Source organism: Arachis hypogaea, chromosome 4, assembly GCF_003086295.3.
Source record: "Arachis hypogaea cultivar Tifrunner chromosome 4, arahy.Tifrunner.gnm2.J5K5, whole genome shotgun sequence".
NCBI lineage: Eukaryota > Viridiplantae > Streptophyta > Magnoliopsida > Fabales > Fabaceae > Arachis > Arachis hypogaea.
This window is the reverse complement of record NC_092039.1, coordinates 33942212-34014300: the sequence shown is the minus strand read 5'-3', so window position 1 is coordinate 34014300 and position 72089 is coordinate 33942212. Positions and strand designations below refer to the sequence as shown.

Below are 72089 nucleotides of genomic sequence, written 5' to 3'. Positions count from 1 at the left end.
TGAACTCGAACCGCCATGTGAGAACAGCGAACGGCGGACTCGAACTACGACCTGGACTCAGAACGGCGAATGGTTGTTACTTTCTCATCTCTTCTCCTCTCATCTCCCTGACTGTAGCGTGAACGAATTTTTGTAAAAACATAGTAAAAGAGAAAGAATGAGACTCTACTACAGTGACGGTTAAAAAATTATAAGTATAAATGTCACTATATTAACGAATAGAGACCCTTAAATTAAGGGTCACAGATCAAGTGTAACTATACGTTAAATTTGGTGTAGTGTACGATAGAAAATAGTAGCATGAGAGAAGAGAATGAAAAAGTTGAAGTTGATTTTTCTCCACAGTCAGAGTTAAACATGTCAGTAGAAAGTGACATTGGAGATTTATAGTTAATAAAGGAGGATGATACAAAAGATCCCATAAAAAATGCTTCAGAGAATATTGATGATGTTACGTAAAACTTATATGAAAAATTTTAACGTAATTTAAAAAGGATCTTTGTGTCATGAAATAAGTTAAATAAACTCAACGTTGTATGTTGTTTTCTTTGGTTACAAAAAAAAATTTGGTGTATCTTCGATTTGCAGTTAAGTACTTATTGTATTGTGAATTTTCATGAGTAAAAGTAGATTTTTTGTTTCTTTCAATGGGTTTTTTTCCATCAAAACTTAGTTTATGTTAAATCTTTAATGTTGTTTCAGCTGTTGTTGTTCTTAATGTTGCAGTTTGATAATTTTGATATCTAATATTCAATATCAATTCCAATAATGTTACGTTTTGAAAACATTAGCGAACATAACATAACGATGAAATAGGACAAATAAAAACTAAGAACTTTTAATCATCCTTTGCAAGCACAACATTCGCTACAGAGCTTCTGTCTAGGAATTTGCCCAAACTACTAACAAGGAAAATGGTAATTGTCGATAATTTGCGTTTAGTTTTAAAGTTGTCTTAGCATATTGTCGTCCGTTTTTTTTTAAGTCAGTATCTAATGAGTTGGGAGTTCTTAGTTTCTCCTGGTTATACTTATTTTGTTGTATACATGTTGATATTTTCAGTATTACCTGAATATTCTAGAGAAATAGTCCCTGACAAGAGTGTGGTTCAGAAGACAATTTAGATGATATCTCCTCTATCTGAATTGACAGATCCATGCATTTTGATCTCAATAAGGTTCCGGTAAAAGACAATGAAACTTCAGAAGACCAACAAAGAGAAGATGATATACATGTTAAGAAAAGGTGCTTTGATCTGAACAAAAAAGTCATGGTATGGAAATAAAATATCAGTTAAAACGTGAAGCCCATAGATTTTTGACAGAGTATTTTTTGCCAGGTGGTGGACGAAATTGTGATCAACAATAATGGCTCTTTGGTATGTGCCTAAAAACTAACTCAGCACTTTCTTTTCACAACTCCGTTCAACTTAACCAGCAAGTGTACTGGGTCATCCAAGTAATACCTTACGTGAGTAAGGGTCGATCCCACAGAGATTGTTGGTATGAAGCAAGCTATGGTCACCTTGTAAATCTCAGTTAAGCAGATTAAATGTTTATGGATTTCGAAAATTAATAATAAAAAGAAAATAAAATAGGATAGAAATACTTATGTAAATCAATAGTGGGAATTTCAGATAGGCGTATGGAGATGCTGTGCTCCTCTCGAATCTCTATTTTCTTATTACATTCATCCAATCCTTCCTACTCCTTTCCATGGCAAGCTGTATGTAGGGCATCACCATCATCAATGGCTACTTTCAATCCTCTCGGGAAAATGGTCTTATGCGCTGTCACTGCATGGCTAATCGTCTGGAGGCATCACCCTTGTTGATAGCTACATCCCATCCTCTCAGTGAAAATGGTCCAAATGCTCTGTCACAGCACGGCTAATCATCTGTCGGTTCTCAATCAGGTTGGAGTAGAATCCATTGATTCTTTTGCGTTTATCATCATGCCCAGCCTTTAGGAGTTTGAAGCTCGTCACAGTCATTCAATACCAGAATCCTACTCGGAATACCACAGACAAGGTTAGACTTTCCGGATTCACAGGATCCTACTCGGAATACCACAGACAAGGTTAGACTTTTCGGATCCCCATGAATGCCGCCATCTATCTAGCTTATACCACGAAGATTCTGTTGGAGAATCTAAGAGATATGCGCCCAGCCTAGAGTAGAACGGAAGTGGTTGTCAGTCACGCACGTTCATAGGTGAGAATGATGATGAGTGTCACGGATCATCACATTCATCAAAGTGTTGTGCAACGTATATCTTGGAAAAAGAATAAAAGAGAATTGAATAGAAAGTAATAGTAATTGTATTGAAACTTGAGGTACAGCAGAGCTCCACACCCTTAATCTATGGTGTGCAGAAACTCCACTGTTGAAAATACATAAGTGAAAGGTTCAGGCATGGCCGAATGGCCAGCCCCCTAAAACGTGATCAATAGCCTCTTAAGATGAAGAATAAAACAAAACTGAGACCAAAGATGAAACGTGGTCAAAAGACATCTAATACAATAGTTAAATATCCTATATATACTAGACTAGCTACTAGGGTTTACATGAGTAAGTAATTGATGCATAAATCCACTTCCGGGGCCCACTTGGTGTATGTTTGGGCTGAGCTTGATCTATCCACGAGCTGAGGCTTTTCTTGGAGTTGAACTCCAAGTTATAACGTGTTTTGGGCATTCAACTCCGGATCATGACGTATTTCTGGCGTTTAACTTCAGACAGCAGCATGTACTTGGCGTTCAACGCCAATTTACGTCATCAATTTCCGAATAAAGTATGGACTATTATATATTTCTGGAAAGATTTGGATGTCTACTTTCCAACGCCGTTGAGAGCGCGCCATTTGAAGTTCTGTAGCTCCAAAAAATTTATTTCGAGTGCAGGAAGGTCAGATTCCAACAGCATCAGCAGTCCTTTTGTCAGTCTTTTTCAGAATTTTGCTCAAGTCCCTCAATTTCAGCCAGAAATTACCTGAAATCACAAAAAAACACACAAACTCATGGTAAAGTCTAGAAATGTGAATTTAACATAAAAACTAATGAAAATATCCCTAAAAGTAGCTTGAACTTACTAAAAACTACCTAAAAACAATGCCTTGCGTATAAATTATCCGCTCATTACAACACCAAACTTAAATTGTTGCTTGTCCCCAAGCAACTGAAAATCAATTAGGATAAAAAGAAGAGAATATACTATAAATTCCAAAATATCAATGAATATTAATTATAATTAGATGAGCGGGACTTGTAGCTTTTTGCTTCTGAACAGTTTTGGCATCTCACTTTTTCCCTGAAGTTTAGAATGATTGGCTTCTCTAGGAACTTAGAATTTCGGATAGTGTTATTGATTCTCCTAGTTAAGTATGTTGATTCTTGAACACAGCTACTTATGAGTCTTGGTCGTGGCCCTAAGCATTTTGTTTTCCAGTATTACCACCAGATACATAAATGCCACAGACACATGACTGGGTGAACCTTTTCAGATTGTGACTCAGCTTTGCTAGAGTCCCCAGTTAGAGGTGTCCAGAGCTCTTAAGCACACTCTTTTTGCTTTGGATCACGACTTTAACCACTCAGTCTCAAGCTTTTCACTTGGGCCTTCATGACACAAGCACATGGTTAGGGACAGCTTGATTTAGCCGCTTAGGCCTGGATTTTATTTCCTTGGGCCCTCCTATCCATTGATGCTCAAAGCCTTGGATCCTTTTTACCCTTGCCTTTTGGTTATAAGGGCTATTGGCTTTTTCTGCTTGTTTTTTCTTTTTCTATTATTTTTTCGCCAATTATTATTTTTTTTTTCGCAAGCTTTTGCTTTTTTCACTGCTTTTTCTTGTTTCAAGAATCAATTTCATGATTTTTCAGATTATCAATAACATTTCTCTTTGTTCATCATTCTTTCAAGAGCCAACAGTTTTAACATTCGTAAACAACAAGATAAAAAATATGCATTGTTTAAGCATTCATTCAGAAAGCAAAAAGTATTGTCACCACATCAATATAATTAAACTAAATTCAAGGATAAATTCGAAATTTATGTACTTCTTGTTCTTTTGAATTAAAACATTTTTCATTTAAGAGAGGTGAAGGATTAATGGAATTATTCATAACTTTAAGACATGGTTATTACATACTAATGATCATGAAGTAGAGACCCAAAACATAAATAAACATGAAGCATAAAAACCGAAAAGCAGAAAGAAATAAGAACAAGGAATGAATCCACCTGAGTGAGGGTGGCGCCTTCTTGAAGGTTCAATGGTGCTTTTTGAGCTCCTTTATGTCTCTTCCTTGCTTCTGTTGCATGATCCCCAGTAATTTTGGTGTCTTTATCCTTAGTTGCTCCCAATAATTGTGTGGAGGACAATTTATCCCCTGAGGTATCTCAGGGATCTCTTGATTTGCAGTTAAATGTTCTACCACTGAGCTATAAATCATTTACATGAGTCTTTCCATCTCCCATGACTCAGAGGTGGAAGCTTTTGTCTTCCTTTTTTTTCTCTTCTTTTTTTTTTGGATGTCTCTGGCCTTAGGTGCCATTAATGGTTATGGAAAAGCAAAAAGCTATGCTTTTACCACACCAAACTTAGAAAATTGCTCGCCCTCGAGCAAGAGAAGAAAGAAAAAATGAAGAATAAGAAGAAGATATGGAGGAGATTGGGGGATGTGTGTATTCGGCTATATGGGTGGGATTGGGTGGGAAAGAGAATTTGAATTTTAAAGGTAGGTGGGGTGTATGGGGAAGAGTGGATAGATGTAGGTGGTGAATGAAAAACAGAAGGGATGACCATGAATAGAGAGAGAGTGTGAGGTAGGTGGGGATCCTGTGGGGTTCACAGATCCTGAGATGATCCTGTGGGGTCCACAGATCCTGAGGTGTCAAGTAATTCCATCCCTGCACCAAATAGGCATGTTAAATGCCTTTGCACACCATTCTGGCGTTTAAACACCGAGTGGTGCACATTCTGGGCGTTCAACGCCCACATGTAACATGTTTCTGGCGTTGAACGCCAGTTTCATGCTTGTTGCTGGCGTTCAGCGCCAGCTTTTCCTCTAGGCACATTTCTGGCATTCAAACGCCAGAATGTTGCTTGTTTCTGGCGTTCAGCGCCAGATTCATGCTCTGTTCTAGCGTTGAACGCCAGCCAGATGCACCTTACTGGCGTTGAATGCCAGCCTGTGCTTCCTCCAGGGTGTGATTTTTCTTCTGCTGTTTTTGATCCTGTTTTTTATTTTTATATTTTTTTCGTGACTCCTCATGATCATGTACCTAATAAAACACAAAATAACAATAAAATAAAATAAGATAAATAAAATTGGGTTGCCTCCCAACAAGCGCTTCTTTAATGTCAATAGCTTGACAGTGGCTCTCATGGAGTCATAAAAGGTGATCAGGTCAATGTTGTATAGTCCCAACACCAAGCTTTAGAGTTTGGATATGGGGTCTTAACACCAAACTTAGAGTTTGGTTGTGGCCTCCCAACACCAAACTTAGAGTTTGACTGTGGGGGCTCTTCTTGACTCTGAACTGAGAGAAGCTCTTCATGCTTACTCTCTTTTGTCACAGAGGGATGGCCATGTGCCTTAAACACAAGGTAGTCCCCATTCAATTGAAGGACTAATTCACCTCTGTTGACGTCTATCACAGCTCCTGCTGTAGCTAGGAAAGGTCTTCCAAGGATGATGCATTCATCCTCTTCCTTCCTAGTGTCTAAGATTATGAAATCAGCAGGGATGTAAAGGCCTTCAACCTTCACTAACACGTCTTCTACTAATCCATAAGGTTGTCTCAATATGACTTGTCTGCCAATTGTAATGAGAACAAGGCAGGTTGTACCTCAATGATCCCCAGCTTCTCCATTACAGAGAGTGGCATAAGATTTATCCCTGACCCTAGATCACATAGAGCTTTTTCAAAGGTCATGGTGCCTATGGTACAAGGTATCAAGAACTTGCCAGGATCTTGTTTCTTTTGAGGTAGAATTTGCTGAATCCAAGTATCCAGTTCACTAATGAGCAAGGGAGGTTCACTTTCCCAAGTCTCATTACCAAACAACTTGGCATTCAGCTTCATGATAGCTCTTAAGTATTGAGCAACTTGCTCTCCAGTTACATCTTCATCCTCTTCTTGAGGAAGAATAGTCTTCAGAGCTCATGAATGGCAGAAGGAGATTTAATGGAATCTCTATGGTCTCTATATGAGCCTCAGATTCCTTTGGATCCTTAATAGGAAACTTCTTCTTGCTTGAGGGACGTCCCAGGAGGTCTTCCTCACTAGGATTTGTGTCCTCCTCCTCCCTTGTGCATTCGGCCATATTGATTACATCAATGGCTTTGCACTCTCCTTTTGGATTCTCTTCTGTATTGCTTGGGAGAATACTGGGAGGAGTTTCAATGACTTTCTTACTCAGCTGGCCCACTTGTGCCTCCAGATTTCTGATGGAGGATCTTGTTTCACTCATGAAACTGAAAGTGGCCTTTGACAGATCAGAGACTAGATTGGCTAAATTAGAAGTGTTTTCTTCAGAATTCTCTGTCTGTTGCTGAGAAGATGATGGAAAAGGCTTGCTATTGCTCAGCCAATTGCGTCCACCATTGTTAAAGCCTTGTTGAGGCTTTTGTTGATCCTTCCATGAGAAATTTGGATGATTTCTCCATGATGAATTATAGGTGTTTCCATAAGGTTCACCCATGTAATTAACCTCTGCCATTGCAGGGTTCTCAAGATCATAAGCTTCTTCAGAAGCTGCCTCTTTAGTACTGTTGGATGCATTTTGCCATCCATTCAGACTTTGAGAGATCATGTTGACTTGCTGAGTCAATATTTTGTTCTGAGCCAATATGGCATTCAGAGCATCAATTTCAAGAACTCCCTTCCTCTGAGGTGTCCCATTATTCACGGAATTCCTCTCAGAAGTGTACATGAACTGGTTATTTGCAACCATGTCAATGAGTTCTTGAGCCTCTTCAGGCGTTTTCTTTAGGTGAATAGATCCACCTGCAGAATGGTCCAATGACATTTTCGAAAACTCAGATAGACCATAATAGAATATATCTAATATGGTCCATTCTGAAAACATGTCAGATGGACATCTTTTGGTCAGCTGCTTGTATCTTTCCCAAGCTTCATAGAGGGATTCACCATCTTTTTGTTTGAAGGTTTGCACATCCACTCTAAGCTTGCTCAGCTTTTGAGGAGGAAAGAATTTATCCAAGAAGGCAGTGACCAGCTTATCCCAGGAGTCCAGGCTATCCTTGGGTTGTGAATCTAACCATATTCTAGCTTTGTCTCTTACAGCAAAAGGGAAAAGCATGAGTCTGTAGACTTCAGGATCAACTCCATTCGTCTTTACAGTCTCACAGATCTGCAAAAACTCAGTTAAAAACTGATAAGGATCTTCAGATGGGAGTCCATAAAACTTGCAGTTTTGTTGCATTAAGGCAACTAGCTGAGGTTTCAGCTCAAAATTATTGGCTCCAATGGCAGGAATGGAGATGCTTCTTCCATCAGACTTGGACGTTGGCTTTGTGAAGTCACCAAGCATTCTCCTTGCATTATTATTATTTTCGGCTGCCATCTCCTTCTCTTGTTCTAATATTTCTGAAAGGTTACCTTTAGATTGTTGTAACTTAGCTTCTCTTAATTTTCTCTTCAGAGTCCTTTCAGGTTCTGGATCAATTTCAACAAGAGTGCCTTTTTCCTTGTTCTTGCTCATATGAAAGAGGAGAAAACAAGAAAAGAAAGAGGAATCCTCTATGTCACAGTATAGAGATTCCTTTATGTTAGTAGAAGAAGAAAGGGGAGAAGAGTGAAGGAGAATAGGTTCGGATTTTTAGATGAAGAGAGGTGAAGAGAAGTGTTAGTAAATAAATAAATAAATAGAAGAAGATGAGAGAGGGATTTTCGAAAATATTTTTGAAAAGGAGTTTGTAATTTTGAAAATTAAAGATGAATTAAAATTAAAATTAAAATTTGAAACAATTAGTTAATTAAAAAGAATTTTTGAAAAAGAGGGAGGTATTTTCGAAAATTAGAGAGGGAAAAGTAGTTAGGTGATTTTGAAAAAGATAAGAAACAAATAAAAGGTTAATTAGTTAGTTGAAAAAGATATTAAAATCAAATTTGAAAAGATAAGAAGATAAGAAGTTAGATAAGATATTTTAAAATCAAATTTTTGAAAAAGATATGATATAAAAGATACGATAAAAAGATATGATTTTTGAAAAGATAAGATTAAAAAGATATTTTTTTTAAAAGATATGATTTTAAAAGATATGGTTTTAAAAAGATATGATTGAAATTAGTTTTGAAAAATATTTAATTTTTAAAATTAAAATTAATTACTTAACTAACAAGAAACTAAAAGATAAGATTCTAGAATTTTAAAGATTGAACCTTTCTTAACAAGAAAGTAACAAACTTCAAATTTTTGAATCAATCACATAAATTGTTAGCTAATTTTTGAAAATATGATGTAAAAGATAAGAAAAAGATTTTAAAATAATTTGAAAAAGATTTTTGAAATTTTCGAAAAAAAGGAAAAAATGAAAAAGATATGATTTTTGAAAAAGATTTTAAAAAGATAAGATTTTTAAAATTAAAAATTTGACTTGACTTGTAAGAAACAACTAATTTTTAAAAAAATTTTGACCAAGTCAACCCAAAATTTCGAAAATTTGGAGGGAAATAAGGAAAAGATATTTTTTTATTTTTTTGAATTTTTAATGATGAGAGAGAAAAATTAAAAACGTCATTTTTGTGTTTTTCTCTTTTCTTTATGGATCAAAATAAAGAATGCATGCAAGAACACTATGAATGTCAAGATGAACACCAAGAACACTTTGAAGATCATGATGAACATCAAGAACATATTTTTGAAAAATTTTTGGTGCAAGAAAAACATGCAAGACACCAAACTTAGAAATTTTTAATGCATGGACTCTAACAAACAAAAAATGCATATGAAAAACAACAAACAACACAAAACATGAAAACATTAAGATCAAACAAGAAGACTTGTCAAGAACATCTTGAAGATCATGAAGAACACTATGAATGTATGGAATTTTCGAAAAATGTAAGAAAAAATTTTAAAGCATGCGATTGACACCAAACTTAAAATGTGACTCAAGACTCAAACAAGAAACACAAAATATTTTTTATTTTTATGATTTTATGATTTTTTTGTATTTTTATTTTTTTTTGAAAATATTTTTAGAAAAACGAAAAAGAAAAGAAAAATTTTGAAAAAGATTTTTGAAAAATTTTTGAAAAGAAAATTACCTAATCTGAGCAACAAGATGAACCGTCAGTTGTCCATAATCGAACAATCCCCGGCAACGGCGCCAAAAACTTGGTGGACGAAATTGTGATCAACAATAATGGCTCTTTGGTATGTGCCTAAAAACTAACTCAGCACTTTCTTTTCACAACTCCGTTCAACTTAACCAGCAAGTGTACTGGGTCATCCAAGTAATACCTTACGTGAGTAAGGGTCGATCCCACAGAGATTGTTGGTATGAAGCAAGCTATGGTCACCTTGTAAATCTCAGTTAAGCAGATTAAATGTTTATGGATTTCGAAAATTAATAATAAAAAGAAAATAAAATAGGATAGAAATACTTATGTAAATCAATAGTGGGAATTTCAGATAGGCGTATGGAGATGCTGTGCTCCTCTCGAATCTCTATTTTCTTATTACATTCATCCAATCCTTCCTACTCCTTTCCATGGCAAGCTGTATGTAGGGCATCACCATCATCAATGGCTACTTTCAATCCTCTCGGGAAAATGGTCTTATGCGCTGTCACTGCACGGCTAATCGTCTGGAGGCATCACCCTTGTTGATAGCTACATCCCATCCTCTCAGTGAAAATGGTCCAAATGCTCTGTCACAGCACGGCTAATCATCTGTCGGTTCTCAATCAGGTTGGAGTAGAATCCATTGATTCTTTTGCGTTTATCATCACGCCCAGCCTTCAGGAGTTTGAAGCCCGTCACAGTCATTCAATACCGGAATCCTACTCGGAATACCACAGACAAGGTTAGACTTTTCGGATTCACAGGATCCTACTCGGAATACCACAGACAATGTTAGACTTTTCGGATCCCCATGAATGCCGCCATCTATCTAGCTTATACCACGAAGATTCTGTTGGAGAATCTAAGAGATATGCGCCCGGCCTAGAGTAGAACGGAAGTGGTTGTCAGTCACGCACGTTCATAGGTGAGAATGATGATGAGTGTCACGGATCATCACATTCATCAAAGTGTTGTACAACGTATATCTTGGAATAAGAATAAAAGAGAATTGAATAGAAAGTAATAGTAATTGTATTGAAACTTGAGGTACAGCAGAGCTCCACATCCTTAATCTATGGTGTGCAGAAACTCCACTGTTGAAAATACATAAGTGAAAGGTTCAGGCATGACCGAATGGCCAGCCCCCTAAAACGTGATCAATAGCCTCTTAAGATGAAGAATAAAATAAAACTGAGACCAAAGATGAAACGTGGTCAAAAGACATCTAATACAATAGTTAAATGTCCTATATATACTAGACTAGCTACTAGGGTTTACATGAGTAAGTAATTGATGCATAAATCCACTTCCGGGGCCCACTTGGTGTATGTTTGGGCTGAGCTTGATCTATCCACGAGCTGAGGCTTTTCTTGGAGTTGAACTCCAAGTTATAACGTGTTTTGGGCATTCAACTCCGGATCATGACGTATTTCTGGCGTTTAACTTCAGACAGCAGCATGTACTTGGCGTTCAACGCCAATTTACGTCATCAATTTTCGAATAAAGTATGGACTATTATATATTGCTGGAAAGATTTGGATGTCTACTTTCCAACGCCGTTGAGAGCGCGCCATTTGGAGTTATGTAGCTCTAGAAAATTTATTTCAAGTGCAGGGAGGTCAGATTCCAACAGCATCAGCAGTCCTTTAGTCAGCCTTTTTCAGAATTTTGCTCAAGTCCCTCAATTTCAGCCAGAAATTACCTGAAATCGCAGAAAAACACACAAACTCATGGTAAAGTCCAGAAATGTAAATTTAACATAAAACTAATGAAAACATCCCTAAAAGTAGCTTAAATTTATTAAAAACTACCTAAAAACAATGCCAAAAAGCGTATAAATTATCCGCTCATCACCAGGTCAATACGATGTTGAAGAGAAATTTTGATCTTTTATTATAAGAGTTACGTTGATTCCTTAATTTAATGATTTGGGTCGCATTTTTACATGTTTATCTACTTTTAGTGTTTCTTGATTTAGGTTTAGTAAGCATAACTTCAAAGAGGAGTAATTTTGATTTATGCTCGTTAGAATTTTATTTTAACTTTATAAATTCAGGGTATGACTTTATTTTCTTCTTTTACATTTATGTTTGAATGTAAATTTAAATGCCAATAAAGTAAACAAGGAAATCTTATTGGTAAATTTGTTCACATGAGTTAACATATATAGCTTATATAATTTGTGAACTTTTTTACGTAAAACGAATCTAGAAAAAGTGTTACGAGTTTAAGTAACAATGATTTAAGCATATGTAGTTTAAAATAATAGTGTTTATTTAACTAAAGTATACTCAGATGGTTATTACTAAAGAAAACATTGTAATTTGTGGTAATACGCATTTTGCGGCGGTTGAAAGAAAATCGCCGCAAAATGTTAAACGATAACTCACCGACGGTACATATAGCGGTGGTTCTAGGAAAACCACCGCTAAATGTAAGGTTGATTGCAGCCCCAACATCTAACCGCCGCTATATGCGCTACATGTTGTTATTTTGTGGCTTTCACCTCTATTTGTCGAAATTATTGTAGTGATATTATATCTTTCTATCAATTAATCACATAAAATTTAATGATGATACTTATATATATTGTTAACTATTATAACATGTCTATTTATAAAATATTGTCACATAAATAATAACTTTTAGAGGAAAACTTTAACTATTTTAGTAGAATTATTGTAAATTGAGAACAATTTATAATAGTTATATAAAAATTCAAAAAATAATAAATATTTCACTATGTAAAGTTATATTGTTTCCATGTTCATATATATATATATATATATATATATATATATATATATATAAATAAAGGACTTAATTGATATTTTTTTGAAGATTAATTAATTTAAAATTAAAATTATTAAATATTTAATTATATTTTTATTCTATATTTTAAATTAAATATTAAATGTTATTTTTTTTTATTAATTAGACACTAAATTTTAGATATCATAACTATCATCAATATATAATTGATGAAACGTTTGGTCAACACACAGTTATTGATGATCACCTGCTATAAGTTTGCATGGTCTTGGACTTTGGACACCCAATATAAACTTACTTAGAAGAAAAGTAGAGATTTCTTTTGCTAAAGCTAAAACTGCATACAAATGCATGTGTGTGTTCACATTATCTAGAGCAAATAAATAGGATTCTCAATTGATGTGGTTTGAACTAGCTAAATAATAGATTAAATGCAGGTATGCAGGTTAATATACAAACAGTTTATTTTTACTGATCAGATGTTAGGTAATTATATATATATATATATATATATATATATATATATATATATAGGTGAATGCTACCCAACCCCCTCTAAAATAACATGTAAGTTACCCTTCATTATGTGTCGCATTGTAATTGGTCCTTATCTTAACCATAGTTGGGTTATTTTATAATTTATTATTCTTAAAATATCAAAGCTCCACTCCCATTAATTGAAGCACATTCCACTCCTCCATTTTTTATTTATCACTTCATCACCTAGATTTGGTCCTTTCAAGCACCGTCGCGTTCGTGACAAGAAGCGCTAACGTCATGGTCATGCCCTCCCACACAACCTCTATTCCCAGTATAGTATAGCCAATGCCTCTTTTTGACGTGAATCACTGCTTACCCACATAATTAATGGTTAATTTGGTTATTAAATTTTTTTATTAAAAAAACATATCTTTATTTAATTACGTGATGGAACATATATTTATATGTAAAATATAATATAATAAAATAAATCTATTCAAAGTATTTAAAAGTGTAATTAAAATCATGAATATACAAATATAATAATAAAATTTGTACTACAAAAAAATAAACATATTTTTTTTATCATACATATATTATTTAAAAATAAATATATTATTAAATTTAATAACAGAAATTTAAAATGATAAAATTCATCTTTTTTACCGTATTTTTTATAGTATTTTTATTTTTTAATTTTTAATTTATTAGTACTTTATTATTTAATTAATAATTAAACAAATTATTTTTATGAAAATTTATTTTTTATATTATATTAGAGAAGAGACCAATATAACAGTTTAAAAAATAAATTGTATAAATATTTAAGAGATAAATATGAAATACATACCTAAGTAATGTTTAGTTTGGTTATTAAATTTTTTTATTAAAATAAATCTTTATTTAATTACACGATAGAACATATATTCATATGTAAAATATAATATAATAACTCTATTTAGAGTACTTAAAAGTATAATTAAAATCAGAAAAATATATTTTTTATTGTACATAAATTATTTTAAAAAGTAATAAATTGTTAAAATTAATAACACAAGTTTAAAATGATAAAATCTAACTTTCTTACAAGTATTTTTTATAGTATTTTTATTCTTTTAATTTTTAATTTATTCGTACTTTATTATTTAATTAATAATTAAATAAATTATCTTCATGATAAATTATTTTTTGTATTATCTTAAAGAAAAAACAGTCTAAAAAATAATGTAAAAATGATTTTTAAATAAAAAATAGATAATATTAAAATTTTTAAATACAAAAGTAAATTATATAGATAGATATTTAAGAGATAAATATGAAATACATGCCTAAAATAAATAAAACAGACAAAAATAATTCTCAATTTCTCAATAGTACTCCCATTTTGTCTGTTTTATTTATTTTAGGTATGTATTTCATATTTATCTCTTAAATATTTATACAATTTATTTTTTAAATTTCTATATTGGTCTCTTCTCTAATATAATACAAAAAATAATTTTTCATAAAAATAATTTGTTTAATTTTTAATTAAATAATAAAGTACTAATAAATTAAAAATTAAAAAATAAAAATACTATAAAAAAATACGGTAAAAAGTTAAATTTTATTATTTTAAACTTCTATTATTAATTTTAATAATATATTTATTTTTTAAATAATATATGTATGATAAAAAAATATGTTTATTTGTTTGGAGTACAAATTTTATTATTATATTTGTATGTTCATAATTTTAATTATACTTTTAAATACTTTGAATAGATTTATTTTATTATATTATATTTTACATATAAATATATGTTCCGTCACGTAATTAAATAAAGATATATTTTTTTAATAAAAAAATTTAATAACTAAAATTAACCATTAATTATATGGATAAGCAGTGATACATGGCAAAAAGAAGCGCCGGCTATACTGGGAAGGACAAGTTATGGGCGACGACGTGACTAAGGAATGATGCACTAAAGAAATAGAGGTTGTGTGGGAAGGCAGTAGATGGCGATGACGTTGGTGCTTCTTGTCACGAACGTAACGGTACTTAGAAAGACCGAATCTAGGTGATGAAGTGATGAACAAAAAATGGAGGAGTAAAATGTGTTTCAATTAACGAGAGTGGAGCTTTGATATTTTAAGAATAATAAATTATAAAATAACCCAACTATGATTAAGATAAAGACCAATTACAATGTGACACATAATGAAGGGTAACTTACATGTTATTTTAGAGGGGGTTGGATAGCATTCACCATATATATATATATATATATATATATATATATATATATATATATATATATATATATATATATATATATATTAAAATTAAATTCTGTATGACCTTTTCTATTTTTTTTTATTTCTTGTTATTTTGAAATGTTTTCTACTCACCTTTAAGATGATGAGACTTTTGTACTTTACAAAAACAACATAATCTAAAAGAGATTATTACCCAATTTCTTATCCTTGCATTGTTATATATTAAGACTCCTTAATAAAACACTTATTTAGTTGTGAGAGAAAAGTGTGTGACAACAAAAGCGGCTGCCGGAACATCCTTATTAGTCTCTGGGAATTGAATAATGTATGAGATTAACTATGTTTCTCATTAAATTCCTTTGATCTCCATCAAATCTGGGTGAGTGTGGATTTGGGTCGCTCCCTTTTTTGACTCTCACTTTTCTCGGTGAATGCATGTAAAGTAAAGTAATTACAATTTTTTTTTTGTAAGAAGTAAAGTAATTAATTAAAGTCCTCTTATCTATATGATCGCTATTCTTAGCAAATCCATCAAAAAATAATAAATATTACAGCACTTCAAGCCAGATTCCACATTGTTTCCATTGTAGTAATTAATTTTTGTATCTTTCGCCTTGTTTCTGATCTTCTCATATACTTTACTTTTAGTTTTTCTCCTTATCTTGACTCACCCATGCATCTTTTACAAGGCTTATTACACAAAACTCTCAAATTAGATAGGAGCAAAGTCAAATAGCTGCTAGCAGTTTGTACACAAGCAAATAAAATAAAGAACAAAGGCATCCACATTAAGGCTAAGGTTAAGTAACTAGAACCGAATCTCTTTTCTTTTGTTCTTTTTTTTTTTCAGAAATGGAAAAACTATCAAATTAACAAATAAATAAAAACTAACATTGTGTTACTTAAATGGTAAACTTTCTTAATCAATAGTCTAAAATCCAAATATTATAGAAAAAACATGCATGGTTAAAACTTAAAAGAGAGAATAATATTTTGTCATTCTAAAATCTTTAAATAATTATAAGTTTCATAGAAGTTAAAAGATCAAATAAATAATAAATGAAAGCCAAGAACTTCTTAGTCAAGTAGTAAAGACAACTTGCGGCAGATGCATAGTTGGAGAGATAAATTATGTGTTTTTTAATATGCTGTATATTTAGGTTTGAATCATGGCATATATATCAAATAGTGAATGAAATTTTTAAGGTTATGCTAAAAATAAAACATAATAAAATATTGGGAATAAGACATAAAATTAAAAACAGAGACATAAAATTTAGTATTATTCTTATATTTTAGTTGATGATAAACAAAAAAATTATAAAAGCGTTGAGAATAAATTGTATGATCATAATTCAATCTATCGTGTATCAAATAATTTGTTAATGTTATTATATTAAAGAATTAATATAATAAAATATTTGATTAAATTTAGATATTTATCATTATGACAGTGATCATAATAATGAGAGAAATTTCTTTTATAATTTAATATAAACTATTCTTAGTAATACGATTATTAAAAAAGATATTAACAATTCAGATAGACCAATATATATAATGGTCTTCATTGGATGAAAATTAATATATCTCATTTATTAAATTATGTATATAGATGGCGTATATAGAGATATAACCATTAAATTGACTCACTTTGAAAATTTTTAATAGTTATAATTACTGTATATTTGTCAATAAGATATTCTCAAGATGAACATGGGTAATAGTTTTTTTTTTACCTGCAACTATCATAGTAATTAACAATATATTTATTATACTTGTATGGATATTGGTATAATTTAAATACTTGTAAAATTAGAGATTAGTCAATAAAAAATTCATCAACTCTCAATAAAGAGTTTGAGCTCTATGATTATAATGACCGAGATTAATAAAATCTTGACCAAGGAGATTGAATGAATGAAAAAATGCGTTTTTTAAGGTCATTCACAATTCATTATAATAAGAAAAAGTATATAGAACCAAGAGGTTACCAGCCAAAAACTAAACAAAACCACATTAATTTATATTAATTATTAATTTTGAATTTTTTAAATTTTGAATTTAAAAAAATTCAAAATTGATTAAGTAAACCTAATTCAAACGTATAAAAACCTTCCTTTTCTCTCTCACATTAACCTACCCAGCTCCAACAATCACACACACATACCTCTCTCTCTCACCAATGTTGCTGGAAGCGCCGATGACTTCCATGCTCTCCGCAACGCCCTCAACAAGCGCATCCAAGACAACTACTTCAATACGAAGTCCACCTCCCATTTGTTATTCTTGTTTTTTTTTAGGTTAATTTTCAATCTCTTTTTCAATATTTTTTCCTCTGTTTCTTTTTTTTTTTTGCTTTTTCGAAGGGAATAGCAGTACTGTATCAAAAAATAGAAGTCTATTATTTCATACAAGATCTATGGAACTAGCTTTTATTATTATTAAGCGGCAGCAACTGCCCCTGTGGTATAAAAGGAGTAGCCTCGTGTCTTGTCGGTAGCCAGATTGTATTTGCTCCTTGTTCCGCAAAGCTTTTATGGAAGAAGAAATGTTCCTTTTCTTCTCTTTCGCTTCATCTCAATTACAGAAATATTAAAAAAACATTCATTTAATATGAAAAAAACATCCTAATACTTAACAAAAGAAATATACAGTTATATTTTAGCAAAAATAATTAAATATTTATAAAATTTAAAAAAATTATGAAATTTTTAAAAAAATAGAGACATTCACATTTATAATACAAAAAAATTAAAAAAATATAAAAAAATATCCATTTAGTATGAAAAAGAAACATTTTGATACTTCGCAGAAGAAACAACCATATATATTAACTCGTGGAGATTTTGAATTCACCCAGAGATATTTGACTAGTTTTTTGCTAATACCCTTTTGGTTTCCTAGCATTGTTCTTATAATAATGGTAACAAGTTAGAGTTTGACAATTAAATCATACTCTAAATATAAGGGTTAACCAAGAGTGAAAAGATGGAAGAAATTATACTTTTTCTTCTAGGGTTCTTAATAAAAATATATTACTTCATACTATCAGGTCGTCAAGGAGTGTTGTTAGACGCCAACCTTGATTAGTAAATTTAGTTTGACTAATTAATTATTCGCTTAGTATTGAACCTATGGGGTCACACACTAACGAGTGTTCTAATTTTTGTTGTAGAATTATTTAATTATTATTTTGATTTTATCAAATAAATAATTATATTAATTAAAATAGAATATTTTTATATTCTTTGTTAGCACAAAGAATATAATAATCAATTAATCTCTACTTACAATTTATTTAACCAAACAAGTCAAACAAGTCATTTACACTTTACGGGCCCTGCTGCACGCTCTTCTTCTTCTCCTTCGTCTTCTTCTTCTTCTCCTTTTTTTCGTTGATTTTTCTCTTTCGTTATTGTCGTCACCAATACCACCACCACCACCTCCTCCTCCTCCTCATCTTCCTTTTTCTTTTCTTATTGGACTTTCTTCTCCTCCTTCATTTTCCTTCTTCTCCTCCGTCATCTTCATTATCATGACCATCATCGTTATAGTTATTATCGTCTTCTTCTTATACGTATCGTCATTATCGTTATCGTCGTTATTGTTATCATTATCATAGAATTTTTGCCATATTGATGACGTTGCCTGATCCAAAATTTGTCATAGAATTTTCTCAAGTTTCTTCTTGTTTTACTCTTTTAACAAGAATAAAAATAAAAATATTACATAATATTACAAAATTACTTGGAAGAGGATGAATCTACATTCATTCAACTAAAAAAAAGAAAGAAATAAGGAAAAAAGAAGAAAAAATACAGCATTAAAGAAAATATTTTTGTGTATTTATAACAAATTTCGGTGTAAAACTAAGATATTTTTGTATATTGTTAAGAAATTTTGGTGTATTTGTATTGACAAGTTCAGCATAATTCAAAACTCTTCATTTTTCTCCTCTTCATCTTTTGTTGCTTCTTCTTCTTTTTCATCTTCATCATCGTCATCTTTTTTTATTCATCTTTTTTCTTTTTGTTTTACCTTCTCAAATTTCTTCTTATTTTACTCTCTTAACAAGAATACAAATAAAAAAAATCAAACAAAGAAGAAGAAAAAATACATAATGCTGCAAAATTACTTAAAAGGGGATGAACCTACATTCATTCAACTAAAAGAAAGAAAGTAATAAAAAAAAGAAGAAAAAAATACTGCATTAAAAAAAATATTTTTGCGTATTTATAGCAAACTTTTGTGTAAAACTAAGACACTTATATATATTGTTAAACATTTTCGGTGTATTTGTACTGATAAATTCTGCATAATTCAAACTTCTTTCTCTTCCTCATCGGATCTTCTGCTGCTTCTTCTTCTTTTTCATCATCATCATCATTATTTTATTTTTTTCTTATTCATTTTTTCTTCTTATTTTATCTTCTCAAGTTTATTCTTGTTTTACTTTCTTAACAAGAATAAAAACAAAAAAAATCAAATAAAGAAGAAGAAAAAATACATAATGCTACAAAATTACTTGGAAGAGAATAAACCTATATTCATTTAAAAAAAAGAAAGAAAAAATAAGAAAAAAAAGAAAAAAATACAGCATTAAAAAATATTTTTGTGTATTTATAGTAAATTTTGGTGTAAAATTAAGACATTTATGTGTATTGTTAAGAATTTTTAGTATATTTGTACTGATAAGTTTTGCATAATTCAAAGCTCTTCTTCTTCTTCTAAAATACATAATGTTGCAAAATCAATAGAAAAAGAAGGACAAAAAAATGCAACAACAACAGTAGTAATAAAAAGAACGACGAAGAGGTGAAACAAGTGAAGAAAAAGAAAAAGGAACGCGAAAAAAAGGAGGAACACAAAGGAGGAGGAGGAAGAGGAAGAGGAGGAGGAGGAGGAGAAATGCGGGATACAAACGTCGAAAGAGGAACGACGTAATTTTCCGCTCGTGTTATGTGAGTGGATTTGATTGAGTTGGGGTTAACCTGTTTGAACTTATTTGCTAAAAAAGCTTGTATGTGTAGCAGGACTGTATAATAATAATATGATAATTGAGAATATTAAATGAAAATCAGGAATAATTAGTTATTCTGTTTTTAGATTTAAATTTTAAATTTGGATGAGATCCTAACAGATTTTGTTTCAAATGGAATTGTGATATGATATGATTCGTAAGATTTCAAATTGAAATAAGACAAGATATGATTCAGTTTTACAATCAATAACAAATCTCATACTATATATATGTAAGACAAGAGTTGAAGAAATACACTAATACACAAGAATTTTTATTCCTTTATCTATACATACATAAAGATATGTGAGTCTAATTCTTGGAGAATATTTTGTTGATTTGTAACGATTTGCAAGAGGTTTTTCAATTCAGATCAGATATCAATTGGTCAATGAGTTGACACTAAATATTAGTCTCGGTGTGGATACGCATAGCGCTTTCTGTACCATCGAAAGAGAAAATTTGTTTTTACTAGCATACTCGGGTATTTATATCTAACATATTAGAATAAAATTTAAGTACAAAATAGATTTTTAGAATTACTTTCTTTTATTCTGTTGCGTGCGTGTTATGAACACATAAAAAGTCTAATTTACTCTCCTTTTTTATATAAAAATTTGAGAAGAAAAATATAATAATAAAAAATATAATTATAAAATTTTGATATGAATAATAAAAAAATAAAAAATAAATTGTATTTTTTATTAGTATCTTTATGTTCTTCTCGTTAAAAATTCATAAAATACACTGTGTTTTATATGTTAAATATGATTTTGTGTCTCTATATTTCTATCTTAGTCTCTGTGTCTCTGTATGTGTGAACGTGTAATGTGAGTGAATTGTAGTGTTGTATTGTCATGTCTAGAGTTGGAGGCTGCTAAATCTATCTGACAAAAAAAAGGTAAAAATTATTTGGATTAGTCTAGTAATTAGCTTATTAGTCTACTTAAATAAATGTCGTTAATTTAAATTTCATCTTATACATATAATAAATTATTGATTAATAACAAATTCTTAAATGTAATTATAATTTATAACGAATTAATTTTTAATTTGTCAAATGAAAAAAATATTGTAAAAAAATATTTAAGAGTTTAAATAATATGTTAGTTATAAAATTTCTTTAGGTTATTATATATATATCAAGGAACCAGAGAGATTAGATTTTGGATCCTTTAAAGTTTGAATTTCACTTTAAAGAGTAAAGTGTGATTTTTCATCATTTATTTCATAGATGGGACTAATAATAAATATGAAATAGAAATTATTTAAGGATAAAAAATTACACTTTATTCTCTAAAATAAAATTTAAACTTTAGGAGATCCAAATCCTGAGAGATTAGTCCAACAATCTTAGAATACCGGTCGAATGTAAAAAAAAAAAATAATTAAAAAATAAAAGAAGGAAACATGAATACATGATTGGACCCACATAAATGTCGATGTAGTAATGTAGTTATAGCTTTTGGCCTTTCTTTTGGTTATATAATGAAAGGGCATTCTTCACCCCTACTAGTCCCTACAACTACCACACGCCCTCTCTTATTTGTGTCTCTTTCTCATTCTCCTTCTTTTCTTGACTCCCAATACATTATTTCTTTTTCTTTTTCTTCATTAACTTATTTCATTTATAGTTTCGATATGAAAGAGGGTGGTAGGAAGCAGGGTTCAGCCTCACCTTGTGCTGCATGCAAGCTTCTCCGCCGAAGGTGCGCCGCGGATTGCGTCTTTGCGCCGTATTTCCCGGCCGACGAGCCTCACAAGTTTGCAAATGTGCATAAGGTCTTTGGTGCCAGCAATGTCAACAAGATGCTTCAGGTTTCTTCTTCAATTCATCATCATCTTTAACCATTATTAATTATTTCCCCATGGATTTTTTTTTTTAATTTTTACTATTGTTGAGGAACATTATTGTTGTAGGATCACTCACTAGTGTTTATTATAATATAGTTTTTCAACAAATGATATGCCAATAGCATTTGTAAAGAATTTAATTTAAAAAGGAACTGAATAATATTTTTATGTATTTATTTTGTTTTATATATTCAGGGGATTGGTAGATTATCACTCATATGCATCCGTCGTTATAACACTAGTAATGACTTATATGTAAGTTGAAGATAGACTAACGCAGAATTTAACTAACTTATGCTTTTTTCATATATTTTAAGAGTAATAATATAATTTTTTTAATATATTTAATACATTAAAATAAAAATATATATTTTAATATTTTTTGATAAAGCATTTTTCTTGTAATACTTAAAATGTACTTTTAATACACAAGTTAGTAAGCTTTTAAAATAATAGACTTCTTCACCCTATTTGGATAAAGAACAGCAAATAAGACAGGTAAATGAAAAAGGAAGTAAGTGAGATAAAGATGCTTAAAATATTTTTTTTAAAAAAATTTTTTAGTAATTAAAATTTAATACATATAATCGATTAAATTAGATTATTTTTATTAAAAATAGATGGGATAAATCGTTTTAGCTAAAAAAATCAGTAAATTAAATTTTGAATCGGTCTAAATTAATTTATTTTTATAAAAAAATGACTAAAATATTTTTATTATAAAAAATGACTAAAATATTTTTATTACATATTTTTAAAAAATTTTAAATTCTAATCATTTTCTTCTCTTTATGTCGTCATAGGTTAGGATTTAGTAGAATTTAGAACTTTTAAAAAATATATATATAAGAATATTTTAGCTAATTTTTATAATAAAAGTATTGTAGTCAGTTTTTATAAAAAATATTAATTTAAATTGGTTTAAAATTTGGTTTGTCAGTTTTTCGGTCAATTGATTTGTCTAATCTAATTTTAACAAAAATAACATGATTTAATCGATTATATATATTAAATTTTAATTATTAAAAATATCTTTAAAAAAAATATTTTAACCGTGTGGATTCAATAAAAAAATATTTGTGTATGTTATTTTACATACTTGTTTTAAGTTTGTTACTTTGTTAGTATTAAATGGAATATAAATTTATTCTGAGTAACATCCATTTTATTTTACGATAATAAAGTCTAAAGTAGAACATGTCTTTATCTTTTTTAATAATGTTTTATATATTATATTTGTGAATATTTTTTTTTATTTTTTTTCTTTTGATAAAAAAATTGAAAGAAAATAAAATATTTATTTTTTATATTATAAAAATATATGAAAGAAAATATAAAAAATATATTAATTATTATTTTTTCTTTAGCGTTAGCTAGGATTTTGACTTTTTTGAGTTAATGGTAAAAAAATATTTCGGAGTTAGCCAAAACCACATACCATATATATGACTTTTTTCTTTTTTAGTAGCACTTGAAATATTAGAAAAGCCAAAGAAAATTAGGCGTTCGGCGCATTGAAATCTCAAGGTACGTCCTTATCTATTTGTCCCACATCTTTTGGTCTGCCATGTGGTTCGTATAAAATATATAATTACAAAGAATTAAAAAAAAAAAAGAAAGAAAAGAGAGAGAACCAATACTTTGACAAGGTTTGTGCTTATCTTTGTTTAATTATTGTATATTTGAAATATTTAGCGTAAATGTCCTTTTCAGTTTTTATCGTTTATTTTTGTTCAAACGACAACACGCTTCTCTTTAATTTAAAAACCTTTAATTGATTTTTGATTATTTAAGTAATTAATTTAAATGGTCACTGGATTAAGTGATCATAAACCGCAATAACAATTTACTATTTATATGAGCCACTTAAATAATTATTTGAATTGTTAGAAATGATCAAAATGACATTTATTTAAAAAAATAATATTAGAAATACAAAAAAAATTGTCAAAATTTATTTTATCTAATTTTTATATTAAATAAATTTTGATTATATTTTATTATTTTTTTTATTATCAAACATCTTCGTATTCCAAAAATTTATTTGAAGTTTGTTTAATTTCCTATCATATGGTTGCCGGTTGGGGTGACCCAATTAGAGTCCCTTAACGTGATTTTGGCATCCAGATTCAATGTCAATCACCAAGTGTTAACAAGCAACGCGATTTTGAGAACAATATCTTCACTTTCTAACAATATTTGAAAAAAAGTTATGTTAAGTAATCAATAATTTTTTTGAATATGAATAATTATCAATCAAATCAAAATATACTATATTTTTAAATTATCTATTTAAATTTTAATATTAGAATAACTATCCATACATCTAATGAAATGAACATCAAGTATATCTATTGTTCACATTGTTTAATATTTTCATTGTCTATATTTTTTCTTAAAAAAAAAAGGGAAGTTTGAAGCTAACAAATTCTGCTTCTGCGCCACGTGAAGCTGTCTGCTTGGTGCCCATTTTTCTAATGAAGCAAAAAAAATGAATTGCTTATTTCTTTGTCAAAGTCCTTAGCTTTTGGTTAACGAAAGATATGTGAACACGCATTAAGTTGATGTAATGTAGTTAAGGAGTTTAATTTTATTATGCTGTTCTAATATAGAACACGTTGTTTATGTAGGTTATCATATATTTAGACTTGACTGACTCAAATTTTTTAAGCGCTAGCTTTATATCATAAGTCTTATATTTTTTAAGATTATAATTTTTAGATAATTTTTAAGCATGAGACATTTCTCATTCCTTGAACTAACTTTTAGAATTGAATTAATCCTGTTAAATTTTAATTCTAATATATTCGATTTAATATATCACTTATGTACAAATGTTCATTTTTCAAATAATTATTTTTAAGTGTAAAAAAAATATTATAAATTATAAATCTCTCAAGAAATTTAGAAGAAGTAACACAAACATTTGGCAACATACAAAGTTTAATGCGTGAAAATTTAATAATAAGAAGATTTTTGCAGGAGCTACCAGAGCATCAGAGAGGAGATGCAGTGAGCAGCATGGTGTATGAGGCAAATGCAAGAGTGAGGGACCCTGTTTATGGCTGTGTGGGAGCCATCTCTTCTCTTCAACAACAAATTGATGCGTTGCAAATCCAATTGGCTGTGGCTCAGGCTGAGGCTGTGCATCTCAGGGTGCGCCAGACCCAGACTGCATCCTGCTCTTACTGGACCCAACCCCATAGCCCAACCAATAGTGCCTCCCCATCCTCCAAGCCCATTTTTGACATCGACATGGGCCTTGACCATACCTCTTATGCAGATTCTATGTGGTCATGATATTATATATATAAGTACAACAAAGTCAAATAAGTTTTCAACTTCTCTAAAATTTGTGATTTTAGTTCTTGATTTTTGTAAGAAATATTTGATTTTAGTTGTAGTTTGCTTTGGTTAAATGCTGATATGATAAAGTTAAATGTTTTAACTTATCTTACAATGTCAGCAATTGACGAAGATAAACTATGACAACACTAAAATCAGATAAAGAATCTTACAAAAATTAAAACTCAAAGTAACAAATCTTTATAAGATTGAAAACTTAATAATTATATCGGTTTCTTTAGACTAGGAAAATATATTAGTTACTAGAAAAAAATACAAAAAGAGAAGAAAACAAGGCATTATTTTCTTTTTTAAAGTAGTGCCTTGTTAACTTTAGTAGGGTAGAAGAATCGAACTCTAGAAGCATTGGTGGTGATTGAAGGAGCTGCGGTGGAGATCTTTCGCCCGCTTGATTACTTTTGGTTTGCAAAAATAGGGTTTTCATTGGCATTTTGGTGTAAATATGTGGCTTATTAGTAATTACTATCACATGAAGGGAAGCTGCGCTTATGGTTGGATTGTGGACTTATTTCTTTGATTATGGCAAAAGGTGTTGTAATGGAGCTCTCTATGTTGTTCTTAAGTATTGTTATGATTTGGTCTTTTGTAGTTAAATATATGGAAGATGAACTTATTGGCATTACTTAGGTTTTCATAAGTAGTGCTTGCTTCTTTGTAATGTTTAGTATTGCCATATACTACAATATGAAAAATTCCAAGTTGGCTATTAATTTTTAGTTAAAAGTATTTTATGAAACTTTCACAGAAAGCATCCTTTCAATGGAATTGCAAAAATTAATTATAGATTCGCCTCAACCTATTATTTTATTTTTTGTATATTTACATATTTTTAACATAATCTTTTTTTTTTAATTTTAAAATCAAGCCCAAACCTCAACACAAAAAAAAAAGGCTCATTATCTTTAGAAAGTAAAAGAAGAATCGATAAAAAGAAAGCAACCTACATGACCAACAATAACCAAGTTGCCCATGCCCCTGAACCCAATCGGTAGCAGTCATAAACCTTCTAAGTTCAACGAAACAAAACTTCAAGTCCCCGATTTAAGAATCAAAGTACTCTCACTGCAAACGCCGATTGCCCAGTAAACTGCGTTTGCCCAGTAAACGGCGTTGTCCTCCGTACTCGAACCTAGGTATATGAACGAGCCACCGCTTAACTCAGCATAATCCCCATTCCCTAACAGCACTCTCAAATTCTCCAAATCGACTCAATTTAATTGCTAACGTGGCAGAGAATCATCGCTCGACGCGGGTGCAGAAGACGCCAAGGGTCTGTCATTCTTGAACGGCAAAACCTTGATGTCTAGGGAATGGCGATGGTGGTTGGTGACGGTAAGAGTTACGAGTGTTGATTCCGGTGAACAAATGTTGATGTCTAGAGAATGGCGTGTGCGGTCAGTGACAATTTCGATAATGATTAATGGGAACATCCTATATAATAATTTTTATAAAAAATATTATGTGTATATAAAAAATTATTTAATAAATTATTTATTATGTATTTGTGTATAAATATACATGTTATTTAACTTATTTTTAATATATATATTTTATATTTAAATATATATTTTTACGAATGATTATTTTTTATGTATATAATAATAATAATAATAATAATAATAATTATTATTATTATTAAAAATATTTAATTATCAAATTAAAATATTAAAATATTAATTTAAATAATCACATATGATTTAAAATTTTATTTTTTTAAATTTTATATTTTAGAAAGATCGAATAATTTTTTTTAATAATACAATTAAAATATATTTTTTTACGTATATCACTAATGCAGTTGTCATTTAAAAATTTACATCCAATACAATTAGGTTTTAATGATATCTATAGTTTGAAAAGTTTTTTCAATTAATACATTTGTTATAAAAAAAATTAAAACTAACTTTAAAAGAAAAAATATCAATAGATAAATAATATTTTTTCAAGTCTATTTCTAAAAAAGAATACTAATTTCATTTAAATTTAAAAATTAATCATTATAACACATCTAATATAAAATTCTCAAATTGAATATTAAATTTTAAAAATTGATTAAAATATTATTGTGGAGTCAAAATTAACAATTTAATAAAAGCAAATAAATATTATTATCATGTATTACTCAAAAAAATTTTAAATTATAGTAGAGACAAGCACTCTATACCCTTACACCTAGAATTGTTTATGGGACGCTTATAAAAATTTGCTTTAAAAATATAAAAAATTTTGTTAGAAATGTGTAAATATAAATTAATAAATTGGAATAAATTTATAAATATTTTAGACAGTTAAATTTAATGTAGTTCTTTACATGAATTCCATCAAATACTTTGCCTAATTTCTATAGGTTAGTTCTCTTGTTATTTATATATTTTACTTTTAATATTTTGGTTTAATATTGTGAAGGAAATGTTATACACAAATATTTGTATGTCTCCTAAGCTGTTATAAACAAATATTGCCAGTTAGTCACCAAAAAAACAAATATTACCAGTTTACCACCCTACATTTTAGATAGTTACCTCTAAAAGTATTATATTACAACAAAGTCCCAGACTCCCAAGAAAAATCTAAAATTACAAAACAATCCAAGAAAATACAAAATTGGATAACGATATGCAAATCGCAAACCCTAACATCTAATTAGAGCCACCTCCAGCAAGCAAAAAAAACATGTTAATGAGGGTGGAGACTGCGCCAATAGTGAAGCTTATATTCTCACGATGGAAATGTGGATGGTAGGGTAATAGAAAAGTGGACGAGATGTTGATGGCAGACTCATGAATGGGAGAATGAAAACTAACACATCTCTGGCGCTTGTTTCTCTCGTCCTAAACTGTTAATTCAACGCCATCTTCGAGCTCCCTATCAATGAGATCATCCTCATCCATTACATCTTTCTTTAAGGTCATTTCCCCTCGCTCCTTCCTCCTCCATATTTCGATCAACACTGCTATACTTATGCGAACCTAGATCATCCCTCCTTCCTACTTCTGAAGCCTCCTTTGTCCCAACAATTCTATCATGCTCTCCTGAAACTATGCGTTCGATCCCAGATTTAGATCTATTTATTTTTACTTGTATTCTTGCCTTTTTGAGATTATTACAACATTTAGGAGAACAAAACTTGATCAATCAATGCCGATGAAACAATTAAATAGTACTTATCATGGAGAAAAAGATAAATAAACGCGTAGTAGAATATTCATATCAGTGTGGCAGTAATTCAACAACAATTTTGATATTAACTTCAATTGTGTGAAGAGACTCAACGTTCAAAGTTGGAGGTTTTGATGTGTCAGTGCACTAATTAGAATTGCTCTAATCAATGATTGATATATCCATCTCCATGTTTTCTACTTCTACTGCTACTTGCCACTTGTTATTGATTAGTTATGATTGCCAAAGTGCAAACGCAACCTCATGTGATCAAAATAAGGGAGATAGCGAAATTTTCACACTTTCTTAATCAAATGTTCAGATTTCAGATTTAAAAAGATTTTTGTATGATTTGTTGGGAGGTAAAATTTCTCAAAAATGGAGATTATTAGTGATTTATAGAAATGTAGGGACAAATAAAATTTTTTGGAGGAAAAGTATAATTTTTTAATTAATTTTCGAAAAGCAAAATTGTTGGAGATGAATTGCAATAATTTTTTATTTTTGAAAAGGGAATTCGCATTTTTTTTTAAAAAATAGAATTTATCAAAAAATTGAATTTATTTCAGAGTAAATTGTATTTTTTATTTTTTAAGAATACAATTCGCAAAAGACGAATTATGATCATCATAGCTTAATAAATAACGATATTACATTATTTTTCTGAAAATTATCAAATCAAAATCATATACAAATTAAAAAGTGCATTTTTATTCTCATTTTAAACCAAGAAATTATTTGTTTCATACATTGAAGTGCTCATAAATTTATACAAAGAAAAAAAAAAGCTAAATTTAATAGTAGACAATTCAATCATAAAACTCAAAGAAATAAAAATAAAAATTTAGATTTCTCACTAATTTTTCTTTCTTTCTTTTTTTTTGTCTTTTTGTTTTGTATTGTTTTGCAGTGTGTCTGTCGATAAGTCTGCTTATAAAATGACAAAATATATGCAAAAATGCGTGTGAATATCACATCTATTTGTTTCTTTGTTCACACTGGTCTCAAGTGTGAATCTCATCTAATCTATCTAATAGTAGTGCATAAAATTAGTCAGTTGGAGAGTGAGTTGGTTTTTGTATAAATATCATCAATTTTTTATATTAGATTTTTACATGGAAATTATTGATTTCGAAACTCTGGCATGAGACACATACATACGGGTCAGAATTGAAAAGAATTTTTCAAAAACTTAATAATCTTCTTTCTTTAATTTAGAATAATCTCTGCAGTCTACACTAATGCTCATGCTGATGAAATTTAGTATATTGCACGAGTTTTAATTTTTTTTTTATGCACAGAAAAATCTTAATGTTTTATTATTTTAGAGGAAAGAAAGAAAAGGTAGGAAAGAAAGATAGTGGAAATTATATCACTAGAGAAGATATGAAACCAAAAAATAAAACTGAGGCATGTGCATAAAAATTCTGATGGCACAAAAAAAATTGTCAGTTTTTACCTTGATTTAAACATACAAATTTATATAATATGAAAATTAATAAGTGAACAGTTTAAAATTTTGTGTGAGAAATTAAAGTAACCAACTACAATCACTGGTGAAGGCTAGTTCATCAAACTTGATATCTAAATCTAAATTATGATCTGCAATATACCACACCTAATTAGCACAATACAGTCTTCAAGACAAAAAGATTGTTACAATCACACCTAACCTAAACAACAACAAAATAAAATGTAACAAATTAGCATGATCATGTTCCCTCTTTCATCTTGGATCAATTGTTATGTCAAATTCCTTCTCTTGAGGTGGCTCTCCATTCTGCTGATTTGGTATTGAATTCTTTGGCTGCACCTTTTTTGTATCATTGCTAGGTTTTTTACCCAAGAAATGGCTAGCAAAGAAATTGAAGTAAACAAAATTCAAAACACCAAGTGCAGCAATGAGATAATAGTAGTAATCAAGCTTATTGTCATTCAAATCATGTCCACCAAGCCATGAATTTCTCCCACCATGTGATGTAGCTTTATGGATAATGTTCACAATCAATGATCCTAAGTAGTTTGCAACTGACAAGCTCAGAAAGAAAACAGCACCAGCCACAGTCCTCATGCTCTCAGGCATCTCCGTTGTGAAGAATTCCATTATGGACACGGCAGCGAAGGCTTCGTTGAGACCCGACAGCGCAAACTGTGGCAGCAGCACTGCGAAGCTCATCGGCGAAGCAAATGATTTTGCTCTCAAAGCTGAGTCGCGGCGTTTCTGCTCGACGATCGCGGCCACAAGCATGCACAAAATTGACAAAAGAATCCCAATTCTGATTCTTAGGCTCATGCTTAACCGAGTAGCCCTTTTGTTAATTTTCTTTGTCACTCGAATGTAGATGCATTCATAGATGTAGATCCAAATTGAAAGTGCTACCATTGAGAACAAGTTCATCCAACCTGGTGGAACTTTGAAATGTTTCCCAATTGATCTGTTTGTTTGAATAACTTGAAGAACACCAAATGTGTTCTGCTGATCCATTACAATGAAGCAACAGATTCCTGTCACCCAAACTGGTAGAATTCCCAATAAGCATTTTAATTCTTCAACTTGATGCAAGCTACAAAGCCTCCAAACATTTTTAGGCTTCAATTGTTCATTCAACTCACTAGGATCAGAAATTATAGCAGCCTTCTCAAGAAATTTGAACCTCTCTGTACGAACAAGCCTAACATTGTTGTGGTCCGATTCTGATGGAGCAGGATCATAGTAACGTGTTCTATCAGAGGTCTTAAGCTTGCACTTTCGACACGCTGCAGTGATCACCTTTGCCATATCAGAGAAGACACTCCCCTGAGGCTTCTTTCGAATGTAAGTGTGCCGGCCGATTAAGAAGATTGCTATTGAGAAAGCAAGGCAGAGTGTTGGAATGGCGAATCCTAAGGTCCAGCTAACATTGGTTTGAATGTAGACAACGCCAGTTAGCGCGATCACAAGTGCAATGGTGAAGGTGAAGTACCACCAATTGAAAAAACTTTCCAATTGTGCCCTGCCTTTCTCTGTTTTGGTATCGAATTGATCAGCGCCAAATGCAATGTTGCACGGCCTAATTCCACCTGCGCCAACAGATAACATGGCGAGGGCGAAAAAGAGTATACCAAGCTGCCACGGTTGTGGCCACTGGCAATGTGGCCTATTAGTGCAGTTAGCAGGCCTCAATTGATGTATACCTGCTGTTAGGGTCATTATCAATATACCCTGTTCATGTAATTCATGTTCTACCCCATGTTAATAACTCAACCAATAAAATATTTAACAATTTCACAATAGAATAAATGATCATTTCTTATCATTAAGAATTTAAGCACAGAACACATAAACTAACGTAACTGTTTGATAAACTACCCTATTTAATGAGTATCAAAGTCAAAATGATAAGCATTGGATTTTTTTAAGATCAGAAATGATAATTTATTCTATCAAAATACATCTCTTGGGTTTTAACTTATTTCGACTTAAAAGTTCATTAGAGTAACTCCTTGACATAAATCCTAGTTTGTTAATGTTACACTACCAAAAGGGGGAAATATAATAATGAAATAAAACATTATCCTGGTAATTGTGACATTGATGTGATGATTGATTTGCTTACCAGAAGTGATGCAATGGAGCCAAATAAGAGGGTGCGAAACCTTCCCAAATAAGTATCAGAAATGAAAGCACCGATTATGGATGCAACATTGGATGATCCATTCCAAATTTGAACCACATTCACCACAAATATCGCACTCAAATTGTACCTCGTTAGCAGGTACATCGTCAGATTCGATATCAAACTCATTGATGCCAATTTTTCGAACGACTCATTACCTTGAAAAACCCAAATTAAGCAACAAAATTATAAAAAAGATTAGGGTTTTGCTAATTAATATTATGGAAAAATCGTTCTTTTTCTTTTGTTCTTTTTTTACCAATAATGTAGTAGACTGATCTCCATCCTCCTGCTTCTTGTGTCTCTGGTGCAGATGCATGCTCATCTTGTATTTGTTCCTCTTCACATGAAGAATTGGTTGTTGCATTCTCCATTTCCTTCCTTGAGTTATGGTTCCAACTCGGTTCATCTCTTTCACACACACACAGTCTAATATGTTATTGTTTGTCTATTTATATGTAGTCTCATAATGCCACGTCAAAAATTTGTGAGTGCTTTTAGCTTCCAGTCCTCAAACAAACTCACGAATTTGCATGCAAAAAAGTCAAAGGTGGCTAGGGTTACTTTGAAATATCAAGATTGTTCATTCACGTGATTTTATTTAGAAACTAATTAAAATATAAAAATGTTATCTGCGGACTAGAATCAACTTTTAAAATTAATTTTTATGTATTTGTATAATATATGTATAATTTAATTTATTTTTAATGTGTATTTTATATTTTAATATGTATTTTATAGTGATAAATAATTTTAATAGTTAAATTTAATATACTTTACGAGACTACGACTAGCATAATTAATTTAAATAATAATAAGTATTTTAATTTATATAAATTTTAAATGAGTTTAATTTTAATACATAAAATATTTTACATAACTATTTGCTATGTCTATTTGTTGATAATAATTCATGCAATCAATTTAAAAAATATTATATATATATATAATTAACTACCAAATATAAAATAAGAATTAAAATAAAAAATATATATTAAAAAATATAAAATAATAAATATATATACGTGAATAATTTAATCACTAATTTTGCTACATGCATAATATTTTTATCAAATATTTTAATTGAATTGTCAATGATAATACTAATATTTCAATTGAGATTACTAGAAGTAAATCAATGAAACACTAGGATGAAGATAGATTAAAAATGTCACGTGGCTTTTTATGTTAATTTTGTTTTTAGCATGTGTTGAATTATAAGCTTAATATTTAGCCACCGGAAAGCAGAGTTTGGGATGGATCAATATTCAATACAATAAGAGTGAAGATAGGAGCATCCTTAGCTACTATATCACTGTCAAAAACAAACTTTCTCATGGATCCACGCAGTGAAAACAGGAGCATCCCTAGACCCTAGTACATTACAAATAACAATTTATCGACAATTCAACACCGAGTAAACTACCATAGTACTATTTTACTTAAAAAAAAAACTTACTTTCTAGAAAACAGTCTTAAAAAGATATTTTAATTTTTTAAAAATAATTTTAATTTGACAGACTAAACTAAATATAAGAAGATATATTCGAAAAAGAATTTTATAAATTTCTAGATATCAAAATTTGGTAATTAAATAATCTTTTATACAAATAAAAAAATATATTAAAAAAATATAGAAATAAATATTTTTTATTTTTATATATCTTTTAAATAACTCTTCAAATGTTTTTAAGAAAAAAAATGCATCAAATCCAATGGTATATTTGATTGAATTAAGATTAATTTTAAAATATTAAATGTGATTTTTTTTCCTCCAAAAGATATTTTTTATCAAAAATAAAATCTTTTAAAATTCAAATAATAATTTAAAATGCAAAAAGAAATAGAAATTATCAAAATATTTCCTTTAATTTAATAACTAGTGTATGTATCCATGCAATGTACAAAAAATATTTAATATTATATCTATATCTGAAATATTTTTTAATAAAAAAATATTCTTCAACATATTAAATTTTAAAATCAAACTCAATTTATGTTTTTTTATTCATGTGAATAATAAACAATACTACATAATAAAAAAATTCACAAAATAATTGAATTAATTAAAAAAAATTATAATATGCATTAAATTAATAATGTCTTAATTTTGATCATATATGATAAATTTTAATGTTTTTAAACCTCAAAATAAAATAGAAAAATTCAAGTAAATGGAATTGTTTTCGTGCAATAATTAGTCTTCATCTCTACTGTATTTATTTAGCATCGTACCGATTCACGTCAGTCATTATACTCCTAAAATTTTTTTGTTGTAATACAGTTTGAGTTTTTGTTTTTTTTTTTTTTTACTAAAAATAAGGAAATTTAAATCCACGACCTTTTTAGATGAGTATGAAGGGACTATACGATTAGAGCTAGGGGTGCACATGGAGTCGGGTGAAGTCGAGTTCGCGTTGGCCCAGACCCGACCCTAAATAATGACCGAGTCTATTTATGAGACCCTTACTCGATCCTATACCCGATGAAATCGTGTTACTTTCGGGCCACACTAAAGCCGGGTCTAGACCGAGTGAAGTCCGGGTCTTGATCAACTTTATCACGACATCACCAAAAGTTAGATTCTACATCTCTTAGACCTCTAAATTTTGAAAAATAATTATTCCATAACATCACAACATTCACATAATAATAAGGGCAAAAAACAGAAATAAGCCAAGGGAGCAAAAAATTATATGAATCAGCCAAACTGAAAATTGCTTCACGAATCAGGCAAAGCACATTACTATGTAATTCGAACTAGCTTGATTCGAACTCCATAAACACATAATTCGAACCTACTTGGTTCGAACTACATGTAATATAATTCGAACTTGGTTGGTTCGAATTACACTTGAGTTCCATTCCCTTAGTAATTCGAACCGAGTTGGTTCGAATTACTCTCAAATTGCATCAAAACGTAATTCGAACCAGGCTGGTTCGAATTACTAAGCATGGGATCCTAAGTATTTTTGTTGAATGCACACGGCAATAAATAAATCTACAATTTAAATTAATACGTATGCGGAAATTAAATAATATCAAAACGCAAAGTACTGATATTTTCATAGTAAATGATAGACGATAAAGCAATAAGTAACACAGACATACATCAACTGATAAATACATAGACGAAGATAGGTAACATACAACATGGCACACTAATCATCTAAATAGGTGCGACCCCGTGAAGCAACGACGTGGTACTCATGTCCTCTGACCTCTCCGGATAAGGGGCTCATCATCCTCGATCTCATCCTCCTCGTCCTGCGGGGCTGCATGTGCAGGCGTCCTAGGCTGGACACGTAACGGTCGGGATGAAGACGGCCCGGCAACTGAATGTGACCCAGCAGTATGTGCCGAAGCTGGGGTACCACCCAAAGCAAAATAGTCAGGAGGAGGCACGGAAGGAGGGTCATTCAGATCGACATCTAACGGTCCTTGTGTCCCCATCGTCTGACTCCGGCCACGAGCAGCCTCATCCTCTTGCATGATGGCACTGATCTCATCGAGGAACTGTGGTCCACCAAAATTTGCATCAAGACCAACACCGGCAAGGAAGTCTGAGAACGTGCTGCCCAGACTCACCCGTGGCGTACTCTCCTGAAGTGTCTGGTCGTCATCGGGAACACCAACGAAGTAATCTTAGAGGGGCCCCTCCCCAAGTCTAGCCTCATTATGGGCAGAGGGATCTCCGATAGCATACCCCTCTCCACCCTGCCCGCCATGATGGCGACTAACAACCCCGACTGCAGCCCCTCTCCCACCGGCCACGTCACAAAGATCACCATCGTCGTGCCCCATAACAGGCGCCCTCCGTCTGCCTCCATGCCTCGTCCTCGACCACAACCCCAACCTGCCTCATCAGCCTCCTGAATAGCCTGGTCTAGCCACCTCCACTCACGCTGGCTCCGTCGTGTCCCGAGTCGAGCTCTCCTCTCTGTCTGACGCCTATCAGGGACGTCGTCAACTCGATCCATGTCAGGAACTAGCCCAGGACCCCTCTGTGATGCCTCCACAGGAATAGGAACGCCCCTCGGATCCCCCAAATACATCTCTGGTGACAAGAACCTCTTTCCAAGCTGACACCACCAATCTAGGTATGTGTCCAACGGTCTAGGGTCCGCAACAACATCGAACCGGAGGACGTGGTCCGCACGACTCTCCCAATGAAGATGCCAATGCTGCAAAGCAGACGGGGCTGGACACCACCGAACTGTGGTAGAACCCTATCTATCTGATGCCACTCTATGACGGCAAAGTATATCAGTGACATCACAGATCGCCATAGCGCCGTGTGTCGAGGCTCCAACGCCTCCGGATGCACAAATGCAGTACCTCGGGGGAGCTATACGGCATCCAGATAAACTGCACAAAAGTTACATTGTCAAGCAAACTATTTATACAAAATCTTAAAGTCTAGTTATTTAAATAAAAGTAACCAAAAGTATACTCACATCCCTGGGTTGTAACATGTCTATCTGCAGTCTCCACATCTGCACTCTAGGACCCTTCTCGCTAACGAAAGGGTTGTAACCTGACCACCTGCATCGGACATGGGTGTTATTTCTAATTAAAAGTATGACAGAATTGTAAAACAGCACAAGCGTACATCAACATTAGCTAATTTAACTTGAAATAGAACAATAGATTACCTCGATGCCAAAGTCAGCTGCACATATCATACCCAGCAGGCCTAAACCTTGGAAAGCGTCAGAATATCCAGGACTGAAGTAGCTGAAGTGGGCTCACTAACTTCATCACATGTTGGTTTGCCACTCGGCACATGCACCGGTACAACCATGCCAATGCTGTAGACCCCCAACTATAGGAACCCATCTCCTCAAGCCTAGCTACGTAGGGAAGCCATCTGATGTGAATGCGGTTGCCAGACTTGTCGGCAAACAGCTGAGTGCCCAACAACATCATGATATAGGCACGAGCAAAGCGCCACACGGTGTCCTCATCGGCTCCCTTAGGGCACTCTCCAAATGTCTCCTTGAACCAGCTGCAGTTTACTGCGAACTTCTGAACCTGGCTCGGAGGAGGAATCACTCCAAGCAACTCCTCGAACCACACCCAAGCAAGACATCCACCCTCGATATATATATGGAAATCCGTAAGGTAACCGCTGACATAACGGCCGTCCACTGCCAACCCCAACTGGTACGCCACGTCCTGAAGCGTGATCGTGCACTCTCCGAAGGGCATATGGAAAGTGTGCGTCTCAGGACTCCACCGCTCCATGAAGGCACTGAGAAGGGGCTCATCTATCCAAAACCATCTATCATTTAGCCTCGCTAGATGGTATAACCCCACCATCTGCAAGTACGACACATACCACTCATCGAGTCGCATGCCCTGTTGCCGCCGCATGCTCCTGATGCATCTCTGTGGCTGGGCATTACATGGACCGCATTAGTAGATCGACATAGAAAACTAGTAACAAAAATGAGTAATAACAGAAACCACTTATCGAAACCAATAACACAATATACATATGAAACCAATATAACAAACCACATGCTTAAACCGCTAACATAAACCGGAAGCTAATCCACTTACGAAAACACACATGCAAATCCACTATCATAAACCGCACATAAAACCACATGATAAAACTCTTCCAATACCACCTAAAGTAATCCGCCAACATAAAGCATCAACAAAATAACTATAAAAAAATCACTAACATAAACCGCTAACTAAAACCACATACAAAACCTCTAAAAAAACCACTTGCAATACCACTACGATAAATGGTGGACGAAATTGTGATCCATATTCTTTTGTACTTGTATGAAATTATTATTGTGGCACCAGTTGAATTCACAACTCCGTTCAACTAACCAGCAAGTGTACTGGGTCGTCCAAGTAATAAACCTTACGTGAGTAAGGGTCGATCCCACAGAGATTGTTGGTATGAAGCAAGCTATGGTCACCTTGTAAATCTCAGTTAGGCAGATTAATTTGGTTTATGGGTTTTCGAAAATAGAAATAAGGAAATAGAAAATAATAAAAAGGATAGAAATACTTATGCAGATTCATTGGTGGGAATTTCAGATAAGCGGATGGAGATACTGTATGGCTCAAGGACGCCTACTTTTCTACTGCTTCAACTCAATCCTTCTTACTCCTTTCCATGGCAAGCTGTGTATAGGGGTTCACCATCAGCGGTGGCTACTTTGAATCCTCTCGGGAAAATGATCCTATGCGGCTGTCACTCGCATGGCTAATCGTCTGGAGGCATCACCCATGGTTGATGGCTACATCCCATCCTCGCAGTGAAAACTACGCTCACGCGCTCTGTCACAGCACGGCTAATCACTGGTTGGTTCCCGCTCCTACTGGAATAGAATCCCTTGATTCTTTTGCGTCTGTCACTAACGCCCAGCACTTGCGAGTCTGAAGCACGTCACAGTCATTCATTACCAGAATCCTACTCGGAATACCACAGACAAGGTGAGACTTTCCGGATTCCCAGGATCCTACTCGGAATACCACAGACAAGGTGAGACTTTCCGGATCCTCATAAATGCCGCCATCTATCTAGCTTATACCACGAAGATTCTGTTGGGGAATCTAAGAGATACACATTCAAGCTCTGTTGCATGTAGAACGGAAGTGGTTGTCAATCACGTGCGTTCATAAGTGAGAATGATAATGAGGGTTACTTATCATCACATTCATCATGTTCTTGGGTACGAATGAATATCTTGGAATAAGAATAAGAGAGATTTGAATAAAAGAGAATAGAATTGCATTAATACTTGAGGTACAGCAGAGCTCCACACCCTTAATCTATGGTGTGCAGAAACTCCACCGTTGAAAATACACAAGCAAAGGGTTCAGGCATGGCCGAATGGCCAGCCCCCATGATCTGAGAACTAATCGTCCCAAGATAGATAATACACTAGTAAAAAGTCCTATTTATAATAAACTAGCTACTAGGGTTTACATGAGTAAGTAATTGATGCATAAATCCACTTCCGGGGCCCACTTGGTGTATGTTTGGGCTGAGCTTGATCTATCCACGAGCTGAGGCATTTATTGGAGTTGAACTCCGAGTTATGACGTGTTTTGGGCGTTCAACTCCGGATCATGACGTTTTTCTGGCGTTTAACTCCAGACAGCAGCATGTACTTGGCGTTCAACGCCAAGTTACGTCGTCAATCTCCAAATAAAGTATGGACTATTATATATTGCTGGAAAGCTCTGGATGTCTACTTTCCAACGCCGTTGAGAGCGCGCCATTTGAAGTTCTGTAGCTTCAGAAAATCCATTTCGAGTTCAGGGAGGTCAGATTCCAACAGCATCAGCAGTCCTTTTGTCAGCCTTTTTCAGAGTTTTGCTCAAGTCCCTCAATTTCAGCCAGAATTTACCTGAAATCACAGAAAAACACACAAACTCATAGTAAAGTCCAGAAATGTGAATTTAACATAAAAACTAATGAAAACATCCCTAAAAGTAGCTCAAACTTACTAAAAACTATCTAAAAACAATGCCAAAAAGCGTATAAATTATCCGCTCATCACAACACCAAACTTAAATTGTTGCTTGTCCCCAAGCAACTGAAAATCAAATAGGATAAAAAGAAGAGAATATACTATAAAGTCCAGAATATCAATGAATATTAATTTAATTAGATGAGCGGGACTTGTAGCTTTTTGCTTCTGAACAGTTTTGGCATCTCACTTTTTCCTTTGAAGTTCAGAGTGATTGGCGTCTCTGGAAACTTTAGAATTTTGGATAGTGTTATTGACTTTCCTAGTTAAGCATGTTGATTCTTGAACACAGCTACTTATGAGTCTTGGCCGTGGCCCTAAGCACTTTGTTTTCCAGTATTACCACCGGATACATAAATGCCACAGACACATAACTAGGTGAACCTTTTCAGATTGTGACTTAGCTTTGCTAGAGTCCCCAGTTAGTGGTGTCCAGAGCTCTTAAGCACACTCTTTTGCTTTGGATCACGACTTTAACCACTCAATCTCAAGCTTTTCACTTGGACCTTCATGACACAAGCACATGGTTAGGGACAGCTTGATTTAGCCGCTTAGGCCTGGATTTAATTTCCTTAGGCCCTCCTATCCATTGATGCTCAAAGCCTAGGATCCTTTTTACCCTTGCCTTTTGGTTTTAAGGGCTATTGGCTTTTTCTACTGCTCCTTCTTTTTTTCTTTCTATTTTTTTTCGCCATTTTTTTTGTAAGCTTTTGCTTTTTCACTGCTTTTTCTTGCTTCAAGAATCAATTTCATGGTTTTTTTCAGATCATCAATAACATTTCTCTTTGTTCATCATTCTTTCAAGAGCCAACAATTTTAACACTCATAAACAACAAGATCAAAAGACATATGCACTGTTCAATCATTCATTCAGAAAACAAAAAGTATTGTCACCACATCAATATAATTAAACTAAATTCAAGGATGAATTCGAGATTTATGTACTTCTTGTTCTTTTGAATTAAAACATTTTTCATTTAAGAGAGGTGAAGGATTTAATGGATTTTATTCATAGCTTTAAGGCATGGTTACATACTAATGATCATGAAGTAGAGACACAAAACATAGATAAACACAATATTAAAAACCGAAAACAGAAAGAAATAAAGAACAAGGAATGAATCCACCTTTAGTGGCATCTTCTTCTTGAAGGACCAATGATGTTCTTCAGCTCTTCTATGTCTCTTCCTTGTCTTTGTTGCTCCTCCCTCATTGCTCTTTGATCTTCTCTTATTTCTTGGAGAATGATGGAGTGCTCATGATGTTCTACCCTTAATTGTTCCATATTGTGGCTCAAATCTTCTAAGGAGGTGTTGAGTTGCTCCCAATAGTTGTTGGGAGGAAAGTGCATTCCTTGAGGCATCTCAGGAATTTGTTGATGATGAGCTTCCTCATGCACTTCTTGAGGGCCGTGAGGAGCTTCTCTTGCTTGCTCCATCCTTTTCTTGGTGATGGGCTTGTCTTTCTTCAATGGGGGTATCTCCTTCTATGATGACTCCAACTGAGTAACACAGATGGCAAATAAGGTGAGGGAATGCTAGTCGTGCCATGGGTGAAGGCTTGTCGGCTATTTTGTAGAGTTCATTGGAGATGACCTCATGAACTTCTACTTCCTCTCCAACCATGATGCTGTGAATCATGATGGCCCGATCCACAGTAACTTCAGATCGGTTGCTAGTAGGAATGATGGATCTTTGAATGAACTCCAACCATCCTCTAGCCACAGGCTTGAGATCCAGTCTTCTTAGTTGAACTGGCTTGCCTTTGGAGTCTATTCTCCATTGGGCTCCTTCCACACATATGTCCATTAGGACTTGGTCCAACCTTTGGTTAAAGTTGACCCTTCTAGTGTAAGGGCGTTCATCTCCTTGCATCATAGGCAAGTGAAACGCCAACCTCACATTTTCCGGACTAAAATCTAAGTATTTCCCCCGAACCATTGTGAGATAGTTCTTTGGATTCGGGTTCATACTTTGATCATGGTTCCTAGTGATCCATGCATTGGCATAGAACTCTTGAACCATCATTATTCCGACTTGTTGCATGGGGTTGGTTAGGACTTCCCAACCTCTTCTTTGGATTTCATGTCGGATTTCCGGATACTCATTCTTTTTGAGCTTGAAAGGGACCTCGGGGATCACCTTCTTCTTTGCCACAACATCATAGAAGTGGTCTTGATGGCTCTTGGAGATGAATATTTCCTTCTCCCATGACTCGGAGGTGGAAGCTTTTGTCTTCCCTTTCCCTTTTTTAGAGGATACTCCGGCCTTAGGTGCCATTGATGGTAATGGAAAAACAAAAAGCTTATGCTTTTACCACACCAAACTTAAAATTTTGCTCGCCCTCGAGCAAGAAAGAAAAGAAGAGTAGAAGAAGAAGAAGAGAAGATGGTAGAAAGGGAAAGAAGTAGGGTCGGCTATGTGGGAGAAGGAGGGGTTGCGTTGTGTGAAAATGAAGTAGAATGGAAGGGAATTTATAGGGAGAGGGAGGGTGGGTGTTCGGCCATTTTGGGTGGGAATGGGTGGGAAATAGAATTTGAATTTTATGAAGGTAGGTGGGGTTTATGGGGAAGAGTGGGTTGATGTGAATGGTGAATGGGGTAATTGGGAAGAGGAATTGAGGTGATTGGTGAAGGTTTTTGGGAAGTGTGATATGGGAAAGAGTGAAATGAGATTAGGATTAGGAGAGTGTGATTAGGATTAAAAGAAAAGGTGGGAATATGGTAGGTGGGGATCCTGTGGGGTCCACAGATCCTGAGGTGATCCTGTGGGGTCCACAGATCCTGAGGTGAAAAGAAATACCATTCCTTCACCAAATAGGCATGTAAAATGCCTTCGTGCATCATTCTGGCGTTTAAACGCCCATTGGTGCACGTTCTGGGCGTTCAACGCCCATGTAATGCATGTTTCTGGCGTTGAACGCCAGTTTCATGCTTGTTGCTGGCGTTCAACGCCAGCTTGTCTCCTCTAGGCACATTCCTGGCGTTCGGCGCCAGGATGTTGCTTGTTTCTGGCGTTCAGCGCCAGAATGATGCTCTGTTCTGGCGTTGAACGCCAGCCAGATGCATCTTACTGGCGTTGAACGCCAGCCCGTGCGTCCTCCAGGGTGAAAAATTTTTTTCTTCTGTTTTTGACTCTGTTTTTAATTCTTATGATTTTTTCGTGACTCCTCATGATCATGTACCTAATAAAACACAAAATAACAAAAAAATAAAATTTAGATAAATAAAATTGGGTTGCCTCCCAACAAGCGCTTCTTTAATGTCAATAGCTTGACAGTGGCTCTCATGGAGCCACAAGGTGATCAGGTCAATATTAGTGTGTAGTCCCAACACCAAACTTAGAGTTTGGATATGGGATCTTAACACCAAACTTAGAGTTTGGTTGTGGCCTCACAACACCAAACTTAGAGGTTGACTGTGTGGGCTCTTCTTGACTCTGAACTGAGAGAAGCTCTTCCGGCTTACTTTCTTTTGTCACAGAGGGATGGCCATGTGCCTTAAACACAAGGTAGTCCCCATTCAATTGAAGGACTAACTCACCTCTGTTGACATCTATCACAGCTTCTGCTGTGGCTAGGAAAGGTCTTCCAAGGATGATGCAATCATCCTCTTCCTTCCTAGTATCTAAGATTATGAAATCAGCAGGGATGTAAAGGCCTTTAACCTTTACTAACACGTCTTCTACTATTCCATAAGCTTGTCTCAATGATTTATCTGCCAATTGTAATGAGAACAAGGCAGGTTGTACCTCAATGATCCCCAGCTTCTCCATTACAGAGAGTGGCATAAGATTTATCCCTGACCCCAGATCACATAGAGCTTTTTCAAAGCTCATGGTGCCAATGGTACAAGGTATTAAGAACTTGCCAGGATCTTGTTTCTTTTGAGGTAGAGTTTTCTGAATCCAAGTATCTAGTTCACTAATGAGCAAGGGAGGTTCACTTTTCCAAGTCTCATTACCAAACAACTTGGCATTCAGCTTCATGATAGCTCCTAAGTATTGAGCGATTTGCTCTCCAGTCACATCTTCATCCTCTTCAGAGGAAGAATAGTCTTCAGAGCTCATGAATGGCAGAAGGAGATTTAATGGAATCTCTATGGTCTCTATATGAGCCTCAGATTCCTTTGGATCCTTAATAGGGAACTCCTTCTTGCTTGAGGGACGTCCCAGGAGGTCTTCCTCACTAGGATTTTCGTCCTCCTCCTCCCTTGTGCATTCGGCCACTTTGATCATATCAATGGCCTTGCACTCTCCTTTTGGATTCTCTTCTGTATTGCTTGGGAAAATACTGGGAGGAGTTTCAATAACTTTCTTACTCAGCTGGCCCACTTGTGCCTCCAGATTTCTGATGGAGGATCTTGTTTCATTCATGAAACTGAAAGTGGCCTTTGACAGATCAGAGACAATATTGGCTAAATTAGAAGTGTTTTGTTCTGAATTCTCTGTCTGTTGCTGAGAAGATGATGGATATGGCTTACTATTGCTCAGCCTATTGCGTCCACCATTGTTAAAGCCTTGTTGAGGCTTTTGTTGATCCTTCCAGGAGAAATTTGGATGATTTCTCCATGATGGATTATAGGTGTTTCCATAAGGTTCACTCATGTAATTAACCTCTGCCATGGCAGGGTTCTCAGGATCATAAGCTTCTTCAGAAGCTGTCTCTCTTAGTACTGTTGGATGCATGTTGCAATCCATTCAGATTTTGAGAGATCATGTTGACCTGTTGAGTCAAAACTTTGTTCTGAGCCAATATGGCATTCAGAGCATCAATTTCAAGAACTCCTTTCTTCTGAGGTATCCCATTATTCACGAAATTCCTCTCAGAGGTATACATGAACTGGTTGTTTGCAACCATGTCTATGAGTTCTTGAGCCTCTTCAGGCGTTTTCTTTAGGTGAATAGATCCACCTGCAGAATGGTCCAATGACATTTTCGAAAATTCAGAGAGACCATAATAGAATATATCTAATAGGGTCCATTCTGAAAACATGTCAGATGGACATCTTTTGGTCAATTGCTTGTATCTTTCCCAAGCTTCATAGAGGGATTCACCATCTTTTTGTTTGAAGGTTTGAACATCCACTCTCAGCTTGCTCAGCTTTTGAGGAGGAAAGAATTTATCCAAGAAGGCAGTGACCAGCTTATCCCAGGAGTCCAGGCTATCCTTAGGTTGTGAATCCAACCATATTCTAGCTCTGTCTCTTACAGCAAAAGGGAAAAGCATGAGTCTGTAGACTTCAGGATCAACTCCATTCGTCTTTACAGTCTCACAGATCTGCAAGAACTCAGTTAAAAACTGATAAGGATCTTCAGATGGAAGTCCATAAAACTTGCAGTTTTGTTGCATTAAAGCAACTAGTTGAGGCTTAAGCTCAAAGTTATTGGCTCCAATGGCAGGAATGGAGATGCTTCTTCCATCAAACTTGGATGTTGGCTTTGTGAAGTCACCAAGCATTCTCCTTGCATTATTATTATTATTTTCGACTGCCATCTCCTTCTCTTGTTCGAAAATTTCTGAAAGGTTATTTCTGGATTGTTGTAATTTAGCTTCTCTTAATTTTCTCTTCAGAGTCCTTTCAGGTTCTGGATCAATTTCAACAAGAGTGCCTTTTTCCCTGTTCCTGCTCATATGAAAGAGAAGAAAACAAGAAAAGAAAGAGGAATCCTCTATGTCACAGTATAGAGATTCCCTTATGTTAGTAGAAAGAGAAAGGGGTGGAAGAATCCAAACACAAGAGATATAAGAAGTTCGGATTCGTAGATGAAGAGAGGTGAAGAGAAGTGTTAGTAATTAATTAATTAAATAGAAAAAAAGAAGAGAAGAGAGATTTCGAAAATAATTTTTTGAAAAAGAGGTTAGTAATTTTCGAAAATCAAAGACAAAATATAATTAAAATTAAAATTTAAAACAAAAAGAATTTTTGAAAAAGAGAGGTTCAGGCATGGCCGAATGGCCAGCCCCCATGATCTGAGAACTAATCATCCCAAGATAGATAATACACTAGTAAAAAGTCCTATTTATAATAAACTAGCTACTAGGGTTTACATGAGTAAGTAATTGATGCATAAATCCACTTCCGGGGCCCACTTGGTGTATGTTTGGGCTGAGCTTGATCTATCCACGAGCTGAGGCATTTATTGGAGTTGAACTCCGAGTTATGACGTGTTTTGGGCGTTCAACTCCGGATCATGACGTTTTTCTGGCGTTTAACTCCAGACAGCAGCATGTACTTGGCGTTCAACGCCAAGTTACGTCGTCAATCTCCAAATAAAGTATGGACTATTATATATTGTTGGAAAGCTCTGGATGTCTACTTTCCAACGCCATTGAGAGCGCGCCATTTGGAGTTCTATAGCTCCAGAAAATCCATTTCGAGTGCAGGGAGGTCAGATTCCAACAGCATCAGCAGTCCTTTTGTCAGCCTTTTTCGGAGTTTTGCTCAAGTCCCTCAATTTCAGCCAGAATTTACCTGAAATCACAGAAAAACACACAAACTCATTGTAAAGTCCAGAAATGTGAATTTAACATAAAAACTAATGAAAACATCCCTAAAAGTAGCTCAAACTTACTAAAACTATCTAAAAACAATGCCAAAAAGCGTATAAATTATCCGCTCATCAATAAACCACTAACATAACCGCCACTAAAACCACATGCAAAATCATTAACTCAGATAAACTAATTGCAAAGAAGTGTTCTATCCACTAACCTCGTCGTTGATCACCCCGGCTATATGAGCGACTCCGTCCAACCGATATAGCCTTGCCGGATCATCTCCCATCGGAAGAGTTTTCTGTTCGAGTCTTTGTCGGATGGAATCTGGGTCGTTTTCTCTGGGATTTGGGTGGAATGGAGAAGTTGTTTGAATGAGGGTGATTCGAACTCCTTATATAGCTGAAAACTTAGTAATTCAAACCAGCCTGGTTTGAATTATGTTTTGATGCAATTTGAGAGTAATTCGAACCAACTCGGTTCGAATTACTAGGGGAGTGGAACTCAAGTGTAATTTGAACCAACCAAATTCGAATTATATTACATGTAGTTCGAACCAAGTAGGTTCGAATTATGTGTTTATGGAGTTTGAACCAAGCTAGTTCGAATTACATAGTAATGTGCTTTGGCTGATTCGTGAAGCAATTTTCAGTTTAGAGCATTGGCGTAATAAAATTTGAGTTAATTTTTTTATATAAATCAAAACAAAATTAAACAATTAAAATATTATCTAATTCATAAATATATATTAATTATAGTCATTAATTATAAAATTTAAAATTTCCTATTTTATACCCATAGTTATTTTTTTTTATATATGAATTTATATTCTTAAATTAATTATAATTTTTAAATTTTCATATTTTACACCCGTAATTATATCCTATTTTAGTATTGATGTTTATTTTCATACACGTTAGAATACATTTAATGATTATTTCTATACACGTTAGAAATATCTTTTATTCATATATATTCTATACTATTATAGTTAGACAACTATCATTAGCAAAAGGTAATTATAGATTTGTCTCAACCTATTATTTTATATTTACATATTTTTAAGACAATTTTTCAAATTTTAAAATCAAGCTTAAACCTATAAAACAAAACAAAAAAAGGTAAGGCTCAGTATATTTATAAAGTAAAAGAAGAATCGATAAAACGAAAGCAACCTGTTACGTTGGGTAACCAAAAATTAACGGGTTGGCCTTATTAGGTTAGTCCAATCGTCTGAAGGAGGAAGTCTTCGACTAGGTTCGTGTTAGGGAGCCGTCGTCCAACTTATGTGCGTGAAGGAATAGGAGGTGGTACCTACAAAGACACTCCGATGCCTAAGTCAGTAAGGGACTAAGCAGGTTTTGAGAGTATTAGAACTTAGAGATATCTGAGGGGTATCAGTGTATTTATAGTGGTGAACCAATAACCACCATTGGAGTAGTTCCACCTTTTAAGGAGGATAACCGTCCCTTTATCTTAGGAAAGTTGAGATATGACTCCTGGAAGTGGGTTGATAGATTTTAGAGGAAGTTACTTATTTGAATAAGGGTTATCTGCCAGCTAATCTTGGATCCCGACTTCTTTGGGGTGAAGTATGTGTCGAATCCGACCTCTTCTGTGGAGGTCGATTACGTGGGGAGGCCAATCTATGGATTGGGCCTTTTTATTTTATTTGGACCTGGGCTTTAGTGTTGGACCAGGGTATGAACAGTGCCCCTACTCGAGTCCGATCTCTTTTGCTTAAGAGTTGGATTCGAGTATTTAGACTCGGCTTGTAGCCAACGTGAAATGGGAACTGACGTGATTTTGAAACCGACATAATTTTAAAAATTTTCAACCGTCACGTCTAATCAAACGTCGCATCCGTTAGGAGTTTTGTATTTACACGTGGGGAGCAGTTACATTGGTAACGGCGCATATCTTTAATGATAGCCTCGTTTTACTGTTTTGCCCCTGTCATATTTATAAATACTTTTCCCTCTTCTTGCCTTGTTTCCTTTCTGAAAAAGAAACTACTTGCACACACTGAAAGACAGATGATGAATCCATATTTGACGATATATTTTTGTTTGATTTGAGTGGATTTCATCATATAAACCCACATTTATTCATGTAAATAGCATGCTTTTATGTTTTCTCTCTTGTGAAAACATGCTATTTTGAGCTTAAATTAGTGATTTTAATCTCACTTTTATGCCATTCGATGCCATGACATGTTTGTTGAGTGATGTTAGGTCCTAGAGGCAAGTTTGGCAAGGCAAAAGTGGAAGGAAGCATGTACAAAGGGAGAAAACATGAAGAAAACAAAGGAGAAGCACACATTGGAGTGTGCGTGCGCACAACCTACTGTGCGTACGCACAATATCCCGTGCGTACGTACAAGAGGAAAATCAGCATGTAAGCGTGCGCACACACCTGTGCGTACGCACAGGTCTCAGCGTGTGACTCATTTAATGGAAATCGTTGGGGGCGATTTCTAGGCCTCCAGAGCCCAGTTTTTGGACTTTCTGAAGCTGATTCTTCCTATATCTAAGAGGGCCTCACTCCATGTGAAAAGGGGAGAAATTAGGGTTAGTTTAGCATTATGTAGGTTGTTTTCTAGAGAGAAAAGCTCCCCCTTCTCTCTAGAAATTAGGGTTTTTAGTTTATTTTCTTTGTAACTCTCCTTTTTAATTATTGTTTTAATCTAATTTCTTCTAACTTTCCTTGTTTTCTTCTCTTAATTTCATTACTTTATCTTGTCATTTTCTCCATTCTTGCCATTTTTATGTATTTGCACTCTTGTTACTTTAATTTACATTTAATGCAATTTTATGTTTCATGCCTCTTTTATTGCTTTATTGAGTTGCTATCTTTATTTTCCTTGCTTGGTAGTTGTATTATTTACTATTTCTTGTCATTTATTATGCTTTCTTTTCATACCCACTAAGTGTTTGATAAAATGTTTGGTTGGATTTTTACATAGTTTTTCTCACTCTTGGTTGGGAAATTGTGTATTTTGGGTGAACTTGAGTGGTGGATGTCCATTCCACATTGTGTGAGGGTTGTTAATTAACTTGGTTTTCACTAACACTAGTCTTTCACTAAGTTAATTAATGAGTAGGCTAGGACTTGTGGATTGAGGTTCATTATGTCCTTTTGACTTATTCTCGATGTAGGGTTGACTAATTGGGATTAATCCACACACAATCACCATGTTTGTGGTCCATAACTAGGATAGCAAGCCCTAATTACCCAATCCTCACCAAGAGCCCTTTTAGTATTTAATTTCCAATTGCATTGCTTTTACTTGCATGTTAATTTTAATTACTTGCATATCAAGTTACTTTCTTGCATATTTACATTTCTTGCTATTTACATTTCCTGCCATCATCCAATCCCCCTTGTTCCCTCATAGCCAATAATGACACTTAATTGTAATTTCTAGGGAGAATGACCTGGGAGTCTAAATAATGTCGGTTATTGTGTTTTGATTGTGACATCTTCTGAGATTTAAATTTGATGGAGAATTACTTGTTGATCTAGGCTATACTTACAACGAATGAATTCTTCTACTTAGAGAAAACCTAGATCACCAAATAATTTTCTTCGTCAAATTTTGACGCCATTGCCGGGGAGTTGCAATGGTGTTGTGTTATTGGCTATTGTATATATGTTAATATATAAATAGCTTATTTTGATTGATTGCTTATTTTTGCTAGTTTTAGGTGTTTATTTTACTTGTTCTTATTACCTTTGATTTCTATTTCCTTTTTATCCTATGAATTCTCACCCATTGCATTGGGTGTTTTGTGCTATTGTGCCATAGGAATTGGGAATTTCAATTGTGTGTTACCTACATGGAATGAAAGGAATTCACAACAAGATGTGGGTGCATAAGCTTTGGAGTCTCAAAAGCCTTGGAGAATACAAGCTTGGTTGGAATTTCAAGGAGGTTTGATGAGAGCTCTCCATAAGTCCAACTTAAGGACACTAAACCAAAGTGCTAGATAGGTGGGAGATATCCCACCATGGTAACATTGTTCCAATCCTTCTCTTTTTGTATATATTTTGGCTTAGTTTCCTTTTGTTATGCTTGGTTAGCTTAGAATTAGTTTTATTTTGAGAATTTGTTAGGTTAATTTTGGTATGGATCATGAATTTATGGGTGTTTGAATGTTTTGGGGTTGAGCTTTCATTGAACTAAGGCTTGGTACCTTAGAATTTTGAGAAAAAAAATTTTGAAAATAAGGCATTTGTGCGTGCGCACCACCTCGTGCGTGCGCACACAACTTCAATTTTTAGCGACCTGTGCGTGCGCTCGCACACTCTTGTTATCACCCTCTATTTGCAGCGCCAGCACAGCCTGTGCGTGGGCGCTCCCCTATTTTCTGTGACCTGTGCGTATGCATTTACTTGTGCGTACGGACAAATGCCCTTTTTCGCATTCTCTGTGCGAGCGCACAGGCTTGTGCGTCCGTATGCCAACTTGCATCCCTTCTGGTGGGAGCGTTGGCACAGCTTGTGCGCATGAACACATACCCCCTTTTGCTTCTGTGTGCGCGCACACATGATCCTTCGTAAAAAAAAGAGTCTTCTGTGCGTGCGCACACCCTTGTGTGCACGCACACTTCTTAAATCCTCTTCTGCCAGGAGTGCTCACATAAAGTGTGCGAGCACACACCTTTCTTTTTCCTCATAGTGTGCATACGCACACGTATCTGTGCGTACGCACGCCTCTGTTTTCTCACTATTATGCTTCTTTTCTCTTCTTCTCTTCTTCTCTTCTCTCTCCCTCTCTCTTCTTCTCCTTTCACCCTATTTTCTACTTGTTATTGTCCATTTTGTTTTCATCTCATTCTCACTTTAGTAATTATATTAGATTTAGTTTACTTACTTGTTAAGTGAATAAGTTGCAAGTGTTTGTTTGATGATTGACTGTGTTGCTTGTTGCTTGAAAATGGTACACCAATGCACTTATACTTTGCTTTAATTTACTAGTATCTAGTGGGTTTAAATACTAATATTTTGAATGTACCACTAGGACAAATCATATAAGTGCATTGAATTAAGTGAATTGAGTAGAGATTACTTGTTCATTATGATTTTCATATTAAATTCATTACATGACTGGTACCTGTTCCTTGTTAATGCCTTGCATTTGTTTGAGTGATGCAACTTGATTATTTTCAAGCTTGTCACTTTTTGTAACAAGTATCTTACCATGTGACCTTTTCTTTATATTTCATGATGAATAAGGTGTTTTTGGTTTTCTTTATATTTCATGATGAATGAGGTGTTTTTGGTTCATTATTAAATGGGTTATTGTTAATTGTTCTATCTTCTACCAATTTTGCGCTTTTACTTGCACAATTTCAATAACCAATATCAAATACTCAATTCACTTTTGTGTTACCTAGGGTTGCTTGTGCCTTAAGTTTTGCTTATGTTTTACTTGCAACATATGGTACTAAATTGAGGAACGCATGCTATCTTTTTTGAATAGGTGGTTGTTGTACCCCACCAATGTTTGCATTCCAAATTGTGCGTGTATTTCGAATACATACATTGCCTTTTATCATACCACACACATCTTACTTTTTCTCAATTGTTGTTTATTTGTTTACAAAGCAACCAAAGCCCTCGGAGCCCACTAGCTGAAGGTGGAGCCTCATACTCCTTCATCCCCCAAATCATGTGCATGCACAAAAGACCGTGCACAATTTAAGTATGGGAGAGGATCGCCAACTTCGAGGGGGGTAAAATTCTTTTCTTAGACACTTTGCAATATTCTTTTTGTTCTTTTTCTTCAATTTTTGCAATTTTTGTTCTTAGTTGCACTTTGCTTGGTTTGTTTGTATATATTTCTTTAATGCTCATAGTATTATAGTAGTAAATACTTGCATGTGCATGTTAGATTGAATAAGTTTGGTAAAAACAACAAGAAATTTTTATGAAATTCCTTTTTGGGCATGCCATTGATTGAATTGAAGTTGCTTTCTTTCAACTTGCTTGAAGTATCCTTTTTTATAGAACATAGAAAAAGAGCTAGAACAACAAATCTTGTGAGATTTGAGCTTTAATTGTATGGTTGCACATCTTCAATCATAAAGTTTGTTCTGGTCTGATAAACTCCTTTTATTATTGTAATCTTTAATTTGCATGAATCTATATGTCCATTATTTTGTGTATGAATGCATGTATATGATTGAGGCCATTGTTTCAAAAAGCTCAATTACCCAAATAGCCTACCTTTTTATCTTCCATTGTTAGCCAACTTTGAGCCTATGCAAAACCCATTTGTTCTTAATTTTAGCACATTATAAGCCTTAAAGCGAAAAATAATAAATGTCCCTTGTTTGGATCTTTGATTACCTTAGGCTAGTGAGTGTGTTTATCATTCAAGTTTGGAAGTTTGGGAACATTGGTTGGGATAAAATGGCGTTTTTATATTTTTGTCAAAATATTGAGAATTGGGTACATACTCATGCACTGAATGTTAAACCATATGCATTGATGTTCTTGTATATATTTTAGTTCAATTGAAGAAAAAAAAAAGAGAAAAAGAAAGAACCAATAAAAAAGGGGACAAAATGACCCAAAGTGAAGTTCAATAAGAATCAATGCATATGTGTTGTGATAAAAAAGAGAATGCATGAGTGTGTGAAAAAGTGAAAAATGGGTAGTTAGGTTAGCTTCGAAATTGTATAGGTTGTCATATGTTAGGTGGGAAGCTTAGGTTAATCAAAGATTCAAATTTCAAGCTCACTTGACCAAATACAATCTTTCCTTGACCCTAACCCCATTACAACCCATGGATAAGTCCTCTTGATATTTATATGCATGCATTGAATAATTATTGATTGTTAGATGACTTGCAAATTGATAAACCACTATTTTATGGTTTATCTTGTGCTTAATTGAGTGGATTTTATCAATCTTTCATACACTTATTCATATAATTTGCATGGTTTTACATTCTCCTTCCTGATTTTGTGCTATGATTGAAAACATGTTTCTTTGGCCTTATATTTGCTAATATTAATCCTCTCTTATTACCATTAGATGCTTTGATATGTGTGTTAAGTGATTTCAGAGATTACAAATCTTTGAGAAACATGATTAAAAGAGAATTGAGTGATTAAGCCCTAAACACTGAGTGAATTGAGTGAATACACATCCGGTGAGGGGTTCAATCGCTCAATTCTATGTTCTTGTGCCTTATATTGTATCTTCTTGCAAGTTGCCTATTGGTTAGTTTTGAAAAAAATATCAATTCATTCTTTGGACCTTGATTATAGGGTATTGACTCTTTGCCTTGGCCCTAAGGTTTGTTTTGGATTGATTGGAATCCTTTGTTTGTTCTTGACAAACTCCATAGGAAATCATATTGTACATATAGATAGATAGCATTTAGTGTAGTTTCACGCATGTGGTTAGTTGTATTGAATAAATTGCCTTCCCCCTTTATCATTCTCCTTTGATTGTGATTAGCATGGGGACATGCTATTGTTTAAGTGTGGGGGAATTGATGAATCCATCTTTGACGATATATTTTGGTTTGATTTGAGTGGATTTCATCACATAAACCCACATTTATTCATGTAAATAGCATGCGTTTGTGTTTTCTCTCTAAATTGTGCCTAATTGTGAAAATATGCTATTTTGAGCTTAAATTAGTGATTTTAATCTCACTTTTATGCCATTCGATGCCATGACATGTTTTTTGAGTGATTTTAGGTCCTAGAGGCAAGTTTGGCTAGGCAAAGGTGGAAAGAAGCATGTACAATGGGAGAAAACTAGAAGAAAACAAAAGAGAAGCACACATTGGAGTGTGCGTGCGCACAACCTACTGTGCGTACGCACAAGAGCTACAAAATCATTTGTGTGTACGCACAAGAGGAAAATCAGCACCTGTGCGTGCGCACACACCTGTGCGTACGCACAGGTCTCAGCGCGTGACTCATTTAATGAAAATTGCTGGGGACGATTTCTAGGCCTCCAGAGCCCAGTTTTTGGACTTTTTGACGCTAATTCTTCCTATATCTAAGAGGGCCTCACTCCATGTCAAAGGGGGGAGAAATTAGGGTTAGTTTAGCATTATGTAGGTTGTTTTTTAGAGAGAGAAGCTCCCCCTTCTCTCTAGAAATTAGGATTTTTAGTTTATTTTCTTTGTAACTCGCCTTTTTAATTCTTCTTTTAGTCTAATTTATTCTACCTTTCCTTTTTTTCTTGTCTTAATTTCATTACTTTATCTTGTCATTTTCTCCATTCTTGCCATTTTTATGTATTTGCACTCTTGTTACTTTAATTTATATTTAATGTAATTTTATGTTTCATGCCTCTTTTATTGCTTTATTGAGTTGCAATCTTTATTTTCCTTGCTTGGTAGTTGTAGTATTTACTATTTCTTGTCATTTACTATGCTTTCATTTCATACCCACCAAGTGTTTGATAAAATACTTGGTTGGGTTTTTACATAGTTTTTCTCACTCTTGGCTGGAAAATTATGTGGTTTGGGTGAACTTGAGTGGTGGATGTCTATTCCACATTGTGTGAGGGTTGTTAATTAACTTGGTTTTCACTAACGCTAGTCTTTCACTAAGTTAATTAGTGAGTTGGCTAGGACTTGTGGATTGAGGTTAATTATGTCCTTTTGACTTATTTTCGATGTATGGTTGACTAATTGGGATTAATCCATACACAATCACCATGTTTGTGGTCCACAACTAGGATAGCAAGCCCTACTTACCCAATCCTCCAAGAGCTCTTTTAGTATTTAATTTCCAATTGCATTGCTTTTACTTGCATGTTCATTTTAATTACTTGCATATCAAGTTACTTTCTTGCATATTTACATTTCTTGCTATTTACATTTCCTTGCCATCATCCAATCCCCCTTGTTCCCTCATAGCCAATAATGACACTTAATTACAATTCCTAGGAAGAACGATCCGGAAGTCTAAATACTCTCGATTATTGTGTTTTGATTGTGACATCTTCTGAGATTTAAATTTGATGGAGAATTACTTGTTGATCTAGGCTATACTTACAACAAATGAATTCTTCTACTTAGAGAAAATCTAGATCACCAAATAATTCTCGTCGTCAAGAGACCTTTTACCCTTCCTCCCTCGAGTGCTTTGGTTGTTGCTGCGATTGATTTTCTTCTGCTTCTTTGTAAACAAAGGTTAGTTCTTCCTTCTCCTTTTTCCCTTTTGTATTGGTACTACATTTTATAAGAGGTTTTTGTATCCTTTGTTTTGCATTTTGGAAGAGTTCATGTGAGTCTGCCTGTAGGTCTAGTGACTTTGTGTTATTGGGTAGACTGCTCCGGCCTTTTAGGGAGCCCATTATTGATCCTTCCCATTTTTCTTTGTAGGTTTCATTGTCTTTTTACCTACTGTAAAAGATGTCTTCCATTGAGTCCCTTTCGCTATGGGTGGACGTCATTGTTCTTGGGGAGAGCCCATTAGTAGATACAAACTATATCAACGATCTTCGTACCCACAGGATCTATGGCTCTGATGATGACAAGCCAAAGTATGAGTTGATTGCCCCGGGTCCTGAAGACCGGGTTTGCTTTGGGAGGGCTGCTGATGCTGACCCTCATTTCTTTTTTATCTATGAGAGTCTTTTCACTCATTTGGGGGTTTTTCTGCCTTTTTCAGATTTTGAGATAGAGGTTCTGAACCACTGCCGAATTGCTCCTACCCAGCTTTACCCCAATTCTTGGGGCTTTCTGAAAATTTATCAGCTCGTGAGTCGAGAGTTGGCCTTTCCGACTTCTTTGAGAATTTTTTTTATCTTTTTCACATGACCAAGCCCTTCAGTGGGCAAAATAATAAGCAACAGTGGATCACTTTCTGAGTCATTCAAGGTCGGAAAGTTTTCTCCATTTTTGATGAATCTTTTCATGATTTTAAAAACTTTTTCTTCAAAATTCAAGCCATAGAGAGCCATCATCCCTTTTTCCTGGACGAAAATTCTTCTCCCCGCTTTCTTCTTTATTGGTTGGAGGCCTCCCATGTCGATAAGTATGGTCTGGATGACTGACAAACCCCAATTTGATGGTTTATTTTGTATTGAGTTTAGAGTGTTTTGATAACCTTTTGTTACATTTAGCCTATGAATTAGCATGGTTTTGTTATCTCTCCCTTATTTGTGCTAAAGTGTAAAAACATGCTTTTTAAGCCTTATTTTGATGAATTCTAGTTCTTCTTTGATCCCATAAGATGCCTTGATGTGTTTGCTAGTAATCTCAGGTTGAAATAGGCTAGGAATGGATCAAAGGAAGCAAGGAAGAAAGCATACAAGTGGAGAGAAGCACAAAAAGCCAAAGAATTGATCTAGGCCATGCACGCGCACGTGCACAAGGCGCTCGCGCGCACATTGCGAAGCAGGCCAGGGACGCGCATGCGTACCGTGCGCGCACGCACCGATGGTGGCACATGACTTCATTAAGACAACACGTGCCTAGCGATTTGAGAGGGTTCTGAACCCATTTTTGGCGCCAATTGCTAAGGGAAAGGAATAAAAAGGATGAAGGATTAAGGGGGATGAACATTATCACTCTAGCATATAGCATAATTAGGATTAGTTTTAGAGAGAGAAGCTCTCACTTCTCTCTAGAATTAGGATTAGGTTTAGGTTAATCTCTCTTCTTAGATCTAGGTTTAATTCATGCTCTGATTCACTTTTCATTCACCAATTCTTAATCTTCTCCTCTCTCTCTTTCTAGTTATGTGCTTTAATAATTGTAATTCTTCATTTTGTTTTGGATAGATTGTTGCCCTTTGTTTTCTTTCGATAATGCAATTTGAGGTAATTCATAATAATTGTGATTTCCTTGATTGTTGTTGATTAATTCCTTTCAATAATTGTTGTTAGATTCTATTTTTGTTATCAATTTACTATGCTTTTCTTTTATGCCTTCCAAGTGTTTGATGAAATGCTTGGTTGGGTTATGGTGTAGGTTTTGTTCCTCTTGGCCTAGGTAGAGTAATTAGTGACACTTAAGTTATCTAATTCCTTTGTTGATTGATAATTAGAAGTTGCTAATTGATTTGAATGCCTCTAAAGCTAGTCTTCCCTTTAGGAGTTGATTAGGACTTGAAGAATCAAATTGATTCATCCACTTGACTTCCCTTCATGGTTAGAGGTTAACTAAGTGGTAGTAATGAACAATTCTCATCACAATTGAGAAGGATAACTAGGATAGGACTTCTAGTTTTCATACCTTGCCAAGAGTCTTTTATAGTTGTTAGTTTACTTTCTTGCCATTTACTTTCATGCCTCTTATCAAAACCCCAAAATAACTCACAACCAATAACAAGACACTTTATTGTAATTCCTAGGGAGAACGACCCGAGGTTTGAATACTTCGGTTTATAAAATTAGGGGTTTGTACTAGTGACAAACAACTTTTTGCATGAAAGGATTATTGTTTGGTTTAGAAACTATACTTTACAACGAGATTTCATTAGTGAAATTCTAAACCGTCAAAAATCCAATCATCAAAATGGCGCCGTTGCTGGGGAAGTTGCAATGGTGTTATGTTATTGGTTATTGTACATACGTGAATAGTGTAAATATTTTTGCTTTTTGCTTCAATTGCTAGTGTAGAATTTTATTTTCTCTTTCCACCATGAATTCTCACTTTGGCTATGAGTTTGGTTCTAATTATGTTGTAGGTAATGAGAGCTTCAATGAGGATGCGTATCAAGGATGGAACAACCAAAGGTGGGAGGAGCCATATGCATATGATCAATCCTCATGGCAACAACCCCCACCAATGCACTATGAAGAAGAGCTATTCTATGATGCATATCAATCCAATTGCTATGGTGAATCACCTTGTGACTTTCAAGAACCACCACCATATGCCTATGAACCATGTCCTCAACATAAACCTCAACCATACTCACAAGCCTTTCCATATCAAGCACCTTCCTATAATCCATATCCACCATATGACCAATCATCCATACCATATTTTTTTGACCGTTTTGAGCAAGAACCCTTAGAACCACCTCAATGCACACCACCTCCACAATTTTACCAAGAGGAACCACTTTCCTACCATGAACCCTCTCTCCAAAATAATGAACCCTCCTATTCACCACAAGCCCCATTAGACGATTCTCTCACTTTGTTACTTCAAGGACAAGAAGCCATGAAGCGGGATACACTTGAGTTTGTGACCAATTTGACGAAGGTGGTGCACACTTTAGCCCACCAATGTTTGAATATTCAAGGTACTTCCGTAACCACATGTGAAAAGTCAAAAGAAGAGCAAAGCATGAAGGGGAACCGGGAAACCTCGGTGGAGAAGGAGGACTCAAATTTTGTGTTGAAACAATTGGAGGAGCCTATGATCATTGAAGAAAGGGAAGAAGTGGTTGAAGATTTAGGAGATGTTGAAAGTCCATGGGAATGTAGCATCATGGACCATCTTTCAAGAAGCTTGATATCGATGTTGAAGAGGGTGCGCAACCTCCAAGGCATATCATCGTTGGAGACTTAGAAGAGGCTTATCAAAAGATGGACTCAATCATGGATGAATTTCTCTCTACAATGGAATCTTCTCCCATTGGACATGAAGTTGAAGCTATAAAAGAGTGTGCACGACCCCCCACGGAAAGCGAAGATGGTATGGTGTATATCGAAATTGAAAAATATGAAGAGGTTGATCAAGAGATGGATTCATTCATCAATGAATTCCTATCCAACATTAACTCACCTTCCATTGGGCAAGAGGAAGCTCTTGAGGACAACACTAAGCCAAGTAAAAAAGGGGAAAAGGTTGAAATTGAAGAAGCTTGTGAAGAGGTGGAAACAACTAAAGAAGAGCCTAAAGAAGTAGACCTTGAATTGTCTAAGTGTGGGGAAGCCTTCCTTCCCAAGTCACCATACAACACAACATTCAAGTGGGTAAAATTTCTATCCCTAAGCTTTACTTTCTCACTTGAATATGGTTTAATTGAAAATGATGGTCAACTTAGAGCTCTTTGTGGAACTAAAAGCAAAAATGAGTTATGTAGTGGTTGCAAGTTAGGAATTAAGCTCATTAAGGTCAAAGCTTCAAAGTATAGGAACGATGATTGGAAGAATGTCACTTTACAAGGGTATCGAAGGAAGACTTGGTATGTTAAAGAGAATTCTATATGTCAACCACCCGGAAAGCAAAAGTGTGAAGAGCAAATTGAAGACGGGTGTGAGGATAAGATATGGGATCCCGGTTCGCTAGGTGAAGACCAACTATGGGGACTCATATCTTGGGTAGAACTCTGCCCAAGATGGATGAAGACGGTTGGAAATTCTGTCAACCATTTGAGGAGCAAAGATCCTTGGAGATTCAAGGATGAGTACAAACATAAGCCACCATGACAACAAGCATCTTAAAATGTCCAACTTAAGGACTTAAACTAAAAGTGCTAGGTGGGAGACACCCCACCATGGTAAACTCTTTCCACTCTCTTTTAAATTTGCTCAATAAGTGATTTGAGTTACCATTGTAGGTAGATGTTTCACATAAATTTGTTTGTACAACTTAATTGTTAGCTTAGTCACATGTATGTTGTGTTTAGTAGTAGATGAATAATATCAAATTGCATTTTTGTGAATTGTATGATGGTTGATTCAGTAAGGAGTTGTGAACAGTATGGGGAGCACCCAGCAAAATTTTTCAAAAAAAAAAAACAAAGGGGGTGGACGCGCGCGCACCATGTGCGCGCACGCGTCTCTGTATGGTTGCAACATCGCCCACATACCCGAGAGTTGGGCCTCTCTTGGGCAACCCTTATGCCCTGAGCCCAACATGACCCGCGCTGACGCGCACTACGTGCGTGCGCGCCGATCATGAGAACAAGGACATGTACGCGAACGCGCATCTGCCCCGTCTGCGCCGATTTGGTGCTGCAAATTTTTGAGCCAAACCCCAGAGAGTTGAGCCAGCTCTAGACCAGCTTTAGGCCCCAGGCCCAACTCGAGTCACATGGATGCGCACTTGCCGCGTGCGCGCCCATATGCCCAAGAAAGAATGGACGCGAGCGCACGCATTGCGCTAGCGCGCCGTATCACAATTCGTCAACGTACGCGGACGCGCACTTGCCGCGCGCGCGTCCTTGCATGCTGCCACCACTCTAGGCTTTTGACCCGAGAGTTGGGCGTGCCTCAAGCCCACTCTAAGCCTCAGGCCCAACCTCATGTACGCGTGCGCGCACTGTATACGCACGCGATCTTGCCTAATCTGCCAACCCACGCTAGAGCGCACCGCACGCTCGCGCATGCTCCCCATTTTCCCCCAATGCGTGCGGACGCGTACATGCCGCGTGCGCGCAGGTCTGGTAGCGCAACTTCCAGGCCATTTTCCAGAGAGTTAGGCCTGAGTTGGGCCAACTCTAAGCCCCTAGCCCAACTCCATGCACGCGTGCGCAGACTGTACGCGCACGCGTCCTTGCCTATTTTGCTCATCCACGCTTCAGCGCATTGTACGCACACGCGTAGGTACCAAGTTTCCTTAATGGACGCGGACGCGCAATGTACGCGTACGCGTCGATTCAAAAATGAGATAACCCTAATGCGCGACGCACACTGCGCAGTCGCGCACCCTCTTTTCCCAACCTCCATTTTCTTCTTCCTCCTCTCTTCTGCCATAATCGCCACAGCTCCGCCGTCGGCCACCACCGGACGACCATACCTTCCTCAATCCCTATCTCTCACCACCACTAATCCCTATCTCTCTCCGTCTCACCCATCTAGTTCGCAGCAGCCGCCTCTGCTCCGCCGCGGTTCCATCATCACCGCCGGCGACTCTCTTCCTCCACCCACTCGCCATTCTCTCTCTTTCATCCACTCTCTCTCTCCGTCTCGCAGCCTCTCACCCTCACAGCTGTCCGTAACAACCAACGTAGCAGCCCCCACCGCTGCCACTCTTCTGCCACAACCGCCGCTGTTTACGGCGGCGCAACTTCTGGTCCTATTGCCCTACCCCCATTTTCCCTTCCATTATTAGTTCCCCTGCTCCCAGGTTTTTGCGCCAACTCTGCTTGTTTTGATTTTCTGTTTCTATTACTTACTATTAATTGCTCGTAGTTAGTTAGAATTAGAACTTTGTATGTTAGGTTAGTTAGAAATAATTGCGGTTAGGTAGCTTGGGCTGGATAGAGGATTCTAGGCCTGATAATTGCTCCGTATGTGCATATTTGCTGCTTGCTTCCTTGGGTACTGTATGTTGGTTTTGGGTTGCTATTTCATACGATATGTGTTGCTAAATAATATCTGTTTGCTGCTGTGCGTGATTGATGTTGCCTTCTTGCTATTCGTGCTATTTTGCTACCCGGGAACGTCCAATTTTAAGCTGAAATGCTGCCCAATTTTCAAGAAAATTAGTTCCATTTTAGTCTTTGTTTTAAATTTGGGCAAATTTCTGTCTCCGTTTGACTTCCTGGATTTGCATCAATCATTGTGAACACGAACCACAACTTCTCTTTTAATTGCTCATAAATATCATCATATCACTAACTTACTTGCATTCTTGGTTTACTTGTTCACTTTTGCATATTCATTGCAACATCATGATTGTTATTTGACAATTGTATCCTGAACATGCCTTCTTTGTTACATGCTAAGTGTTTTATATATACTATCATATTTTTTTCAGGATGTCGGATAAAGGCAAAGCCATAGCCACTGCCACCTCTTCTAAGAAAAGAAAGCACTCTACACCCTCTATTCCCTCTGTCTACAAGCATTATGCTAAGAACCCATTAAATGATGAAGAAAAAGAAAATCAGCAGTTACCTTCTACCGATCCAGCCAAGTTTCCCAATCTCTACTGTGAGTTTCGATTTTCCAAATATCGAACAACAAAGCTGAATACTGAGAAGAAATTGCTCCTACCTAATGATGTGAGACGGTCGATTACTGGTCGGATCCTTGAGTTGGGTATAGACTTTGTTGACCGAGAGTTGGGAGATATCAATATATCTTGGGTCAAGGAATTTTACTGCAACTTCTTCCGTCCGACTTTAGATTCGGTTCAGGTGAGGGGTAGAGAGGTCATGATTACTGAGACTGCTATTGAGGAGGCGCTACAATGCCGGCATGTTCCTGATGACCTATGTGCCCATCAGCAGGCCGAGTTGGCCATACACAGCATGACTTTTGATTATGAGGCACTTAGGAGCGTCATTGGGTTACCAGATGCCACATGGGTTATGGATGCAAACAATACTAAACCAAAAGGGATGCTCTTTACTCATCTGACTCGTGAGGCCAAGACTTGGCAGATGATATTCGCATGCTATGTCTTACCCACCACTCACTTCTTTGAGATCCCTATGGAGATGCTTTTACTGATTGGGTGTGTCATGGAGGGGAAGGATGTTTCTTTTCCTCGGCTTATCCGGCAATGTATGTGGCGGGCACATATTCGTGGCCTACTCCCATTTCCTACTTTGGTCACGAGTATGGCGGCCCTAGCTGAGGTACCTTGGTTAGATGATGATGTGCGACCACCACCACCTGATGCAGATGACAGGGAGATTACTATTCCCTGGGGTGGTTGGGTGCATGAGAGGCCCCCTGCTAGACGCCGTTCTAGGGCCAGGGCAGTGGTAGGGACACCTTCACCATCGGCCCCTACAGCACCCCCATCTTCTTCTACAGCCGCTGCCCCCTCATCATCCACAGTTCCACCAGCAGCACCTGAGCCTACCTACTTACTGGTCCAGCGTCTTTTCCAGTTTTTGGAGCGCGAGAGACGCCATGTCAGACGCCGATTGGATAGGATGGACCAGGCACTTATTTCTCTAGGTGCTGAGCTACCTCCGCTTCCCGACTCTCTGGCCTCCGATGAGCAGGATCATCAGGAGGAGGATGCGGAGGCACTGGTTCAGCAGGATGCTCCTCCAGCTGCCCCAGACACCACACAGCCACAGCCACAGCCAGAGCCAGTTCCACCGCCTCAGACAGTTTCGGCACCTACCGTTGTACCTCCTACTGATCCTCCGGTTTAGCATCGAGGACGATGCTTGATCTTAAGTGTAGGGAGGGCACCGGTAGCATTATTTGGGGACCGGTGAACTTTTCGGCTACTCTACTAGTTACCTTATTTTCGCATATCCTTTGTATACATTTTGATGCATTTTTAGTTTACTTTGGATACTTTTACCGCTTATTTTGGTATTTTGGATTTTAGATATTTTGATGCTATTGGGTATTTTTGGATGTTTTAGATGATAGATTCCATTTCATATTTTTTTATATATGCATTTTTGTTTTTTTTTTATGCATTTTTTGCTTATCTTTCTTTTTAGTTTATAGTTGTGATTAGAATTCATACTTTGAATTGTAAACACTTGGTCACCCTTTTTGCATAAGAAATTGGTTTTAAGAGGAAAAGAAATGGGTGAACTAAGAAAATTTTTGAATTCTTCAATCACAACAATGCCTAGTCAAACATTGAGATTTTTTCAAGAAATTTGAATATAGGGCATTAACCCAATTGATTGAAAGAAAATTTTTAATGGAACTTGCTTGAATTTCATACTTTGTGAATCATGTATTGAATTAAGAACACAAGCTTGTGAGACTTGAGCTTATTGATGTGGTTACATTTTATAACCACTTACCTTCCATTCTTGTGTGAAAATTGCTCTCTTTCTTTGATTGTAATCCTTGATTTGCTTGATTCTATATGTCCATTTATTTCTTGTATTTATGCATTTATATGATTGAGGCCATTATTTCAGTAGTCCACTTACCTAAATAGCCAACCTTTTACTCTCCATTGTTAGCCAATTTTGAGCCTATGCTTAACCAACTTATTCTCAACTTAGCACATTACAAGCCCAAGGCGGAAAACCAATGAAAAGTCCTTGTTGGGATCTTTGATTAGCCTAGGCTAGTGAGAGTGTTTATTATTCAAGGTTGGTAAGGCTTGGGAACATTGGATGGGATAAAAGGGGTAGTACACTTTCATGTTTAGGAATTAGGTACATATTCATGTATTGATTAAATGTATAGACCTTATGCATTGATGTTCTTGTATATAGCTTGAAAGAAAAAAAAAGAGAAGAAAAATGAATAGAAAAGGAAATAAAAGTGAAAAAAAAATAATAATAATAAAAAGGGGACAAAATGCCCCAAAGTGAAGTCCAATAAAAGGGAATCAATGCATAAGTGTTGTGAATCAAATAAGAATGTATGAATATGTAAGAAAAAGTGAAGAATGGGTAGTTAGAGTAGTTTGGATTTGTATAGGTCATTATATAGTTAGGTGGGGAAGTCTATGCTAATCAAAGATTCAAATCCTAGTCCACTTAACCATAAATGATCCTACCTTGACCCTAACCCCATTACAACCTAAATGAAAGACCTCATGATGAATGTATGCATGCATTGAATAAATGTTGATTGTTAGAAGAAAATCAGATTTTGGAAAGCTTGATTAGAAGAGAATTGAGTGGATTGACCCCTAAACACTTGAGTGAATAGAGCGGATACACATCCGGTGAGGGTTCAAAAGTTCAACTACATGTATTCACCCATATTATCCATATTCTTGCAAGTTTGAACTCTTTTTAATAATTCAATACAATTGTGGTTTGAACTCAATTCTTATTGACTAGCTCTTGTGTTTAAGCATGGCTCTTGGGAATTGATTCGTTTGAACTAAGCATTTCCAATTGCTTTAGATAGTTGCATTTAGATAGGACTCATATAGTTTAGTTGCATTCAATAAATGTCATACCCCTTAGTTCCTTCTTAATTTAGCATGAGGACATGCTAAGGCTTAAGTGTGGGGAGGTTGACAAACCCCAATTTGATGGTTTATTTTGTATTGAGTTTAGAGTGTTTTGATAACCTTTTGTTACATTTAGCCTATGAATTAGCATGGTTTTGTTATCTCTCCCTTATTTGTGCTAAAGTGTAAAAACATGCTTTTTAAGCCTTACTTTGATGAATTCTAGTTCTTCTTTGATCCCATAAGATGCCTTGATGTGTTTGCTAGTAATCTCAGGTCGAAATAGGCTAGGCATGGATCAAAGGAAGCAAGGAAGAAAGCATACAAGTGGAGAGAAGCACAAAAAGCCAAAGAATTGATCTAGGCCATGTACGCGCACGCGCACAAGGCGCTCGCGCGCACATTGCGAAGCAGGCCAGGGACGCGCATGCGTACCGTGCACGCACGCGCCGATGGTGGCACATGACTTCATTAAGACAACACGTGCCTAGCGATTTGAGAGGGTTCTGAACCCATTTTTGGCGCCAATTGCTAAGGGAAAGGAATAAAAAGGATGAAGGATTAAGGGGGATGAACATTATCACTCTAGCATATAGCATAATTAGGATTAGTTTTAGAGAGAGAAGCTCTCACTTCTCTCTAGAATTAGGATTAGGTTTAGGTTAATCTCTCTTCTTAGATCTAGGTTTAATTCATGCTCTGATTCACTTTTCATTCACCAATTCTTAATCTTCTCTTCTCTCTCTTTCTAGTTATGTGCTTTAATAATTGTAATTCTTCATTTTGTTTTGGATAGATTGTTGCCCTTTGTTTTCTTTCGATAATGCAATTTGAGGTAATTCATGATAATTGTGATTTCCTTGATTGTTGTTGATTAATTCCTTTCAATAATTGTTGTTAGATTCTATTTTTGTTATCAATTTACTATGCTTTTCTTTTATGCCTTCCAAGTGTTTGATGAAATACTTGGTTGGGTTATGGTGTAGGTTTTGTTTCTCTTGGCCTAGGTAGAGTAATTAGTGACACTTGAGTTATCTAATTCCTTTGTTGATTGATAATTAGAAGTTGCTAATTGATTTGAATGCCTCTAAAGCTAGTCTTCCCTTTAGGAGTTGATTAGGACTTGAAGAATCAAATTGATTCATCCACTTGACTTTTCTTCATGGTTAGAGGTTAATTAAGTGGTAGTAATGAACAATTCTCATCACAATTGAGAAGGATAACTAGGATAGGACTTCTATTTTTCATACCTTGCCAAGAGTCTTTTATCGTTGTTAGTTTACTTTCTTGCCATTTACTTTCATGCCTCTTATCAAAACCCCAAAATAACTTACAACCAATAACAAGACACTTTATTGTAATTCCTAGGGAGAACGACCCGAGGTTTGAATACTTTGGTTTATAAAATTAGGGGTTTGTACTAGTGACAAACAACTTTTTGCATGAAAGGATTATTGTTTGGTTTAGAAACTATACTTTACAACGAGATTTCATTAGTGAAATTCTAAACCGTCAAAAATCCAATCATCAATGACCTGGATGAGGTTGAGGAGGCTGTTGTGGGGTTCTTCCGAGAAGTTTGGGGGAGGGCCCTCTACTTGGATACAAAAAAGTTTCTTCAGGGATCTTCGAGTTTTGTGCGGACCCAATTAGGTAGCTTTATTATTGGTTTTGATGTGCTTTCTTTTTCAGAGATGGTGAAGAAAAGTTCCAGCTCTTCCTACCAAAAAGTACAGGACACCAAGAAGAGGTCTTGGGCCTGAGTTAACGCTGCCAGGGCGGCTGGCACTCTTCCTCCTCCTCCTCCTTGCAACTTGGGGACCTCCTCTCGTCCCATTATGGTATCCTCTTCTTCTGCTTCTTCTCTTCCTCCTGCTCTGCCCCAATCTTCCCCTGAACCCGAGAAGAAGAAGCGCCAGACTTCAGAGTCTAGCTCTTCTTTTTCTGGGAAAGCAAATTTTGATGGCCCCAAGTTCGTTCGGAATCACATCTATCCTTATACCCGAATTAATATGGATGATGTTTCCATTTGAAACCATCTTAATTTCTTAGTTTAGGGGAGTGTTCAGGCGGCTGGAGTATGCATAAAACTTCTTGATATTTTGGAGAAGACTCCCCTTAGCTCTTTGGGTTCTATCCAAAAGGTTGAGGAGCTAGAGGGGAGGATCTTCCTTTATTAGGAGGAGGAGAAAAGGCTGAAGGAGGAGGTCGTCGAGTTGAAGGAGGAGAGGACTCAGCTCCAGGAGAGGGAGAAGAAGTTAATGGGCCAGCGTGCCTTGGCGGAGGGCCTTAAGGAGAAGGCGGAGCAGAATTATGTCAGGCTCTATGGGGAGAATCTTAACTTGAAGAAGGAGCTGGCAGGATGTCAGAAAGCTTTTCAGGACTTGGAGGATTCGGTGGCTGAAGGTTCGGAAGAGGCTTGGAGGATCTTTAAGGAGCAGGTCGGAGTTATTGCACCTGACTTGGACCTTTCTCCTCTTGACCCTGACAGGATTGTGGTAGATGGGGCCATTGTCTCTCCTCTCTGACCTGAGAGGGACTCCGACTTGAAGACTCGGGGGCAGAGGATAGTGGAGCCCCCTCCTCATGAGAAGTGACAAGATGGAGACCTCCTGAGTCCTTCGGAGGTTCCCTCTTAAGGTCCTGAACAATCTGCTTCATCCTCTCCTGTTGCTATTCCAACTTCTCTCCCTGCTGACCTTCCTTCTGGTGGTGGTGATCTTCTTTTTAATTGATATTTGGCTATTTGGGGGCCCGTTGGGCCCCTTGTTTTTAAAAAATTCTATATTTTGTTAGTGGTGATTTGTTTCTGACATTTTCTGGCCTTTTATAGACGTAAACAAAAGTGCTTTGTTTCCCCCCTTTTTTTGGATAAGGGGTTTTAAGTTTAATTGATGTGTGCATGCTACTTCCTTTGTCAGGATTTTCGTGAAAAAATAACCCTTTCTAATCTTTTGTTTTTAGAAAAACCTCTTATCTGGGCAGGTTGTGTTTTGCCTAAGTTGTTCTTGGATTTTCAAAGGCTTGACACAGCTTCTGCCGTCTACTTTTGATGGTTTTCTTTTATCTCTTTTTGACATTCCTTATGACTTCAAATTTTCTTATTTGGATTGTTCATAACTTAGGCTATTTTCACGATGCATTTCGATGCTTCTCGATGTTTTCGACTTGTTAGTCGTTACGTGTCCGAGTTTACATTATCTGCTTTTATAGTCTCTTTACACCGACTTGTACCTCATCGTTTTATCCTGCCAACCACATAGGTCGGACATGGGATTTTAACATTTTGCCAATTTTAATTCGGTGCGTTTCGTAGATAAACAATAGTAACTTAAAAGGAATTTATAAAGATATGTAGAAAAAAGATCTTTATTTATTCACGAAGGTACTTTTTTCTATTAAGAGGTTGAAAAATTATTGCCTCTTAGCCTCCACTTTGATGCCTCGTTAAAACCCCCCTTCAGGAAAACCCTTCTTTTTGGGAAAAAACCATGAAGTCAAAAAAAAGAGTACATCAGGGAATGGAGTTCGCTTTTAACTATAGTACCTTTTCATATTACATGCATGCCACGACCTAGGTAATTCGGTGTCGTTCAAGTCGGTCACCTTGTAGTAGCCTTTTCCTAGGACATCATTAATTTTCTATGGCCCTTTCTAGTTGGCAGCAAACTTTCCATCCTCAGACTTGTTAACTCCAATGTCGTTTCTGATCAAGACCAAGTCGTCCGGGGTAAAGCTTCTTCGAATGACCTTTTTGTTGTATCTGTTTGTCATCCTTTGCTTCAGCGCTGCTTCTCTTATCTGGGTTTGTTCTCAGATTTCGGGGAGTAGTTTGAGTTCTTCTTTGTGCCCCTGTATGTTTCCAACCTCGTCGTAGAAGCATACCCTTGGAATTTGCTCATTGATTTCAACGGGTATCATGGCTTCTATGCCATAAGCAAGTCGAAAAGGTGTTTCTCCTGTGGCAGACTGAGGTGTGGTGCGATAAGCCCATAGTATTTGAGGGAGCTCTGAAGAGAGAACTTTTGTGTGGTCTAGAATTCAGAATAAATTCCCATTGCAAGTATAGCTTCTAAACCAACAAAAGTCCTTTCTTACAACCGTTTTGGTTGTCACAAGTAACAAACCCCTGATAAAATTGATAACTGAAGTATTTAAACCTCGGGTTGTCTTCTCAAGGAATTGTAGGGAGGTATGTTCTTATTATTGGTTATGAGTCTTATAAATTGGGGGTTTTGAAAGTAAGGAACAAGTATGTTAAATGATAAGAAAAATAAAATAGTAATGATAAAATAAACTCTTGGCAAGGTACTAGAATCGGAATTCCTATCCTAGTTATCCTTATCTGGTGTGATGAGAATTGGGTTTTAATCCCACTTAGTTATCCTTTATTAAACAAGGGAAGGTCAAGTGGACTAATTAGCTTGATCCTCAAGTCTTAGTCAATCCCTGTGGGAAGACTAGCTTTAGAGCGATCTAGATCAATTAGAATCTGCCAATTTTAACCATTGCTGAGTTTAACAACTCAAGTGTTACCAATTACCTAACCCAAGCCAAAAGGGGGAAAAATTTAAATTATTTATATAAATGAAAGAAAACAATCATGAGTCTGAAATACCTCAAATTATATTAAATAGAGAAAATCATAACTTGAATGGTTCATAAGCCAAATAGGTAACATAAGTAATAAAAGCATTAAAGTATCTCAAGGTAGAAGAGAAGTCAAAATAAAGGAATATTGAACCTGATTGAAAGATGAGATAAAAATATTCCTAAGTTCTAAAAATCCTAATCCTAATCCTAAGAGAGAGGAGAGAACCTCTCTCTCTAAAAACTACATCTAAAATTATGAAAAGTGAATTATGATCTGCTCTCCAGTGATGTCTTGAGTCTCTGCATATTCCCTGACTTTAATCTATGTTTCTAGACCAAAAACTGGGTTGAAATGCGGCCCAGAATCTGTGCCAGCGACTTCTGTAATTCTGCAAATCATGCATGTCACACGGCCGTGTCGTCCACGCGTTCGCATCACTCAGCGTTTCTCGTACCACGCGTGCGCGTCGTTCACGCATTCACGTCGTTCGTGCAGTTTCCAATCCGCGCGGTCGCGTCAGGCACGCGAACGCGTCACTCTGATTTCTTCCATTTTGCGCGGTCGCGTTATCCATGCGACCGCGTGACTTCTTGCTGGTCATCTCCTCAATTCCTTGTGTTCCTTCCAGTTTTGCACACTTCATCTTCATTCCTTACGCCATTCTTGTCCTATGAAGTCTGAAACACTTAGCACAGAGATCAAAGCATCGAATGGTAATAAGAGAGGATTAAGATTATCTAAATTAAGACCAAAGAAGCATGTTTTCAATCATAGAACCAAACTAGGAAGGAATTGTAAAATCATGCAAATCATATGAATAAGTGGGTGAAAAGCTTGATAAAACCACTCAATTAAATACAATATAAACCATGAAATAGTGGTTTATCAACCTCCCCATACTTAAACATTAGCATGTCCTCATGCTAAGCTCAAGGAGACAAAATAAATGAGTGGGGGAAAGCAGAACTCATGCAATTCAACCTATGAATGTGAATGCAACTACATGCTAAAATAATTCTACCTACTTGGTGAAAAAGTAAATAAATCTTTCAAGAACAAATATGAACTGGATTTCACTAATCCAAATCACAAAATACAATACAAATAACTTGCAAGAAGAAGATAGCTCATGAAAGTAGGGAACATAGAATTAAGCACTGAACCCTTACTGGTAGTGTATATCATTCTAATTCTTAAGTGTCTCGGGTCAATTCTCTCAATTCTTTACTAATCTTGCTTTCTATAGCTTGTTCTTCATCTAACAATAAAAAAAATTTAATGCACCAATACACAAATCAAGAGGTATTTTAAGGGTTGTAATGGGGTTAGGGTCAAGGTAGGATTGCATTTGGTCAAGTGGACTAAAATTTGAATCCTTAATTAACCTAAACTTCCCACCTAACTTAAGACAATCCATTTAATTAAAATGCAGAATCTAACTTCCCATTAATTGTATTTTCCATATATTCATGCAACCTAAATTTGAGTACAGCACATATGCATTGATACCAACACTTACTTTGGGACATTTTGTCCCCTTTTATTAATTGCTCTTTTTCTTTTATTTTTCACTTCTTTTTTTCTTTTGTTTATTTTTTTTCTATTATTATATTTTTTTCTCTTATTTTTCTCAATGCATATGAAAAAAGTATTGAATGCAATAATATGTGTTCAACTATTATTTTGCACATTTTCACAAAAATATACAACACCCAATTACTCAAACCAAATATTTTCAAACCCAACTTCCCTATACTTAAATCATGAACACTTTTACTAGTCTAAGCTAACCAAGTATTCAAATGAAGAACATTATTATTTTCTGCTTAGAGTTAGTAATGAGCTAAAGTAAAGGACAAATGGGTAAAATAGGCTCAAATTGGTTTGCAAAGGATAATAAAAGGGTAAGGCCATATGGGTATGTAAGCTTAGTGAAACAAAGGCCTCAATCATATAAGTGTATGTATACATCAAACAATGAAAATATAGAAACAAGCAAGACAAGGATCACAATTTTAGAGAGAATAACACACACCAAAAATAAAATATTGGTTGGTAAAATGCAACCAATCAAGTAGGCTCAAAATCTCACTGGTTTTGTGTGTTCGAGCTCTAAATCATGTTCAAAAATAATATTTCTTCAAACAAGTTTTTCTAAAAATTTTTAATTTAAATTATTGAAATACTATAAAAAGTTTCTTGAAAAAGAAAATATTACTTCAACCAAGTGGTAAAATATGCACAAAATCAAACAAACATGCAAATGCAACAACTAACAAGGAAAATAAACCATTAGCGTTGAGATGAAAGAGTAACTAACCCATGGAGATCGGTATCGACCTCCCAACACTTAAAGATTGCACCGTCCTCGGTGCATGCTAAGATGTACAAGTGGACGGGCTGCTCCAACTGATGCCTTTCTCTATAGATTGTGCAGATTGACTTGCCTGTCTCCCCATTAAGAAGCTTTTTCTCTCGCTTCGTGGTGGCCATCCTGAAAGAAGAGAAAAAGAAAGGAAAGTAACCCAAAAATAAAGATAAGAACATAAATAAAATATGGGTGTTAATACCAAATAATTAAGGTCTCAATTACATGGTAGCTACAACATGCAAGTGAGAAAATAGTGGAAGCAAATGACATATCAATAGTGCAAAAGTTGCAACAATAGGGAAGAGAGTGTGGATAATGCAAGATAGTGTAAGTGCATATCAATGCAAAAGGAATATCAGTATTATAAAAATTAGCATTGACTTATGAATAATAATACCCAATCAGAATAAAACAAGTCATGAAGCACCAGAATAATTCAAGAAAAGATGCAATAGTTGAAAAAGAGAATTTTAACACCAATGGAAAAAGAAGAAGAAAGGAAGAAA

At 35.1% G+C, this 72089-nt stretch overlaps 2 protein-coding genes and 2 non-coding genes across 5 annotated transcripts; 3 read left to right on the top strand and 1 right to left on the bottom strand.

Moving 5' to 3' along the window:
- Window positions 1-7092: 7092 nt before the first annotated feature.
- On the top strand, window positions 7093-7196 carry LOC112799066 (small nucleolar RNA R71). The gene has a single exon (XR_003200652.1). It is a non-coding gene; the product is annotated as a small nucleolar RNA R71 (small nucleolar RNA).
- Window positions 7197-21346: 14150 nt separating this feature from the next.
- LOC112796650 (LOB domain-containing protein 4) lies at window positions 21347-25807 on the top strand. Of its 2 annotated transcripts, XM_029297844.2 has the most exons (3): window positions 21347-21671; window positions 21903-21962; window positions 24690-25807. In XM_029297844.2, the coding sequence occupies exons 1-3, from the start codon at window positions 21495-21497 to the stop codon at window positions 25005-25007; spliced, it is 555 nt and encodes a 184-aa protein (XP_029153677.1). In that variant the 5' UTR covers window positions 21347-21494; the 3' UTR covers window positions 25008-25807. The 2 variants fall into 2 exon arrangements, with proteins under 2 accessions (XP_029153677.1, XP_025694992.1); XM_025839207.3 differs by lacking the exon at window positions 21903-21962 and having other exon boundaries at window positions 21353-21671.
- Window positions 25808-29815: 4008 nt separating this feature from the next.
- LOC112796649 (protein NRT1/ PTR FAMILY 2.8-like) lies at window positions 29816-32383 on the bottom strand. Its single transcript, XM_025839206.3, has 3 exons — window positions 32148-32383; window positions 31829-32046; window positions 29816-31434 (listed from the first exon to the last, which is right to left on the bottom strand). Exons 1-3 carry the CDS (start codon window positions 32260-32262, stop codon window positions 29959-29961), a joined length of 1809 nt encoding a protein of 602 aa, XP_025694991.1. The 5' UTR covers window positions 32263-32383; the 3' UTR covers window positions 29816-29958.
- A 12000-nt stretch (window positions 32384-44383) lies between these two features.
- On the top strand, window positions 44384-44487 carry LOC112799444 (small nucleolar RNA R71). The gene has a single exon (XR_003201025.1). It is a non-coding gene; the product is annotated as a small nucleolar RNA R71 (small nucleolar RNA).
- The last annotated feature ends 27602 nt before the right edge of the window (window positions 44488-72089 follow it).

Bases quoted from the DNA above. Each gene is read 5' to 3' on its own strand.
- LOC112796650 (XM_029297844.2), top strand. From the start codon at position 21,495: ATGAAAGAGGGTGGTAGGAAGCAGGGTTCAGCCTCACCTTGTGCTGCA. The intron at 21,672-21,902 runs GTTTCTTCTTCA...TTATATATTCAG, and splicing joins ATGTCAACAAGATGCTTCAG to GGGATTGGTAGATTATCACT. The intron at 21,963-24,689 runs GTAAGTTGAAGA...AGATTTTTGCAG, and splicing joins ACACTAGTAATGACTTATAT to GAGCTACCAGAGCATCAGAG.
- LOC112796649 (XM_025839206.3), bottom strand. From the start codon at position 32,262: ATGGAGAATGCAACAACCAATTCTTCATGTGAAGAGGAACAAATACAA. The intron at 32,047-32,147 runs GTAAAAAAAGAA...GGGTTTTTCAAG, and splicing joins ATCAGTCTACTACATTATTG to GTAATGAGTCGTTCGAAAAA. The intron at 31,435-31,828 runs GTAAGCAAATCA...TTACATGAACAG, and splicing joins GCTCCATTGCATCACTTCTG to GGTATATTGATAATGACCCT.